Here is a 72089-nt window from a genome sequence, read left to right as displayed (position 1 = left end):
CCATCAGTTAAGATTTGCACCAGGAACAGATTTCTGACAAATGCTATTTTAGCTTGTGAGTAGGAATGATAGTTAAATACAATAAATTTCTTGATATCCTGCCGAGGTATCAACTCCGTCTGTTCCTAATCACTTTTTCCCCGAGTTAGAATTCAGTCATCTCAAAAAAGTAACTGCCTAGCATTTAATAGTTCTATTTTTTAAACATATTTTCAGTGGCAATTATCACGTCACTTATGTCAAATGTACAGACTATTTTATCAGAGACTATTTCATCTTTTGTGATTCAACGGCTGTCCAGTGCTTTTGATCTTGCCAAATCCCCCCCTCCTAATCTGTGCTAAGTAAGATTAAAGCTTGGTACTGGTCACTGTGATGTTTGTCTGCAAGTAGAGACAGTCAAGTAATAAGTAAATTCAAAAGAATAAACTCTCTCCACTCCACCTTTTCCCCGGTGAACAAAATTAGACACATAGGTTATCAAATATATTAATCCTTTTATACTGAAAGCATTATAGAATCTTCATTTGAAGTATAATGCCAATTTCATTCCAAGAACAGATAACAAATAAAATTTTGAAGTTTGCTTGTATTAAAGGAGTTTCTTTAAAAAGTACTCACTTTTAGGAACACAGAACTCTATGTAATTACTTAACAAATATCATGTAGAGCTTACTATGTGCAGGATACTCCTCTAAGTGTTTTATAAAATTTAACTTATTTAATCCTTATAATAATTTATGATTATCCCCATCTCACAAATAAAGAGACTGAGAAACAGAGATTAAAGTAACTTTCTGAGGGGCGCCTGGGTGGCGCAATCATTAAGCATCTGCCTTCGGCTCAGGGCATGATCCCAGAGTTCTGGGATCAAGCCCCACATCAGGCCTGTCCGCTAGGAGTCTGCTTCTTTCTCTCCCACTCCCCCTGCTTGTGTTCCCTCTCTCTCTGGCTGTTTCTCTCTGTCAAATAAATAAATAAAATCTTTTTAAAAAAATAAATAAATACATTTAAAAAATAAAGTAACTTTCTGAAAGTCAATTAGCCGATAAGAGGAGGAATTGGGATTCAAACTCAGGCAGTATGGCTCAAGTCTATGCTCTTAACCCTCAACAAGGTGATGTAAATATCAATTAGATAATGGGAAAATGGGAAGCATTTTGTTTCCAATTAAAACTGAAAGCATCACTTAATTTACTGAACCTGATGTCAACAGTCCTGGAGTCGTGCTTTCTGATGACTCTTTCTCAAATATCTGAGACAATATCCTGAGAAAAGGGCCCTTATTTCTTAAAAACAGTTTATAGTTTATAGTCTTTCTCCAGATCTATAATAAGTACTAGTGCAACTTTTGCTCTAAGATTGATTTTTAGAAACTGGAGAGTAATGGAAGATGGTTTTGCAGAAAGAGGAAACGCAGGAGTTGTTCTTACTGTTTATCATCTTAATTCATGTGGCTGTAATAAGAAAAAAACAAGAGACTGCAACATGAATTGAAACAGCTCCGTACAGCACACAAACCAAACCCTTAATTCCACAATGCTGGAACTCTGCAGTATTTCAGCATGCTGAGCTTTAATTTTTCTTTTGTAAAATATGGTTACAATACCTGCCTCATGGTGTTACAGCACCGGCTAAATGAAATAATTTAAAGTGCTTAGCAAAGTTTCTGGCACTAATAGCCCTCCACAGATACTCACTTTCCTCTCATTGTAGAAATTAAGGTTTTCTAGTTTATAAACACTGAGGGAGAGTTATTAAGCCTTTAAAGATGTGGTTGAAGAAAACAGTCATTCAATCATTTAATAAGTATTTAACAAACACCTACTATGTTCCAGGCACTATTATTATTTCAAACATAATAGGCTAGGATTTCGGAGGGCTAAAGTCTGTGTTTTGACACGCTTCTAATTTCATTAGAAACAAATATGTAAGTGGATGTTTCCACCATCTCTGAATGGCTATTTCTTTGAAAGAACCTACTATTTTCTTGGACAAGAACAGAGTATTCTGTGATTACTTTGGTGATCCCTCGACTTTAGAGGAAAATGACTTCTGAATAGACACACAGCTGAAAAGAGGCAAAACATTTTTTCTTAAATAGCAACTACAAAACATTCAGAAATAATGGGCCAATCAGGACTCAACACCATTCAGTTTCTGGTCACTCTAGGTATGGTCTCCCTAAAGATCAGCATCAATGAGAGCCAAGCCCCTCTAGAATGCACGAGGTCTAACTCAATCATTGGTGTTAAAGAAGTGCCTTTCAGGTTGGGTCTGTTTTGCTAAAAACTTAATATTTATCTTCCTTTTTAAAATGATCCAGGTTTGTTATGTGAGTTTCTAATACAATCATTAATGAACATTCAGCTCCATGAAGAAGAGTAAAGCGAATGACCTCAGACTTGAGAGCTGTTTTTCCTAGCTCTCAGATTTGCCCCTCAGGTAGGAAACAGCTGCTGCCTGCATTAACTACCTCTGTGGGACAGAGACACACTTTGATTCTTCTCAAGCTGTGAATTCTTTAGTTCACAGCTACAGTGTCCGTTCACACAGCCTTACTCTATTAAACAGCTCAGCCCTTGTCTTCACTGACTTTCCACTTCCCTCTTATTTCTAACAGTGTAGGTCAAGAGATATGGCCCCCTTGGTGGATTCCCAGCCACTGTTCACGTCGTCACTCAAGTAGTTTATTGGGCACCTAAGTATGTGCTGAGTACTGTGAGAACGCGGTAACAACAGTGCCACAAATAAAAGGCCATGTTTTATATATACATAAAACAATTCCAATAACAATGCAAGAGGGTACATAATTAAGGACCATTGCACACCTGTATTGCCTCGTTCATGATTCTACTCTGGCCCCTCCAAAGTCCCACTCACTCAAAGAGCACTCCCCAGTGACACACCCACATCTCTATTCCTCATTATATCATCAATAATAGTCCCTCTGCTCAGGGAGATGCTGCCTTTGCAACACTTTATATTCTATCCAAATTCCTTTAATAATATAATCTCTTTCAGAGTTGCCCCAGGGTTTCCAATGTCTTCTTCTGAACTCCAAGATGAACCCCTAGAATTTATTCCTGCTGCTAAATCTGTCAGTATTTCCACAGGTTCCTTGGAGGGTTATACTTTGGTTGTACAATCTCACTTAGGATAAGAAGAAAAACAGAAAAACACCACACACACACACACACACACACTTTGATTATCTGTTCAATGCAGAGAACATAAAAATATCCCCAAATCTAACATTTTAGAGCCAAGATGGGTCACAAGAAACTGTCTAGAATAATCTTTTAAGAAAGTTATTAGCCCTATTTTACAGAAGAGATTCTGGGGCTCAACAAGAATGGGGTTTGTCCTGGTTTATAGAGCTCTAGGACATTTATAAGTAAATATACTTATTTTTTTTATTTGCACTATGAACATACGTAATACTCTGGAGAATTTTTTACTCTTTATACTTATCATAAACTTATAAAAGTTAAAGGCATAATTTTTGTCAGCGTACTTTTCCTTTACATTTCATAACTATTTCCCTGCTGTTTATTTCCAAACATGGAACTACTGGTTCCTCTCATCACTTCTGAAATCAAATAAATTCAATGCAGCCAATATTTAATGCATAATTATGGTAAGCTCTAGAAAATGCTCATTCTGTAGATTTTAAATCCCTATGTCGAAAACATTCTGGCAAATAAAAGAGTTGACAAGGGGTGACTGTGTGGCTCAGTCAGTTAAGCATCTCTTGATTTCAGCTCAGGTCATGATCTCAGGATGTGGGATTGAGCCCTGCCTTGGGCTCTATGCTCAGTGGGCAGTCTGTTTGCGATTCTCTCCCTCTCTCTCACCCTCTGCCCTTCCCCCTTGCTGACGCACACACAGGATCTTTCTCTCTATCCCTCTCTCTCTCTGTCTCTCTGCCTCAAATAAATAAATGCAATCTTTTAAAAAAGGAGAGATGACAATATGTAAGTGAATATGAAGATGCAAATAGCTGTTCTGAGTGATGCAGGGCATGTCTCTACTTACCATCTGGTCTGAGATACTATGGTGATTAATGCATTAAGAATGCTTTTGAAGATTCCACTATATGTAGGAATTACCAAAAAAATATAAACAGAAATGGCCCCAATCCCTCTCATCGCTACCCTCTGGAAACTTACATTCCAATTATGTAAACAAGATCAAATTACTTTAAACATCAGCGAACAGTAACGGACCGCATATAATGAAATAGTACATTGACAGCCACAGACTTTCAACGTTACATAAATACAGAGAGAACGAAATGAGTAAGCTCTGGAGCTTCTGCGAAGGCTTCAGGAAATGAAGGAAACTTGATTTTAACACCGGTATGGATACAATGAGGATAGAACAAGGGAGAGTAACACACAAGAAAAATTACATGGTTGAAATCAGCAAGCTTGGAAGGCTACATTTCTGTGAATAGTGCCATTTGGAGAGGTTACTTTTCCATGAACAGCTCCTGGATCCAACTATGTTTCAAACCCTAGAACTTTCCTTTAGAGTGAAATAATTGCTTCAGTCATTTACTTTTCCTGATAGGTCATAACGGGAGTATCTACAGAGCTCTCCATGGACTCAAAATCTAATTAGGATGAGAATCTTTGAAAAAAGAAAACAGAGAGGGGGAACACTAGAATGGGACATCAACCATAAGACTCCATAGGCTTTAAAGATTTTTTAAAATGTTTTTTTTAGGGCACTGAAATTGTTCTATATGATACTGTAACGGTGGCTACATGTCATTACACATGTAACATTATACATGATACATTATACATATAACATTCTATGGATACATATCCATAGAATGTACAACTCAAATAGTGAACCCTAATGTAAACTATAGATCTTTGTTAACAATATTGTGGCAATATGAGCTCACCACTTGTAACAAATGTTCCACATAATGCAAGATGTTAACAGGGCGTACTGTGTGTGTGGACGGGTGAGGGGGTATATAAGCACTCTCCGTACTTTCCATTCAGTTTTTCTCTAAATTTAAAACTGCTCTAAAAAAAAAGTCTATTAATAAATTCTTTTAAGTTTCCACCATCAATACTCACTAATCAAAATTTTGGACTCTTTCCAACTTCATTTCTATGTCTGAAAATGTAGAAGTCCCCTAGCTACTTTGAATCTTTAACAGAGTAGTCCTGACAGCCAACAGGAGTCCTTACAAAGAGTTTACACTAAAATGTCTATCCGTGAGTACACACTGCTTCTATTCAAGAGTTAAATAAATGGCCCAACTTTGCTAACTTACCAGTAAGTGATACTATGAATGGGGCAGTGGGCTCATAAATGTTATCAATATGTATAACCTAGCTGGAGCTCTCCTATCCAACAATATATAGATATCTGTTCTCTGCTCTTAAAATGAAATGCTCATTTTATTTTTCTTTTTTTTAGTAAAAATTGTTTATTATGTTATGTTAGTCACCATACAGTACATCCCAAGTTTTTGATGTAAAGTGCCATGATTCATTACTTGTGTATAACACCCAGTGCACCATGCAATACGTGCCCTCCTTAATACCCATCACCAGCCTATCTTAATCCTCTACCCCTCTCCCCTCTAAAGCCTTCAGTTTGTTTCCCAGAGTCCATAGTCTCTCGTGGTTCATTCCCCCTTTTTTTTACTCCCCCTTCCTTCTTCCCTTTCTTCTCCTAACGATCCTCCTACTTCTTATGTTCCATAAATGAGTGAAACCATATGATAATTGTCTTTCTCTGCTTGACTTATTTCACTTAGCATTATCTCCTCCAGTCCTGTCCATGTTGCTACAAATGTTGTGAAATGGTTCTTTTTGATGACTAATATTCCGTTGTATATATGGACCACATCTTCTTTATCCAGTCATCTGTTGAAGGGCATCTTGGCTCCTTCCACAATTTGGCTATTGTGGACAATGCTGCTATGAACATTGGGGTGCATATGGCCCTTCTCTTCACTATGTCTGTATCTTTGGCGCAAATACGCAATAGTGCAATTGCTGGATCATAGAGTAGCTCAATTTTTAACTTTTTAAGGGACCTCCACACTGTTTTCCAAAGTGGCTATACCAACTTGCATTAAGATCAGGAACACGACAAGGATGCCCACTCTCGCCATTATTATTCAACATAGTACTAGAAGTCCTTGCGACAGCAATCAGACAACAAAAAGGGATAAAAGGTATTCAAATCGGCAAAGAAGAAGTCAAACTGTCTCTCTTCGCAGATGACATGATACTCTATATGGAAAACCCAAAAGACTCCACCCCCAAACTACTAGAAGTTATAGAGCAAGTCAGTAATGTGGCAGGATACAAAATCAGTGCTCAGAAATCAGCTGCATTTCTACACACGAACAATGAGACTGAAGAAAAAGAAATTAGGGAATCCATTTCATTTACAATAGCACCAAAAATCATACGTTATCTTGGAATTAACTTAACCAGAGACATATATATTCTATATTCTAGAAACTACAAATCACTCTTGAAAGATATTGAAGAAGACACAAAAAGATGGAAAAATATTCCATGCTCATGGATCGGAAGAATAAACATAGTTAAAATGTTTATGCTACCCAGAGCAATCTACACTTTCAATGCCATCCCGATCAAAATACCAATGACATTTTCAAAGAACTGGAACAAACAGCCCTTAAATTTGTGTGGAACCAGAAAAGGCCCCAAATCGCCAAGGAATTGCTGAAAAGGAAAAACAAAGCTGGGGGCATCACATTGCCGGATTTCAAGCTATACTACAAAGCTGTGATCACAAAGACAGCATGGTACTGGCACAAAAACAGACACATAGACCAATGGAACAGAATAGAGAACCCAGAAATGGACCCTCAGCTCTCTGGGCAACTAATCTTTGACAAAGCAGGAAAAAACCCTCCAGTGGAAAAAAAAAAACAGTCTCTTCAATAAATGGTGCTGGGAAAATTGGACAGCTACATGCAAAAGAATGAAACTTGACCACTCTCTCACACCATACACAAAGATAAACTCCAAATGGATGAAAGACCTCGATGTGAGACAGGAATTCACCAAAATCATGGAGGAGAATATAGGCTGCAACCTCTCTGACATCAGCCACAGCAACTTTTTTCATGACACATCTCCAAAGGCAAGAGAAACAAAAGCAAAAATGAACTTGTGGGACTTCATCAAGATCAAAAGCTTCTGCACAGCCAAGGAAACCTACAAAAAAATTAAGAGGCAGCCCACGGAATGGGAGAAGATATCTGCAAATGACACCACAGATAAAAGATTAGTATCCAAGATCCACAAAGAACTTCTCAAACTCAATACACGGGAAACAATAATCAAATCAAAAAATGGGCAGAAGATATGAACAGACACTTTTCCAATAAAGACATACAAACGGCTAACAGACACATGAAAAAATGTTCAAAATCATTAGCCATCAGGGAAATTCAAATCAAAACCACATTGAGATACCACCTTACACCAGTTAGAATGGCAAAAATTGACAAGGCAGGAAACAACAAATGTTGGAGAGGATGTGGAGAAAGGGGATCCCTCTTACATTTTATTTTTCTGTATTATAAAAGTAATTCATATTCATGGTAGAAAATTTGGAAAATAAAGAAGAGCTTCTGTTTAATTGTCCATTATTCCTTGTTTTGATAGTTTTCCTTCTAGATTTTCCTCCTATGTATTTTAATACACTAATATTTTTAATATTTTAATATATTTGTTGTGATGCTTTTTTAATTATAAATATATTTGTGATGATTTTAATATATAAGTTGTGATGATTTTTTTAATTATAATAATCTAAATAAACTGCCTAAAACTCCATTTTTCTTGATCTTGTCTTCAGTGTCCCTGACACTGCCTCCAAGTTTCACTTATGAGTAAAATAGTACAAGGCAAATCATAGGATATACTATAAGCTTTTTGTAAATATGACAGCTTCCAAGAACAGCTAAAGCCAACTTTTCAGCAATATACAAACTCTGTAGCTGAACCCACACCTAATATTATAAGGAACTGGCTTCTTGTATCATCTAGGAAATATTGTTTTATGACTAGAACACTTCTATCTTTAGTATATAAAGGCAGTGTGGACCAGGACACAAATTTGGAACATGTCACTTCATTATTAGTTATTATATCTTAAACCTCTAGCAAAGTATATACCAAGCATATAAAATATGATACAGTGAACAAGTTTTTGAATGAACCAGTGGTATCACGTTGCAGAAACTGAAATGAAAATGCAGCTAGATCACCATGGGCCACCAGAACGACTCCTGCAAAACTGCCTACACTAAAGGCCACAGGTGGGAACCCAGCTGGGAACAAGAATTCTCCCCTAGCCAGACCAGTTTTCACTATGGTGAAGGCCTAAAAAGTAAAACTCATTAAAGTACAATGAAACAAAAGAATCCAATAACCAAAAATGTTAAACAATGTACAAAGCCATGGGAGACCAAAAAATGGGTAGATTAGATTACGTCCACACGGCCAAAATATTTTCCTCCCAATCGCCTCTGTCTGCAGGACATTCCCCCAGAAAGCTACTGTTTAAGAAAATGAAGGAAAATGTCCTTTCCCCAAAGAGTCTCTGGGGAAAGGGATGAATGGAATCAGACTTTGTCTTTCTCTCTAAAGAGGCGGCAAGATGACTCTGAAGTATGGCGTGGTGTGAGCTCAGGAAAGCAAGGAAGAAGTACAGAAGGACCTGATTCTAGCTGTACCTCTCATGTGACCACAGGAAAGTGATTTTTTTTAAACTCTTTGAGCCACCATTTCTTTACTTTTAAAGTTTGTTTCATGCCCCACTTTTCTCCACTGCTCTCTTGACTGCCTTCACCGTTCTTCTAGCAACAGTGAGCAACTTCTAGTTCTCAGATAGCAGCGTGCTCAGCTTTGGTTTTGCCATCTATGATCTCCATTGCCAGAAATGTTCTCCGTACCCTTCCAGGTCCTCCTCACCCACTTAGCTAACATCTACTCAAGGTTCGGGTCTCAAATTAGACATGGCTGCTTCCAGGAAGACAACCCGATGCCCTGATGTTGGCCGATGTGCTCCTCCTCTGTATCCCTCCCACAGTATTCCCTGTACTAAAACCCCATCTCATCCTCACCAAAAACCCCTGTGAAGTTGGCAAGGATTAAGCGCTCAAAAAGACACCTGTAGAAGAAAGAAAAAGAAAGGGAAGGGAAACCAAGGCAAAGGAATGTTGCACTTTTTTCCTCACAAGGTTGTTATAAACACCAAATGAGACAATGTTTATGAAAGCACTATAAAAACTTTGTGTATCAGGATATTAAATGAGACTTTTCCTGTCCTCTAGGAATTTGGAAATTTATACTGAGGCTCTAAGCTGAAGACAATGGATGACCTAACTAAACCCCGAATCATTCATTCAAATACGTAACCATACCTGTATCTATATCTACTCTCTTCTGTGAAGCACTGTTCAACACTCCAAATATATAAGTGAACAAAACAAAGACCATGGTCCTTGCAGAGCATCCATTCATAAGACAAATAATAAAAATAAACATGATAAAGAAAAAAATTACATAATACATTAAATAGGATAAGAGCAGTAGGGAAAAATAAAAGAAAATGACAGCAGCATCAAGACTAGCAAGAGTACCATGGGTCTGTGAGTTGGTAATTTTATTTACTTTTTTTTTTAAGATTTTATTTATTTGAGAGCGAGAGCAGGAATGAGCAGGGAGGAGGGAGAGAGACTCTGAAGCAGACTCCGCCCTGAGTGTACTGCCCTACACAGGGCTCAACCCCACCACTGCGAGATCATGACCTGAGCCAAAACCAAGAGTCTGCCACTTAACCAACTAAGCCACCCAGGTGCTCCTACAGGTTTGTAATTTTAAAGGGGTGATCAGGGCAGTCCTCACGGGGAAGATGAAAAAGCAGAAAAAGATAAAAAATTTGTCTCTTTGAGAAAAATCCTGAAGAGGAAGAGGGTTAGCCACTTGGCCAACTGGGAGGGAGATCATCCCCAGCAGAGAAGATAGCCAGGACAAAAGTCCTATGGAGGCTACCTGCCTGTCATGATTGAGGAACAGCAAGGAGGCTGGATCAGGGACTTGAGGAGTAGAAAGAGATGAAGTCAACAGGGCAAGGAAAGGGGAGGCCAACTGGCACCCCTAAACCCTGTGCTGTTGAAGGGTCATAATGCTTTGCAAGCCGTTATAAGAATTTTGTCTTTACTGTGAAATAGAGCTACTGAAGGGTTTAGAGCAGAGAAGCATCATTATCTGACTTATATTTTTAAAGGGCCACTCTGACTACTGTACTGAAAATAAACCCTACAAGGACAAGGGTGGATGTAGACAACCAGAGAAGGCCACTGCAGTAATTCAGGTAAAAGATGGTGGTGCCTGGGACCAAAGTGACGTCAGCAGAGGTGGTAAGAAAGATTGTATTCTAAATATATTTGGTGGTTGAAGCTCATTCTAATTCCTAATCTAGTCAGTCTTTAATGCTGCTAAAAGTGAAAGACCTGAAACATCTTGAAAGGACCCTGCCCAAGATGGTACACTGCAGAGGTATATAGCTGGAGGGCAAGATCAGTCTTAAAAGGGTGCCTACAGAGTAACCTTGCAGGGGACTCCAGTGGTCCCACAGGCCCCCCCATATGAGAACGACTGCATTAAACACTTGAAGCGCCAGAGGGTACTCAGCAGCCAAGAGAATCTGTAAACACACAAGTGAATTTGCCCGTTTCCTGGCATCTTTCTCTCTGCAGAAGTCAGAAGCAGCTTAATGAGAAGGGGCAGAGAAATGGGTAAGTAAGGTGGAGGAACAGTGGAAAAAAACTCAATTTCTGATCCATAGACATGGATTAGCACTGAACTGGGAGGCAGGGAAAGTTTCCATTGGATGAGAGACTGATGTTTTGGACTGGACTACATTTTTCAATATCTGAAATGTTTTAATATATGTGAATAACTGGCAAGGAATGGGATCTACTGGAGACACAGACAAGGTGTGTAAAGAAGGGAGATTTATCAAAGCATGTTTGAAGACAATGGTGGAAGGGGGAAGAAACATTTTCTATTCTTACCCCTACCAATTAAACCTGGTTTACCAAACTAGTTCCTTATAGACATATATATTCAGACCAATAACAACTAATGCATACTATATAATACTATGTGCCTGGTCCTTTTTGAAGCACTTTTATGTACTTTTTTTTTTCCTATCAGGTTAGTACTACTCTTATTCCTAGTTTACAAATGAGAAAATTGAGGAAGGAGAAATTAAGTAATTTACCCAAGGTCACAGAGCTAGTAAGTCACATTCTCTAAGTAAATACCTCTAGATGATGCCTGTCTTAATCAGCTGAGGCTACAGTAATAAAATAAATTACATAGGTTCTGAGACTAATTTCAGTGGCAGAAGGGGAGTTCCACACCAAGAAGCAATTCAACGAACAGGGTGTCCAAGAACTCAACTCAATTCTACTTAGTTCTGACAGTATCTACCCAGAGATAGTGTCCAATTCCACAGGTTATAGGCTCAGTCCTATAAGACTGCTCTCCCAAACCCCCACTTCAGACACGAGTCATAAGCCCAAGTTGTTACCTGTGCTTCTGCCCAAACGTCTACAGAAAGGAGGTTCCCAAAGTCTCCTCCTCATGTTCAATTAATTGGCTAGAGCAGCTCAAAGAACTCAGAGAAATATTTTACTTACTAGATGACGATTTTATTATAAAAAGATATAACTCAGGAACAGCCAGATGGAAATGCTGCATAAGGCAAGGACCAGGGAAAGGGTGCCTGCCCTCTCCAGGCACACCACTTTCCCCACATCTTCACATGTTCACCAGCCTGGAAGTTTTCCAAACCCAGTCCTTTGGGATTTACATGGAGGCTTCATTACGTAGGCCTGATTTTTTTTTTAATATTTTTTTATTATATTATGTTAGTCACCATACAATACATCCCCTCATTGGCCACTGTCAATTGATCCAACCTCCAGCCCCTCCCTGAAGGTCAAGGGTAGGACTGAAAAATTCCAACCTTCTAATCACCAGGTTGGTTCCCTTGGCAACCAGGCCCCATCCTTAGGTTACCAAAGGGCCTTCCAAAAGTCACCTCATTATCATAACAAAAGACACATTTATTGCTCTTATCACAGGAAATTCCAAGGGTTTTGAGAGCTGTGAACCAGGAAATGTGGACAAAGACTATATAATATATATATATATATATATATATATATATATATACACACACACACATATATATGAGAAATATATATCTGGTCATCTGAATGTCTGGATACATATTTCTTATAAGTTACAATATTGCAACCATAAACAGGGTGGCTTATTAACAATGGAAGTTTATTTCTCACAGCTCTGGAGGCGGGGAAGTCGAAGATCAAGGCACTGGCAAATTCAGTGTCTGGTGAGAACTGGATTCCTGGTTCATAAACGGCTGTTTTCTAGCTGTAACCTCACAAGGAGAAAGGGACAAGGGAGTTCTCTGGAGTCTCTTTTATAAGAGCACTAAGTCCACTCATGAATGTTTCACCCTCATGCCCCAAACACCCCCCAAAGGCTCCAATTCCAAATACCATCACACTGGGGATTAGGTTTCAAACATTTGAATTTTGAGGGTGGTACAAATTTCTATTCCATAGCAATGCCCCAGTACCTTTTGTTTGGTTCAAATGGCATTTTTTTATGTTTCTTTTAATGTGAATGACTTTAAACTGGGTACAGTTCTTCAGGTCAGTCCCACCACTCCTTACATTTCTGCCCACTTCATCAATTTACATCACACACCAACCTCATAGAGACATTTGAGTTCACAACTTCTGCCCATCGGCCTAATCTCATTCCAGTTCCTTACTGTTGCCCTTTACCCATCTGCCTATAATTATCCTTTTTTTTTTTTTTAAGATTTTATTTATTTGAGAGAGCCAGAAAGAGAGTACAAGCCAGGGAGAGGCAGAGGGAGAGGGAGAAGCAGACTCCCCGCTGAGCAGGGAGCCCTGGGGGCTCAATCCCAGGACCCTGGGATCATGACCTGAGTAGAAGGCAGACGCTAAACTGACTGAGCCACCAGGCGCCCCTATACTTATCCTTCTTAATGTGAAGCATTCTTCATAGTCTCTTTTCCAGATCGACTAAAATACTCAAATCGAGCTCAAGACCTAGCTTGAAGCATTCCCAGATTAATTTCAGGAAACAATAAACTTTCAAATCCTCTGAATTCCAACAGCACTGGCTAGTTGTGAACTATCCTCTTGGCCAGTTGCCTCATTAATGCATAACTTATCTACCCTGCCATCAAAGTCTAAAAGTAAGGTGACTGGGTTTTTTTGATGTGTCAACTTTATTAGGCTACAGTTTCCCCCCCCCCCCTTATTCAAAGGCTAATCTATGAGCTGCTGTAAAGGGATTCTGCAGATGAATTTGGAGTCCCTAATCACCTGAATTTAAGTAAAGGAAGGTTTCCTGAATAACTGAGATGAGCCAGAGTTAAATCAGCTGGGAGGCCTTAAAAGAGGAACTAAAGATTCAGAGAAAGATTGAGAGAGATTCTCCCGGAGGACAACCACTTTGGCCTGTGCCCACGAAAGGGAGTTCTATCCTGCCTTCCTGACTGCCTGCCCTATAGATTTTGAACTTGCTAAAGCCAGCCCTCACAATTATGTCAGCCAATTCTCTGTTTACACACATACATACTTACGAGCATCCTACTGATTCTACTTCTCTGGTTGAACCTGACCAATTCACACAGTAAGTAGAAAGAACCATCTCTTCTTTCTGAAACTAGATCATGTACAACATACACACACATACATATAAACTCACATTTGGGTGCCTAGTTAATACCAATGAATAAGAGATTAAAATTGTCACAAAGTATTATTTGCAAAGAAAAATATGCAGGGTTAAGAAAAAAAATATGCAGGATAAGCGGGATAAACAAACGCTGAATAATAGAAAAAAATTATAAAAGGAAGCCAGTATAAGTCATGAACCTTGTGGAAAGAAAAAATTATTTGAAATGAAGTCACTAAATTTTGAATGTAGACTGACAGTGATAACAGTGCAAAATAAAATGAGAAAAATACTTCTGAAACAATGGCAGGACAAGTAAATAGTGAATTATATGTGCATCCACATATATATCTGAACGGAGTCCAAATAACTAAAATGCTACAAAACATGTATTTTATCTGTCTAGCTTCCCAATTTTTTAGCTCACTCTTCCAAGCTGTCATAGTGATAGCAGTAATTGATGTTTACCATTTTAATATTAAAGTTTTCTCACTAATGGTATTAGATATAAATGACTTTGATTTGTGATTTTTCCCCCAACACTGTGCTTTTAGAATGCATGACATGATTATGTATGAAATGGGAATTGAAAATTCCCTTAATATCCATGAGCATGTATTTATGCAGTCTTTAAAATTTAGAATTATGTAGGTTGCCTAAGCACTAGATTCAAACATTCAAATATAAACGATTACATATATATGGTAATCATCCTATATGAAAGAATTGCAAGGAGCAGGGAAGGACACAGTTGAGTACAGAAGTTCAAGGTTATAACTCTCTGGACATTCCATTATCTACAGAGCATGCACATTTTTAAAAATATTCTAAAGCTTCTGGTTAGCTATGCAATGACTCAGAATTGGCACACAACTTCACTAAAACCAGAGGATATGCTTTTGGTTTGAAAATTGGTTTCTTGTGTCAGTTAAAATTCAGAAACACATTTGCTACTCCATGCCAACCTCCTTCTACCCCCACACACACACTATTATGTAAAATTATTTTAATCAAATGAAACTGTGGATCAAGTTTAACTTTTCACCAAATTATAAATCCTGAATACAAGATGTTATAGAATGGAAATATTCATATTCCACCAGGGAAAGTGGAAGAAGCAGTTTTCTTTATTATATTATTTTACAAGAGAGGAAGAACTCCAGCCCCCAAAACATTAAATTTAGTTCAAATTCAATTTAGCAAACATACATGAAGTGCCTACTACTTAGCAGGTGCTGAGTTGACGAATGTCAATAAAACACAGTTATTGCCCTCAAGAACGATCACTATGTAATGGAAACAACAACTATGATACAATGTGGTAAGTACAGTAATAGAGTTCTATACAGAACATTATAGGACCAGGAAAGAGGGTTTCGTAAGCTTCTGGAAAGGACAGGAGTATCTGGGGTCATTTCCTAAAATGGTTATTCCTGAGCTGAGTCGCTTGCTTTCTTTCTTTTTTTTTTTTTTTTTTTTTAGATTTATTTATTAGAGAGAGAGAGGAGGGACAGAGAGGAGAGAGAATCCCAAGCAAACTCCCCACTGAGCAGAGCCCAATGCAGGGCTTGGTTCCAGGACTCTGAGATCATGACCTGAGCCAAAATCAAGATCCAGACACTAGCCCAACTGTGCCACCCAGGAACCCCCTGAGCTGAGTCTCAAAGGATGAGCAGAAGACAACCAACCAAGGAGGAGGGAGGAGAGCCTTACAAAGGGGGCCTTGTGAATAGGGGAAAAGCAGAGCCAGCATGCTGTGTTTAGGCTACTATAGGTAACTCAGGGTTGCTGTAGAGTAAGGAGACAAGGGCGAGGAAGAGTGGCACCAATACACTGATTTAAGTCCATACCAAATTATATGTATGATGGATAACAAAGCCTTTCTTGATAGGATAGATGAACTTGGCATCTCTGAGTGTGGAGATGGAGAAAACCAGTACCCAAAAAGAAGCTAAAGACATTAAGGACAAACATTGCTCCTTTGTAATTTTGGTTAGGCGGGTCCTAAATAGTTGTAGAGACAGATAAACAACTTCCCCACTAACATCAAAAAATACCATCCGCTGATGATTACGCTTGCCTACAACATAAACAACGAAGCCACAAATGCATTCAGGCAAGCTCAAAAATATCAGCAACGATATGATTAATCAAAATATTATTTTGCCGACTGTATTCATTCTCATTACCAAAAAGCACAAGGTGTGTAATATCTCATATACTCTTAAATTACTAAAGTGACACATATATCCCTAAACATTAGATTCCCTAGTTGTTTTCAAAAGTAAACAAACAAACAAAAACAATGACAATGTGCATAACACGTAACACTTTCTTTCAAGAGACCTTCACTGTTAAATCTGATGTCTACCAGTCTGGGAATTACCAGTGGCAGGAAAATCCATTTCTTATCATCTTAAATTCTGGTAACAGTCTAACGATGGATAGAACTGAAGAGACAGTGATATGACAATCTTTACAAAAAGTTCCACTGGAAATCAAACCTATGTCTGATAACTAAGAACGTGTGATAATTTTGCTTTCACCTACCTTCTTTTTCTTCCAGAGTGGTGGTTCTGAATAGGCACGAGATTATCACGAGGCAAATATGCAAATTAGGCAAGCATTATAGCCTGGTAGTTAAGTAGAAGGCCTTGGGAATTACACAGACCTGGATTAAAATCTATCTTTTGGGGGCGCCTGGGTGGCACAGCGGTTAAGCGTCTGCCTTGGCTCAGGGTGTGATCCCAGGGTCCTGGGATCGAGCCCCACATCGGGCTCCTCCGCTATGAGCCTGCTTCTTCCTCTCCCACTCCCCCTGCTTGTGTTCCCTCTCTCGCTGGCTGTCTCTATCTCTGTCAAATAAATAAATAAAATCTTTTTTTTTAAAAATCTATCTTTTGCCATTTACCTAGCCCTGTGATCTAAGGAGATGTACTTAACTTCCCTAAGCCTAGGGGATGATGAAACAGACACATTTCACACATTTCAGAAGCCCCTCAAAAGTCCTGGCAAAATCAAGCCCCAGTCCCCCACCCCCATCCCCCGTGTGACCAAACAATATTGCATCTTACTGCATCTTTGAACTGGCTCTCCCGTTCCCTGTATCCCGTTCCCCTCTCCTGAATTCCAGCTCCCTGAGATGAAAACCTCAAACGACCTCCATCCAAACTTTGTCACAGGCTCCTCTCTCAGGGGAACCCAGCAAAGACAGTGCCCTAAAGAAGCTGAAGCCTGTGGACCCTAACTACAGAGTGAAGTAAAAAGTTTGCGGTTTCTTACCAAAGCAGACAGGTCCCCGAAGAAACAAGGTCCTCTTCAACAGGCTGGAAAGGAAAGAGCACTTCTGGATTTGATACTTTTTCTACGTTCTGGGACATTTTGTGTCCTCCCAATGTGTCCCGGGTGGCCAGCAGCATGTGCTCAGTCCCCTTCCGCGCGAGCTCCTGTCCCGGGTGCCCCAGAAGCACGTAACCACGCTGACGCATGCGCACGCCTGGAGGGACAAGGCGATAGACGCTCCACCCCATCTCAGGACCCACGCAGTCTGGAGCCGGAGGATGCGCGCTTCTCTTTTCTCTCGATTTTGCATGCTTGTGATCGATTCTGTAACGCACCTCCTAATTGGCCTTCCCTATTTCGTGGTTTTGCATCACCCATTCCCTCAGCTCCTTTCTCTTGGGTTCGCTTCCCAAGATAGATGACCCATACCAAGCCCTTTTCTCAGCCCCTTTAAGGGGTATCTAGGCTAAGAAAACGCCGGTCAGTACATTAGACTACAGCAAACACACCCTGGGAGAGAAGATTGTGGCCTCGGACTGTCCAGAGGGTTAGCCTGTTAGGCAACCAGATGGTGATCAAAAATGGCCAGACCCATCAAGGGTCACTATTATTTCAAAATATATAGTAAAATGGTACACATAGCAAAAATCACACTTAACATTTCAAGCACAACATTGGTGCTATACTCAAACAGTTTCGTTTTATAATCGAGTTACATAAGCCAGACTTATACTGAAGGCCTCCAGCAATCTGTGGACCAAAGTGAAAATTCTCATCGTAAGTGGCATTATTTTGGATGACCCCCAGCCTCAGTGAGACGTCATCCTTCCCATCTATCCCTACCCAGACACCCGTGTTTAAATGGAGTAAACAAGATACATAACTACAAAAAAATTGATACCAATATGATTCTATAGATTTTATAGTTCTCGTACAGTTATAATTAATACCAAAATTATATAAAAGACTAATAAAATCTTTAACCAAATGTATTAGACAGCAAAGCGAAATAGTAATGTTGAAGTTTAAGAACAGAAAAAGTACAAAAAAGGATGTGGTTTAGCAGGTAGTGGGTTCTATGTTACCTCTGAACCAAAGCCCCTTGGAAAAAGTAGTCCATGTTTATTTATAAGCCATAACCAACAGGAGTTGAATTAGTTTGCACTCCTCAGGACAGAGATCTGTGGTCCTTTGGGAGAAAACTAGAAGGGGCAGGTGCTGATAAGAAACAAAAAGCCGGGAGCATTTGGGGGGTGCAGTCAGTTAAGCAACAAACTCTTGGTTTCAGCTCAGGTTGTGATCTCACGGTGGTGTGGGACCCGGCATTGGGCTCCCGGCTCAGCGCGGAGTCTGCTTAAGATTCTCTTTCCCTCTCCCTCTGACCCTCCCACTCCTACTCTCTTTCTCAAATAAATAAATAAATAAATCTTAAAAAAAAAAAAAAAAAACGGTGGAAGATGTGAGTTCTGTCCGCCCAAGATGGAAATGCCACAATTTCAAGCCCAATACAGCTACACTGCTAATGCACTACTTGATTCAGCCATTGCTGAATGATGTAACTCCTAGAACACATCTCCTTTAATGTGAGTGCAGCTTTTATTGGAAGGCATTGAGGTAGGGGGGACTTGCTAAACTAATATTGATTTGAATTATGTAATTTGCCACGCATTGTGCTAAGTGGCAGATATTCCCTAATCACCCAACCGTTCAGAATATTGCTATAAATATTATAAACCCATTTTGCAGATGAGAAAGCTGAAGCTTAGGTCGTAAGCAACTTTCACCAAGACCAAACAATGAGTTACAGGTAGAGCCAGGCAGGCCTGTCTAAATCCAGAGTTACTGTTCTTTTCCACTAGTCAAGGCTGCTCATCTTTCTTTTTGTTTGCATCAAGGCAAAATTATTGCCAAACTTCTCAAATGCATCACAATTTTCATCCATGATGAAGTAAAGTGTTTTCTCTACAAGAATGCCAGAAGTGTTGTATGTAGCACCTAACTAAGCTAGCTAAGTAACAAGAACAATTTTATGTTCCAGTATTGGCACCTACATTTAGAATTACAGCTGTGCTTCTGAATTGAATTGAATTACATAGAAATTGACTGGAATAGGCCTGACTTGCTAATTTTTGAATATAAAAAATTTGGAATTAAAGAATTAAACTTTTAATTTTATAAATTAAAGAAATTCTTTGAAGAGGAAATAAGAGGCAGGGCTGATATGTTTTCTTGAAAAAAAGAAAAAGCAAACACAGAAAGAAAGTCACCATTTCCAGACAGAGACCAAGCAGGGAATTAAATTTAAGCTCAAGGTCTTCAGTGATTCTTTCTAACTATAAGACCACTCTCCAGAGAATAATCTGGAGGGCTCTCCACTCCGAGCAAATCTCTTCGGAGACAGCTCTGCATCTTTCTGCTTAGCTTCTTCCCTTTCTAAAAATGTCTCAGCTTGTCTTTGAAATATTTGTGACATTAAAATGCAATTCTGTCTTTCCTCTTTCCTTTTCTCTGAACAGTAGTCCATAATTACTCCCTCTACCACCACCCAGAAAACCCTAGAATGTCTGCATGTATAATGTATCATGCATGTGCCCAACAGAATATGTTTTTTCTGTGTAGAGAAAGCCTTGAAAATCTGACAAAGTCTTCAAGTTTCTGTAACAGAATTTTAAGCACAGAATCTTTTTTTCTGCATTTAATATTGACCCCAGGCATCTTCTGTGGCTTTAAAGTCTACAAAATTATTATTCAATTTACATTCTTAGGGTTACATGAGTGCCAGTTCCTCTCAGGCATTGTGCTTGGCTTGTCCTGGGATACTTGAGTTGCCTTAACCCCATTTCTCTTGCAAACTTAGTCAAGACATATAAAGTTCAAGATTTTTATTGGCCTCTTGGAAGTTATGTTTCACAGGGTACCTCATCCCTGCTCTGGAGTTCTAGGGTTACATAGTCACCCGCATCATTGACAGAAGCAACTTAGCTTAGGATGTTATGCCACTTGGGAAAACTCCAGATAGAGGAGAATTTATCACAATAATAATATAGTATGAAGTTATTTGCAAAGAAATATATTACCAGATAAATACCCAGCATGGATAGCAGGGTGGATTAGTCCTGCATCCCATTTAAAGAAAGAAAACTACTTTGTAATAGGAAAATTATTTTTATATCTCTGATCTCACCTGCTGCATTTCCCTTCCATTCTGCTGATAATTTCATACACTTTTATGAAGAGCAATTCCAGACTCCATTATTGTTCCAAGCTCTGACATTCTCATAGAAAATGAAAAACTGCCGTAACCTTCCCTCCTGCTCATAAAGTCTTAGAAAAGGTGGATCAGACCACAGAATCTTCTGACTTAGGGTAAATTTTTTATTCTTTTACATAAATCCCCCAGGCAGGAATAAGGAAGAAGTATTTCAAACCCAATTCCAAATATTTCCCTTGGAATTGCTCCCTGAGAAGAATGGAGCAGCTGCCAATTAGCATATCTGTAGATCTCCTGAACGAACTCAGTAATATTTTCATTAATAAGTTGACTGAACAGTGCCCCAGCTGTCACCTGGGTACATACCCCAACAGGAGAATAAAAATAAATAAATAAATAAAAAGGGAAAGAAGGCCAAATGATTATTATTTCTTAAAATGCCTTTGTAAGGCATGGAGTCACAGAGCTAAAAGGGCCTGTAAAATCCAGTTGGTCTACCTTCGCTCTCTCCTCTTACAGGTGAAGGAACTAAGGCCCAAGGAGGTTAGGAGAGGTGTACGAGGTCCTGTGTGACATCGTGACAGAGCCCGCACTAGTGCTCAAGTATCTTGACCACTGATCTAGGTTTCTTCTCACACCGATAAAAGTAATCTCTAATATGCTATTCCATTATTTTCATGGTTTATAGATTTGACGTAGTGAGTTGTTTTTTCTCAAGAGCTTAGTTATGCCTGTTGATCACATATCATTGTTCTTTCAGATAGCCACTGAAACAACGGTAACGTCACTAAAATAGAAATGCCGTTGTCCCATTTCCTTTCTTTTTTTTTTTTTCTTCATTTTTATCTAAAATGTGTTTATTGGGATGGTTTCCCACTCATCTTGATACGGGGGGCTTTTAGTGCTGCTTCTGTGTGAAGGAGCGTCCTTCTCGAAGCCTCGCTTTTCCTTCTTTCCTTCTGTAGGCTGGCAGCTGATGGTCAAGCAGCCACCACACAAAACTGCTAATGGGCCTGGCTCCTGACAGTGGTGGTTTTATAGGCTTGTGGGCGTTTCACATCCACCAAGTAGAAATTGGTGTACTGTACTAGGTACTTCTTCTTGTGTTTCCTCTTCTGTTCTGGAGTGAGGGGGGGAGGGGAGATCCGCTGTGAGAAGGATGTTCTCTTGGGGAGGTCATCACTGCCAGAAAGAGAGGGGTCCCATTTTCTTGATGAGGAAATGCTGACATCACAATCATAAGGCTTAGTCTGTACTCTCTCCCAAATTTGCCCACTAAGGAAATGAAATGACATATTGGACCATAATAGCAATAGTTTTCATTGCTTCGTGTTGCTCTCTGATTATCTCATGGAAGCAGCATGTTTCTTCTTTTATCATGTTTTCATTTTTGTGCGTTATCCTTGACCTGTAACAGGCATTCTTTTCCTATTAGAATAAATTGAATTCTTATACAAGACTTCCTTGCTGAGCAACAAAAATAAAGACTCCTATTCAAGAATGTTCAAAAGTCTTTTGAATGTATGAACATCAGAATAGATAGGAAGGGGCAGACACAGTGCCATGAAAGTCTTCAGGGTCGCCATGACAGTTCAGCAGCTTCTCCATCAAGCCTCACAGCAGCCCAATTTGGAGAGCCCATTTCAGATGAACCAGGGGAAAAATAAAACGAAGATGGCTAAATGAAAGAAAAACTAATTGAGACAAGTCATACTGTTTTACACTACCATTGAAAGCCTTTGCAAGGAAAAGGAAAGGGCTGGCAGCCAAATTAATGTATGATGCACCCCAACCTAAGTCAAAAATAACCTTTTACCCCCAGATATGTTCCATACCCAGAGTTGCCCAGGGCACATTGAGTGGCCATTGCTCCCTACCTCCAGAGAGCCTGTGACAAGAGGGAGAAGCCAACCAACCACGGTACTCTCCTGACTCTGTCAAGTACCATCAAAAATAGTACCAGCTTTAAATACCGGTATTCCTGGAACATCTGAAACTCAGGTTGGGATCAAAATAGGCCACTACCAGAGGTGGCTCAGTTGGTGGAGCATGCAACTCTTGATCTCAGGGGTTTGAGTTCAAGCCCCATGTTGGGTGTGGAAATTACTTAAAAATAAAATCTTATTTAAAAAAACTTAAATGAATCAATCAATCAATCAATTTGCTCATACTAGAAGGAAACATCAATTTGGTCTCCAGGTTTAAAAGTAAAGGGGGTGGGGCACCTGGGCATCTCAGTTGGTTGAGTGTCCAACTCTTGGTTTCAGTGCAGTAGTGGTCTTGGGTGGGGGGTCATGAGGCTCTGCACTTAGCGTGGAGTCTGCTAGAGATTCTTTCCCCTTCTTTCTCCTTCTGCTCCTCCCCCCTGCCCACCCCACTTATGTGGGCTCTTTCTCTCTCTCTAAAATAAATGAATAAATAAAATCTTTTTTTAAAAAACAGAGGGGGTTATGTCAGGGAGTGTCTTAGCTCAGCCTGCTATAACAAAAATAGCTTGGACTGTGTGGCTTATAAACAGAAAATCGCTTCTCGAAGTCCTAAAGCCTGGAAGTCCAAGATCATGATGCCAGCAAGGGTCAGGTTCTGGTGAGACTCTTCCAGGATACGGACTGCTGACCTCTCCTTCTATCCTCACACGGCCAAGAGCAGAAAGGGGAAGCAATGACTCTTATAAGGGCGCTAAACTCCCTGTTCATAAGGGCTTCACCCTTGTGACCTCCTTGAATCCCAATTATTTCCCAAACGCTCCACCTCCTGATAATATCACATAGAGAGGGGGGTAGGGTTTCAACATATGAATTTGGGGGGAGTGTTCACTCAATTATGCCTATGTAATATGAAGATTAAAGTACTTCAAATGGACTTAACCTTCTTAGTCATAGTCACTTGAGTTCTTTGGGCAAAAGGGAAACCTCAGGAAATAAATTATTACTCTTTGGGAAGAAAATATACTATTTAGTATTTCTTTGGATTTCACTGTCTCATTCCATGCTGTTTACTTTAGTTTTATAACATGGCCAGACACATCCTTATTAGCCACTTCAATCTTATGAGACTTCAGACATTGCCCATCATCTGCTCCAATTGGAAATGCTCGTACTTGTACTTGTCAATGTAGACAGAACTCTGCCAATAAAAGCTTTTCCCTCTCCTTTATTTAATGCATTTGCACCTCTAGGATAGAAACTCTAAAGTATTCTATGAATACCATAGAAAAATAATAAAATTAAAATATGATATGGCTAATATCATATTATCAAAACCTAGAAAAAGGAAATACGTTGTACCAAATTTCAACCATTTTACCATGATCTGTATTTAAATTTTTAAAAAATGATATCTGTGAATTCTAGTAGTTTCCAAATTACCCTTTGATGACAGACTTCAGAGACTGAATCAATTGGATTTTAGTAGCAGTAGGGAGTGGGATGCTGTGTTAATAGGAACAGTAAAGTGGTCCCTTCCTTTAACAACATCCTCTCCTTTTAACTTCGTGCCAAATAAACACAACTCCTGGAACGAAGATTTAATAGGAAAAAAAGGGAAAATTTCCCAACAAATAATAACAGCAGCACTTAAAGCACACGAGGAATTAAGGTACATCTCTGCCACCAGATTAGTAATGAATAAATAGGGCCCACTAACTTTTACTGTGCTTGCAGTAAAACAGACCACACAGGACTTCTCTTGTGGAATCTGAAAGAAGTGCTTTAAAATCCTTACATGGCTTTGGCACCTGTAATGACTTAGGATGTTCAGGGATGTCTAAAGGAAAAGGAACTCAGCATTTTCTTATACATATGTTAAAAATAATTTCTTGACTGTTAGCTACTGTGACCCAGAGGACAGCTTCAGGCCCAAACACCAGGGGTATTATTCTCTACTCACTTATTATCCACATTAGCTTTTTTTTAATGTGACTCATCAATTACCCCTATATAAATTCATCCTCCAGCCCTGATGATTGATATAAGTGTTCCCCATCCATGATAACATAATTTACAGTACTAACTTCCCTTCATCTACAATTCTGCATAGGTTTTTTTTTGACTCGTACAAAGATCCCACATCACTTTAATTTTTCATATTGAATTCATTTCAAGAGCTGCACCCCGGGATCCCCTCACATGACATCTCATTTTCAGGACAATCTGTAAACACTATGGCAATCTGTAAGCCAACCTGATAGGAGGTTATGTTTGTAGAGACCCCAAGGAACTGCCAGTGCTGAAGGGAGAATCTTAGCATGTTACTGCCCCCACATTTGTGACAGCTCCTGCTAACGGCTGTGTTCTGAGGGATGCTGGGGTAGAGCTGACTCAGATTCAGTGGAAATCACTCTTGGGTAGAGGCTTGGATAGCTGTACAACCTTTAATTCTCCAGGAACAAGGCAGGGATCAGGATGGTTATACAGAAGCAGAAACACCCCACTTTCCCCTCCCCCACCCCCAAAACCCCACTAGCATTGTACTGTACTGTATCCTGTGCTATGATGGAAATCTGACAGTAGAGAATTTACTGTGACAGACCCACAGATTCTGTGCATGGGCCACTTTTTTCCCCCTATAGTTCCACTCAAAACCTGCTAGTTTTAAAAACAGCCATGTCTTTATAGATTGTAATCTGGACCTAGGACCTATGTCACGGGAAACCCCACTGAAATCACTGGGAAGCATGTATATATGACATATTTAAGTGGCCATGAAACAGTTAAACAGCAAAAGCCTGTCAAGGCAGCCAGTGAACAGCTTTTAACCAAAGGCTGCTGATGTCATGGGGGGGTCGTTGATAGAAAAACACAGGAAGCAACTATAAAGTAAATGACTTCTGAGTGGTGGGGGAGACAATTTTTTAACTAGTGCTCAGCCTGAAGTTTGTTCTATTTCTCACCCCTAAAAGCCAATAGAATCTTCAAAACCTCTGCATCACTACTACAAAGGAAAGATATTTTTATCTAGGCAGCTATGGAAGCACTCTACAATTAGCGAACGGGAAGCTAATCACATTTCCAGCATTAACATGAATCCATATAGTAAAAGATAGGAAGTAAATAGCTACAGCCATGAACATCAGTACATAAGGAGTTTGCACTTCAAATACTAAAACAAATACTAATACAACACTTTGTCGTGGCAGATTGAGAGACTAAGAATTCACAATGCATATATCAGCCCTGACACAGGTAGATTGTTTCTGTATTGGTCACTGTAAAATGGAATGCATCAACATGGGGCATGCATGGATCAATGGGACGCCCGGGGATCAACACACACACACACACACACACACACACACACACACATGGCTGGACCTGACCCAGGGCAGAGATGCTTTCCTAGCTCTGTCTGCTGCTTCTCATGGATTTGGTGACAATAAACCAAGAGATAACATAAAACTACAGTATCATTATTTCCAATTATAATAGGGTTTGTTTCATCTATAGCTGGGCTTACATTCATGATTTAGTAAGCACATCTAATTCATTCTATTATGAGCACTTAATTGTCCTTAATTATTGTAATCTTTACAAAAACTCTTTATAAATACTTTAAATAACTCCGTTTGATCATTTTTAAAGAGCGGAAACTCTACTAAAATGTCCCAAATTAGGTTTTCAATCAAGACCTTTATATCCAGGTAAGCATGTTAAACAAAACGATGTCTGTTCTAGGTCTAGCCCTGTGTGACTATATCTTATTTTATACCTTTATATGGAGGACATACTATTATTTAACATATTACAAATGGATAAGCTATGTTGTCTGACCAACCGGAACCTTCAAAATTGACTGTTTGAACTTAAAGAAATATGACATTATCTAAGCCTGTTGCTCTTACTCACCAATGAGAGCTGCTAAGTTACCAGTTGTAGAAACAGGGCCCAAATGCATAATTCAATTTCCTCTCCAACAGAAGGAAATCTTCTCTGAAAAGAAAATGCTTTCTCTACTTTTTAAAAACTTTTTATGTAGAAATATTATCAAACTTATACAAGTATTACAAAAATAGAACAAAGAACTTCTGTATTCACCTAGATTCAGTTTTATCACATTTGTTACCTTTCTACCTCCCTCCTTCTCTTTCTCTCCTGAACTATTTGACAAGGAGTTGCACATACCACACCCCTGTATCACAGTACAATTACAAAATCACAAAACTTAACATTGATGCAATACTATTTTCTAACATGGTAATCATATTTAAATTTCATCAATTTCCTCAATAAATCCTTGTAGCAAATTTTTCTTTGACCCAGGTCCTAATATGGGATCATAATTTGCATTTGGTTGCATGTCTCTTTAGTCTTCTCCAATCTGAAAGAGTTCTTCATCTTTCATGACACTGATACTTTTGAAGAGCACATACCACTTGTTATGTATATGGCCCCTACATGTGGATTTATAGGATGTGTCCTTGTGATCAAATTCAGATTATGCCCTTTCTTTATGCAAGAAGTCAAAGTGCATACTGACAACATAAGTGACATTTTCTTCTCAGTGTATCACATCAGGAGGCACACAGCACTGGTTAAGATGGTGCTACCCAAGTTTCTCCAATAATATGTTAAGAGTGTCCTCTGACTTTCTCCATTCATTTTCAGTTCAATAACAACTCCATCCCATTCTCCAAGGTGCGAAGAACACATTATTAAAAATATTTCTCCTATATCCAAACAGTAAATAAGTTGAAATCATCCTTTATGCTTTGATTAAAAATCATTCACGCTCACCAAGGAATTGTTGAAAAGGAAAAGCAAAGCTGGGGGCATCATGTTGCAGGATTTCAAGCTATACTACAAAGCTGTGATCACCAAGACAGCATGGTACTGGCACAAAAACAGACACATAGACCAATGCAACAGAATAGAGAACCCAGAAATGGACCCTCGGCTCTTTGGGTAACTAATCTTTAACAAAGCAGGAAAAAACATCCAATGGAAAAAAGACAGTCTCTTCAATAAATGGTGCTGGGGAAATTGGACAGCTATATGCAAAAGAATGAAACTTGACCACTCTCTCACACCATACACAAAGATAAACTCCAAATGGATGGAAGACCTCAATGTGAGACAGGAATCCACCAAAATCATGAAGGAGAACATACGCTGCAACCACTTTGCTATCGGCCACAGCAACTTTTTTCATGACACATCTCCAAAGGCAAGAGAAACAAAAGGAAAAATGAACTTGTGGGACTTCATCAAGATCAAAAGCTTCTGCACAGCCAAGGAAACCGTCAAAAAAACTAAGAGGCAGCCCACGGAATGGGAGAAGATATCTGCAAATGACACTACATATAAGACTAGTATCCAAGATCTACAAAGAACTTCTCAAACTCAATACACGGGAAACAAATAATCAAATCAACAAATGGGCAGAAGATATGAACAGACATTTTTCCAATGAAGACACACAAATGGCTAACACACACATGAAAAAATGTTTAAAATCATTAGCCATCAGGGAAATTCAAATCAAAACCACATTGAGATACCACCTTATGCCAGTTAGAATGGCAAAAATTGACAAGGCAGGAAACAACAAATGTTGGAGAGGATGTGGAGAAAGGGGATCCCTCTTACACTGTTGGTGGGAATGCAAGTTGGTATAGCCACTTTGGAAAACAGTGTGGAGGTCCCTTAAAAAGTTAAAAATTGAGGTACCCTATGATCCAGCCATTGCACTACTGGGTATTTACCCCAAAGATACAGACGTAGTGAAGAGAAGGGCCATATGCACCCCAATGTTCATAGCAGCATTGTCCACAATAGCTAAATCGTGGAAGGAGCCAAGATGCCTTTCAACAGATGACTGGATTAAGAAGATGTGGTCCATATATACAATGGAATATTACTCAGCCATCAGAAAGAACAATTTCACAACATTTGCAGCAACATGGATGGGACTGGAGGAGATTATGCTAAGTGAAATAAGTCAAGCAGAGAAAGATAATTATCATATGGTTTCACTCATTTATGGAACATAAGAAATAGGAAGATCGTTAGGAGAAGGAAGGGAAGAATGAAGGGGGGGTAAACAGAAGGGGGAATGAACCCTGAGAGACTGTGGACTCTGGGAAACAAACTGAGGGCTTCAGAGGGGAGGGGGGTGGGGGAATGGGATAGGCCGGTGATTGGTATTAAGAAGGGCACACATTGCATGGTGCACTGGGTGTTATATGCAACTAATGAATCATCGAACTTTATATCGGAAACCGGGGATGTACTGCATGGTGACTAACATAATATAATAAAAAAACATGAAAAAAAAAAACAACTAAGGATATACTGCATGGTGACTAACATAACATAATAAAAAATTATTAATAAAAAAATCATTCATGCTACGTACTGTTTTACCTGTATTTGTTTTAAAATCTTAAATTTACAATAGAGAATTGAAAAATTTTGCCTGGTGTTAAGAAAATTTCTGGCTTCAAAAAGCAAATAGAAGAGAAATTTAGGAGGAAGGAAGACTTCTCTTACCTCAGTCTTATTAAATGTCTGCCTAACTCTAATGTAAACATAATACTTTAGGGTCCTAAATATCAGGCTCTTAGTGAGAAAGAAAAATGGCATTAGTAGTCATTTCATTTCCTCATTCCTTAATTCAGTTTTTATTTTTTCTTTATGTCTATCTTACTTTCCTTTCTATCCCTGTATTTCCATCATTCCTTCCTTCCTTGGATAATCATTCAAACTATTGTCTTTCTGTGCTCCAAACTCCTGATGGTTAGATGCCAGAAAGCAGAGATATTTCTCAAAAATCAGTGCCCTCTCTTTCTCCTCCACTTCTACCCTTGACCTGACATACAACCTTAGGAACTAGATAGTTGGATGGACACACACACACACGTCATCTAACTCATTATTTCACTATTCACCTAAATTTTTATACTCAAATTGATAAATGTGTATTTTCTGTTCCAATTTAGAAGATTCTAACATAGCAGGGTGTCCGTTGCCAGCTGGAAGACTTCCAGAGAATCAGCTGAGAATCTCTTCATTCCTTGTTACTGGGCAAGCCTATTAACTTTCCAACCTCCCTTTATTTGACCAACCCTACAAGGTCCAGAGAACTCTGGAATATTTGGGAGAGATCGAATGAAACAGAATATGTGAAGGCGCACTATAAAATATTATAAAACTAAACAACCATAAACTATTGTTTTCATGATCCTTTTCAACAAAAGATTTTTCTTTGAGCTTGCTTAAAGCCCTGATTTAATATCCATGCTTATGCACTGGTTCTGAGGTATTAATTAAAAGGAAAAACGTGTCTCAATTGGAATGATAAAATTTCAAGATACAACAAGGACACTGAATTTGCTCTATGTATATCCCGGGAGCCCTACAACTGAAAATGAGGATTTGGTTAGCTCAGTGATTCTATTTAAAGGAGGAGAAGAGAAAGAAGGAAATGGAGAAGAACAATTTATATATCTGTATCTGTTTATCTATCTTCATTTATATCCATACCTATATCTAACTCTCTCTCTCTCTCTCTCTCTATATATATATATATATACACACACACATATATACACATATATACATATACACACATACACACACACATATGTATATGTATATAGTGGGGGAGGAAGGGAAAGAAAGGGAGAGAGAGAGCATCTTGTTTACTAAATCTCTCTCAAAGAAGAAAGAGGAGGAGGAGAGGGGAAAAAGAGGAGAAAGAGAAAGTATAAGACCTATAAGACTATCCCTCTGTCATACAGTTCTGACTAAAAACTCTGAGGACTTCTCATACAATGGACTCAACTCTACCACTACTTCAATAGTATACATGATGACCCAGTGTCTTTTGATGAATGTGAAGCATTAAGTTGATTGTTTTTCTTCCCTAAAGAAAGAGCCAAATGCATTGCCTGGGCTTTGCTTTCCTTAATGCCACTATTGTGCAGGGATTCGCTCAGCAAGCTAGGGGAATAGCATGTGGATATTGAATACAAAGAGGCAGCCGGTTCCAAATGCAGCCTCTAAAAGAGGAGGCTGTCCCCGTACCCTGCGTGGGATAGAATGAAACTGTGTTTTGTCCAAAATTAAAAAGCCTGACCTGCGGGTCCTTCGAGGAGAAAAAGATTTCCTACGAAGGTGACATCTGGATTCTCTCTCTGCTTCTGCTACCGCTGCTGTTTTTACCACCATTTTCTATATTCCCATTTTTTCACTGCAACTGTCAAATTTGAAGTTTGAAAATATTTTATCCAGCCCTCTTGTACGAAATACTTTGGATGAGGGAGAAGCTTATGATTTCCCAAGCAGATATATTTTAAAAGGGCTAAAAGGCCCCACTATTTCTTCCAGAAATTTTAATAAGCATATAGAAGTAGCCAGCTGGCTAATCCTGGGAATATCCCTCCTCCCTGTTCATTTTATAGAAAGATCCTGTGGTCAGGAAATATAAAGCTTTCAACACGTTGACCACAGCTAGGATTATAGCCTCATCTGGTAGAGCGTTTTCCCACTGTCTTTTTCTGGGTGTTGGCAATCTCCCGCCACCCTCTCACGGGTGTCCAAGTCACCTTCACCTTTCACTCACCGGGGAGAACTTCAAGACTGACTGCACTAATGAGGTACTCTGGAATTGAGACATTACATGGAAATCCATCAGTGTGATTAAACTTAGCATGCACACTGTGTGTGCTTGGTACTTTCAAAGAGCCTGGCTATTAAATGGCTTCATATTTTTATACCTTTTGGCACCCTCATAAAAGGACTTAAGGAAACAGAATTTTTCCTCCACTGCTACAGATGGACTAAGGCAAATCTATACGAAGAAGCTATAAAATAATTTGAAACCTCTCAGGTTCATTGACAAATCAAGTCATTAGCTCTACAGAATATTTTTAAATGTATAAAAACATATATTAATAAGGTTACATGTGTAGGTAAAGGCAGACATGTGGTGGGAAACCTATTACATTGCAAATAAAGTAAAACCTCATTAATTCAGAGTCACTTAAATCAGAATTTCTGCCCTAACAAAGGTCTGGCTGAGAGAAGTTTGCCTTTACCATATCAATGGAGAAAAGACTTGCTGAACAAATTGCTAGTGTAAATAAAGATTATAGGGAGAGTATATAAACTGTTTAAGAGAATACACTGTTTTCAGTATCCTCCAGCACTTGGGGAGCACCCATTTACATACAAATAATTGAGAGTATAATTACAAGGCAATTTTATGTATTAATCAAAGTTAGGACTCTAAGGACTTCTAAAAGGAAGATTTAATTATTGCAGGTCCACTTCTTCTATATACTCAAAAGAGGTAATACTGCATCCTTTTAAAATATTCTATGGTTCAAACTTCTCACAAATGTACGCACATCTTTGTCCAGTTGATGTAAATTAGTAAACTATTAAAATATATATCATGCCATTATACATTCATATGCTAGTTTTATTGTTTTTGCATTTTAAGTACTATAAGAAAGTCTGTGTGCATTTCTGTGGTATGTATGGATATAGGCTTGCATTAAGTATGGCAGTATGGAATGACAGAAAGATCTTCAAACTTATGTGCTCTGCCACTTTCCTGCAAGGTGAGCTTGAAATTCTCAACCTGAGCTTAGGTTTCCTACCTGTAAAACCAAGAGAGGGGCTTTAGTACTGATCTTACATCTCGAACTTGTTGCAAGGATCCAATTAAATGTTGTTACTTAAATTAATGAAAATATTTCATAAAGTGAAATGCAAATATAGTTATTTTATCTACATAACGGATACTTATCTTTGATTTAGAAAGAAATGTTGATAGGCGTACCATAATAGAATATCCAGATATAAATTTCAAATTCATTATTACCTGAAAAATATACTATATGTCCTGGCTTGGGGCGAAACTATAGTAAAGGAAATTGAAGCAAACACCTACTCATTCTATTTACCACCTACAGTGCAGTATTAGGAATTGAAACCGTAGGTGTTTTAGCAATTTGTAGAAATCTTTTAGATTTTAAAAATCTGAGATTCCTTACATAAGTAAGTGAAAATCTCCCAAGTGGACAGAATTTGGGACACACAAGATGGGCGAATCCCAAGAGCAGATAAAACAGCATACCCCAACCCAGAGTCTTTGCAGCCTGGTTCATCTACTGGAACTACTGGAATGTAGCCAAGACCTAGCACAATGTCTAGCACATAGGAGGCACTCAACAATAACCTGGTGTACGACGATGTCTCTTGGCCAGCTATCAGCTAATCCTAGAGAGATTCACAAATGCAGGATCGACATACCTGTCTTCAAGGACAAAAGACTGCAGATTTTACAAGGTAAAAGACCAGATCTATCTTGTTACTGATGTATCCCCAAATCCTACAACTTAGTAACTGCGTAATGAGAATCTGTTGGATGAATTAGTAACTACTATACGCCATATTTTATGTAAGTTGATTAAGACATGGTCTTTACACCTGAAGTTTATAATATAAGGCGGCCAGAGAGAGATTTTTATAATGAGACAATGCGGTAAGTGGCATATTTTGAAGAAAGTGCTCTGGGAACATAAAGCATTGATTTGCTATCTTAGTTGTGTCCTAGAATCACCTGGGGATCTTTTGAAGCCATACCAGTGTCTCAGATCAAATACATTAGAGGATGGAGCTTGGACATTAGTATTTTTAAAAACTGTCTCTGGGTGACTTGAACGTGCAGCCAAGGTTGAGAACCATGGGGAGAGAAGTTAAAGAGTATAACAGGAGGTAAAGGAGTTAGGAAAGAAATTTTTCTCAGAGGAGGTGATATTTATACCAGGCCTGTTTGTCACTATGATCCATCAAGCCCAGAAAAATGCTAAGATTTCTTCTGCTTCCGAATTTCTAGCAGTGTCTCCTCTCCAGGGACTATGAAAACCAGGAACTCCCATACACTGCTTTTCCAGACACGGTGAAGTTCTAAATCCCAAGGACTAAAGGGGCAACAGAGGGTCTAAAAGTCCTAAATAGAATTTGCTAGAGAGTAAGACTCAATATCTCAATCTGCAACAAGGCTGAAAGAAAAGGGAGGACAGGGAACGGAACTTGAGATTCTCAAGTGGATGAATTGCCTGATGTTGCCTAACTTCTTCACTTTGGGAGTTCTTTATATGTGGTCATACTCAACGGTGTGTAGTTTTATGATTTAATGAGGGCTGGTATGATCTGAGAAGTCAAGGTATTAACTTTGTCATAAGTTTCAATGATGTTCACACTCAATGTTAACTTATACTCGCTCTTATTTAAAACTGAACAATGTCATCCACCATATTAGGAAGAAAAACAACGGAGTTCTTTATCTTATTATCCTGACCCTCCAATCCCAATTATGTTGGAGGAACAATTTTCACTCTCTTCTTACAATTAATGTCAAAATTTGCAATGCCAAAAGAACATCCATTATAAATGATCCGTTTTTCAAAATACTGTACTTCAGTCATATCGGATCAGAATATTTTTTAAGCCTCTTCTTCAAAACTGCTAAAATATATGAAGAAAAAAATCTAACAAATCTTATGTAGAATAAAAACCAAAGCCCTAAGACCTTCTATAGAGGAAAAATCACTTCGGAACTCATTGTGGAGCTACACGCATAAGGTTGGATAGGCCATTCCCTAAGCATCTGTAAAATGAAGTGTTGAGGTTGATGATGTTAGAAGAATCATTGCCATGCTAACATCCCATCCTACTTTAAATATAACATATTGACAACAGTTTCCAAAGGCATCCAAGGCAGGCAAGAAAATATCCTAAGGAAAGAAAAAGCCAAGCCTCCCTCTAGCATTTTCAACCTTTGTTTACTGATTTGAACATTAAAAAAGAAAAATCACTCAAAGTTTGACTCATCATCAACATCGTTGGACGAGTCTTTTATGTGTCACTCTAAGTATCTCAGCACCAAGGCAGTTCTACCCTGACCAGGTTATGAAGAATCTTGGAAGAATATATACATATATATATATACGTATGTATATATATATAACTTTTGATGAGTATAGGCAGCCCAAATGGACTTAACTGGTTGCAAGAAACTTTCCTACACACCTATTACTCATCTAAATGGAAGAGCTGTAGCCCCTGTGCCCTATTGCTCTGCATAAGTATGGCTGTGTGCGGATAAAGTGAAGGGGTTGCTAGGCAGTAGAAAGTAACATACAAAAGGTACAGATATCGTTATGTTTTAAGTCTCATCATGCTTATTCAAAGACTGTAAATCAATGAGTAAAAAGGATACTGAGTGGAATGACAGGACAGGAGTTCCGAAAGGCAGTCATAATCTTAAGCTCACCACCAATGGATCCAACAAGTGCATTCAACTCACTTGTACGTTTACAGACCTAGCAGAGCCTGAAAGAATTCATGACCACTACTGCCTCTGTAAACTCAAAAAAAGGTGCTTCTGAGGGAACATAAACTCCTCCCTTCATCCCTCTATATTTCATATGCCCTTCTCTCACATTAATGAGATTTTAGATATTACTTACAGGATCCCTAAAACCCTTGCTATGTGACCTTTGTGGCCAGGGGCTCAAGGACCCAAAGCTTTATCAAGGAACAAGTTGGACAGAAAAGGAATTTAACATGTGTTTGATCAACATCATGAATTAAATTATTAAACTAACCCAGGGTATGAATCATGGCAGGTCCAAAAGAGAATTAAAATCACCCAAATCTTCCCCATAGCTCGGAAGGGCCACAAAGGACCTAAGTGATTATAAGGTTAGAAATGACATTTTCAAGTTCCCATCTGGAGGCATGTTTGTTTCTTGCTGTGTAAGTTTGCTCCCGAGTTCTTCAATGGTCTGTTTTGAAAGGGTGAGACTGACTGAAACAAATGCCTCTGTCTTAAGGACTTAAAAAAAAATCACTGAAAACAATGTAGGGATATAAATGTCTGTGCCCACAGCCAAGATAAAAAATGCAAAGTCTGGGCCACCTTGCCTTTAATTTTCTAACTGCTGTTTTGTAAGGCTGTGTCATGCTTCTCAGTTCAAACACGCTTTGGCTCTTTATTATTCATGGACCTTTTTCTCAGTCAGTGGTGTTGAATAATAAAACAGCCCAGGATCAAATGGGCCAATTCTCCACGCCTGACACCAACTGCTACTGTTCGCTGGGCTCTGCCAAGCGTTGCCTCTGATAATGAGTGGGATTTGGTTAAACAGTAAATTAATGAATAATGAAATATCCAGGTTGATCAGTTAGAGAGCACGCTTGCTTTGCCCTGGGCTAAATGCTTGGGGCAGAAATTACTCTCAACCAGCACTTGCCTGGCTGCTGGTCTGGATAACTATTTTACAGCCTATTGCTTGACAGAATGCTGGGGAGGGGTGAAACCAGTGGGGGAGAGAAAAGGAAGAAGGACAGAGTTATTAACAGCAAAAAAAAAAAAAAAAAAAAAAAAGAGAGAGAGAGGAAGAATAACCTAGTTATCACCTTGTAGGTTTCTAAACTGGTGTGTAAGAACAAAGTCACAAATATGATCTGCAGAAGTCGGAGTTCCAAAATTCCCAACACGTGTTTAACATCAAGGAGAAATGGTGAATGAAAACAGTCTTCTGTGTGTGCCTATGCACATATGTGATTAAATGTAGAACAATTCAACTACAAACTCATGTTTCTGTGTGTGCATAAGAGTGATGACATGCACAGAAGCCATCCAGTGTCCAGCGGACAGGAAAACTCTATTCTCATTTTAAAGTTTCATGCTCTCGTTCTTAAACACACACCCTTCTACAAATTTTAGAACATTAAAAATGTTTCCAAATGACCTCCACTTAAAAAAGTTTCCCTGCAGAGGTGCCTGGGTGGCTCAGTCGGTTAAGCATCACCCCTCAGCTCAGCTTATGATCCCAGGGTCCTGGGATCGAGCCTGTGTCAGGCTCTTTGCTCCACTGGGAGCCTGCTTCTCCCTCTCCCACTCCCCCTGCTTGTGTTCCCTCCTTCACCGTCTCTCTGTCAAATGAATAAATGGAATTTTTTTTAAAAATTTAAAAAGTTTCACTACAACAGAGATTCCTGGAGATACATATAATATATACAATATATAATAGTCCATATATAATTTGGTCTATAATATAGTCACTTTTCAACTTTAACTTCACTGGAGAGTTTTAAATCGTTATATAGGGGGCACCTGGGTGGCTTAGTCGGCTGAGCATCTGACTCTTGGTTTCACCTCAGGTCATGATCTCATGGGTTGTGGGATCAAATCCTCGCTCAGCAGGTAGTCTGCTTGAAAGATTCTCTCCCCCTGCCCCCTTTCCCCACTCCCCCCACGACCCCACTCACACTCTCTCTCTCAAAATAAATAAATTAATCTTTAAAAAAAAGTTATATAGTTTCATGCATGGATGTATAACAGGTTTGCTCATTCATATGGGGGCGTTCATATGTCCATTACAAGAAACCACCTTTGCATCACCAAAAGCCCACAACAGAGTGCCAAGAGGACAACACATACTAAGAAAACATGTTCTTTCACCCCTGACATCTGTTTGGGAGATAAATTTCTCTAATTATCCCTAAAATATCTTATTCTTTCAGAACTTTGAACCTTTCAAATGGCCTCAAGATTGGTGGATTTCACAGTTTTACACACCAAAAGCTGAAATACTTTTCAATCAATTAACATGTCAAGTTGTTTGGTTTTGACTTGATGATAGTTGTTCTTAGGTGGAAGAGAAAGAAGAGCCTTCACAAAAGTGGTGAGAGGGAGCATGTATTCAGGAACCTAATTTAACAGTCTTCACAACTGGAAGGAAACTCAATACAAGGCTGGAGAGAGGTAGACATTATTTTCTTTTTGTGGTAGAGTTGACAAACAATAGGATTATTTTTAAAAATTTTACACAGGCTAATAAACAAAGAAGCAATATGAATTACCTATAATTTCAGTGTACGTAGTTACTATGCTCAATTCCTCAGGTCCTATTGAGCAGCAAGGCCTAGTGGCTGGTATTCCCCTAGTTTCATCCTGCAAAATAGTGTCATAGACAAAGTTTTTACCTCTCCACACTGGCAACCAAACCCCTCTCCCCAAGAAAAAATAAAATGCTCTAATTGTCTTTATTACTTTCAGACATTGGCCACCAAACACAGATGTTCACTATTGAGAATTAAAGGAAGGGTAAAAGGTCACAGGGACCCAGATCAGCTAGATCCTTCTTTGGATTATTTGGCCCCATTGTCTTGAATGGCCCTTATTTTTGAAAAAGAAAAGAATATTTAGATTGAACATAAAAGTGAATGAATCACTCAGTGGGCCCGTTTTGTTGGTAGGGCTCATGCCTGTGCCCCCTGCTTCCTAAAGCCAGCAAAAGGGAAAGTGTGTGAAACAATGCATTATAAAGAATAAAGCGTGGTTCTGCTTCAACCCTTAGAAGTTTCCTATCTTTAGGTATCTCTGGCCAAAAGAATTTGGTCTTGAAAACAAGAGCCCTAAAACCTAAGACATGAAAAAAAAAAATCTTTCCAACACATGGGACTCTCATGGCAGAGAAAATTCACACTGGTAAATGTTTCACTGTGGCTGTTTTTCGTTTAGTCCGGGTCTTGGGGACTTCCCATATTGTGAAGTGTGTGTGTGTGTGTGTGTGTGTGTGTGTGTAAATAACCCTAACTACAATAACCCCTCCCCCCAAAAAAGGTCTCTCACCTAGTTTTCTGGTAAAATCATTTATAAAGGAAAATAACATATGCACAAAATTCATCCTGGTCCTACATTAATACCTTGATCTCAAAGTTAGTGCTGGCACCTCCTTTTTCTCTTTCTCTCTCTCTCTCTCTTTTTTTTTTTTTTTTTTTTTTTTTTTTTTTTTTTTTTTTTTGTGAGGGCTGATGGAACACCGAGGTTTGGTTTGGTTTTAAATTGTTTTCCTTGTCTTGACTGTAATTTTCCCAGCTCTTTTGTACAACCCTCCCAGGCCCTTTCCAAACCTTGAACGGTCGACATTTCAACAGTAAAAACCACCGCTGTGAGGAAGTTATCTAAAGTCCTATTTCCTTAGAAACTCAGATTATGGTCGCACTCAGTTTTCCCCCTTGAACAGCCACGGGCCCTTCTGTAATCAGGTGTTCCCAAACGTCCAGCCTCTAATTGTGCATCCGGATGCCAGGTTGCAGCGGCTCAGGACCCAATGGTTCACATGGAGAGCGCTAGAACTCATTGGGTTGACTCGATCCTCCTTCACTTCAGTGTCCCTAGTACCGGTCTGACCTGGGTCAAGTTTCCACCCCAGAAAAGACTCACATGCCCAATCCTCAGTCCCAAAGAAACTCCCCTTCCCACGTCTCTATACCCCACTGTTCTTGTGCCAGCTCCTTTTCTCTAGTCATTTGATAAATGTCCCTACAGGAAGGGACATTTGACTATTATAGAGGGCGGACTCTGACCCCCCCAAAATATTCGCATATATGCCCCGCCCATGTCCCCCCTTCAGTTAAGTATGTTGGCTAATGACATTCGACAGCCACATCCTACAAACGTTGGCTAATATATCCACTAACAGGCACGTCCAGAACGTTAACTGGTGGGCGAGTTACAGATGACTGCCGGAGTTGCCCTTCTCGCGGTCTGGGCAAGTCACGCTTTGCTAAGTCCATTGGCTATTGAACTGCTTTTCAAAAATTTTAAAAAGCATTTTTATGCAGAGGCCTCTCCCGGCAGCAGGTGTGACCCCTACTTGGGTCTGGACGCCTCTCGCCTGAGTCAGTTCCAGAAGGCGGCAGACCTTCGGAGAGAAGGGAAAAGCGAAAGAAGCAGCGTGGGCAGAACCAATAAGGTTTCGAACAAGTGGGCAAAAAAAAATCACTGCCAGACTTTGCTAGCTGGTGACCTGCGTGGAACGTATTGAACTTGTGTGACAAAACTGCTCCCTCGATCTGAGCATGAACACACACACACACACAAACACACACACGGACCACACTACAACCTTCTTCGTAAACTCGGCGCCTCAGTCTCGAAGGAGCACAGCAGGCACCCTTCCCAGCGTGTGCCGCTCCCTGGGCAGTAGCGGGGGGGCTGGAGTTGTGCCCCCGGGGCGGCGCCACGGCGCCTGTGTCCGCGCGTGCGTGATTCTCGACTCCCTCCCCTGCAACCCCGAGAGCGTGCCTAGACTCGGGCAGCCGCGCGGTATGCGTGGGCTCGGCGGAGCCTGGCGCGGCGCACGCGTGCTACGTGCGTGCGCACGCAGACACCTTGCCTGGGTGTGAGTGTCACTGTTCTGGTGCCCAAGCTGAACCTTGCTGTCCGCGACTGCGTTCTGGAAACGTGCGGGAAAGGCGGTGGGAGTGTGTCAACTAGTGACCTGGGGGAGGGCAAGGAAGGGTCCAAGCAAGAAAGTGGACCTGAGGAGACGTTTGACTGACCTCATCCTAAAGAAGCGACGGGGTTATTTATGAGCCCTGATTTAAAAGTAGTGGCTGCTAGGGAAGTGAAAAAGGAGCTCACCCCAAGCTATGACAGAAGCTATAGTCTCAAGAATGCTGTTTATGACAATATAAATCAACGTGGAGCTGGTGATGGGAAATATGGAGAGCGTGAGTTTGGGATAGAAACAAGGAAACAAAGTCAAGAAGGAAAAATGAGTTTTCGCCCTCTTTTTCCACCCCACCCCCTCTCCCTCTGCCTCCTCGCATCTCCTTTCTTCCCCAGGAGTTTAGGATTCCAACCAGGAAGCTAGGGAGGGGTGAGCACACCCCATCCCGGGTCGAGTCTGTCCGAATCTTCCCCAAGTTTAAAGGAGGCTCGTTAGAGGACGAGGAAATACATGTAAATAAACAACTTGGAAGATTTATGGGAAGGAGTTCAATTTTATAGGACTGTATTTATAGAGCCAGCGCTGGCTCACTTATAAATAGATTAATGGGAAGCTAAAATTAATGGACTTGTGAGCTGCGCGTTTAATTTCTGAGGCTTCTACATGACAGACAACCGCTCTGGAAGTCCAAGCATGCGTCCGGGAGTCCTGATCGCCCTCAGGAAGGGACACATCCCTTCGGGCCAGCATCTCTCTAGGGGCTCTAAGCTCTGTCTGCCCTGGGGTCTTAGGGGAGGGACCCCACGGGGCTGTTATTTGCAAACGGAGGAAAAGAATGTGGCCTCATAAAAAAATAATCGAGTCTTCCTCCAGGCATTATTTTTAATCAGGGCCCTTAAGCCGCTAATACCGCGGGCAGGCGGACTTAAGGGGGCACTGTAAACCGCTCAACCGGCTGGCTGCCTCCTGGCAGGCAGAGGAAGCAGCGACACTTCCTCCAAGGTTACCTAGGGTCCCTACGCAGGACTCTGGTCAGGATCGTCAGCCTAGCTGGTCTAGCTGTGGCTTTCCTTACTCCCTCCGCAGCCTGGTAAAACAGTAACAAAGGAATTGGGGAGCTATGACAAGGCCATTTTGTTAGGCAAGGCTGCCTCAGGCTTCCTACACCTTTCCTTCTCTTTCCAGTTCTTCTTTGCATGTCTTCCCCTAGTTCTTTTCTTACATTTGGGCCCCTCAGGATCCTGGGTTTTACCTAGTAAAGATGATTGTCTCAGATACTTGCCTTGTCAAATGGTGGTGGGAAGGGGGTGGTCTGGAATTTACCTATGGGGTAATAGGTGACAGGTCTGTTTCTCCAGAGTTGGAGCTGACACTTATGTAGGAGAATTTGCCCTAAGAGATGGAAATTACTCACCGCCTCTTTTGTATGATCCTAGTGGTAACCAAGCCCTCACTCTCCAAAGAGCAAATGAAAAGGAAACTCAGTGTAATACAGTTGAGCCAGAGACAAATACATATACCTATTTTCATTATAGATAAATGGATTGCATGCCCTCTTAATCACATTTCCCTTGCAATTCTTTCCTTCCTTCTACTTCCCTTTTTTGGGGAGGGGCAGGGGAGTTCTATGATTTAGTCACTTATAGTTCTAACCATGATACCCTCCCCCCCTTTCTTTAGTTAATAAGGGAGCCAACAAGTGGAAAATCTCACATAAAGCAGATTCCATTGTCCCTTCTGTCTTTCCCTATAGGGAAGTCCGAGTGGGAATGATTCACCTGAAAAACAGAAAATTGATATGGGAGGCATATTATTAATTAACTGAGCACCAACTACATGCTACGTACTCTCATAATCTGGAGTTATCAAGATTCAACTTTGTTGATTATCCTTAAATGTACATACATGTTACTTTTTCTGCTTTTTATAATTAAACCAGGCAATATTTGGATGTTGGAAAGAACCCTAAGAGGCCCACATTTTACAGATAAAGGCCTTGAGGTCCAGAGAGAAACAGTGACTTGTCCCAACTGTGTAACATCTTGGATGACTTTACTTTCCTTGCCTCAGGGAAGACGCCCAAGCCTTGGGATGAAATACAGATTGAGAAGATGTTTGATCGCTGTAGCCCATTAGGACTGGGCTGCAGCCCATTAACCCAAATGAGAAAAGCTCTGGCTTCTCTAGGCAGCCTCTCAGCCTAAGGTAAGAACCAACCTCCTAAGACAACTATGTCTTTTTCCTCCTCTAGGTCAAAGGAGCTGTTCCTCATTTGTTTATGGAGGGCCTTGCACAGCTGGTGAGGTCAGGGTTGGGTTCAATCCTGAAATAAGCCAGTTAACTCCTCCAGATCCCCAGGTGTGGGGTGCAGGAGCCCATACCTGGCCCTGTGAGCATCTCCTGCACCATTTCCTCCAAGGAACACCATGCCAGAATGCTATCCCATTAGCAGTGGGAGGGGAGCATCGTCTTTGACTTGGACTCAGAGCCCATTAGTTACTGGGACACAGAGTCTTTTAGTTACCTGGGAAGTAAATTTGACGCCTCATTTTGTTAAAGGGCAAAAATAAACCAAGAGATGCAGTTAACATGAGCTTTTATTGCAAATCTAGTTAGAAATAGGAGAGAAGAGTGTCAACTTGGAATTAAGAAAATAAAAAACACCTCCTAGTGAAAACAAAAGTGTCTGTTTTTCTAAGAAGCAAAATTTATTGTATTTATGCTGTAACAAAACATTGCCTGTGTTTTGGTGAGAGGAGGCAAAAAGGAAAAAATTCTTCTTTATACTTTTTTCTGTCTGTAGAATTAAACAATGTCCATATTCAAGAAACTGAAGATGAAAACACAACAAAAACACAACAGTCTTTTTATTTGTGTAAATTAGATCAACACTGGACAATAAACCAATTTCTACCCATTACCATAACAGCTTGTCTATAAAGAACGGAAAAATTCAGATAGGATTCTACCTAGGGTCAAGCGTTTTTTTTTTTTTTCTTGGTTTTTTTTTTTAACCACCCATTCACAGAGGTATAGATTCACAGATAAATAATCCCAAACTACTTGCCATATTTACACATTCCCATTAAATTAAGCATAAATAAATATATACAAACTTAACATGGATACCCTCCAGAACTCTTCTTCTGAAGAGTCAATAGTGATATTTCTCGATTGTGTGGCAAAAACAATGTTAGTGAATTAGAGACCAACTCAACAGTGGAGTCAATTTTGGCATTTAAAGAATAGTGTTCATTCCACTTTTTGAAAGAAAACAAAAATGAATTTTGATATTTTGATATTTCTTCTTACTCTTCTTTCTTGCTTTCTTGCTTTCTTTTCTTTTTTTCTTTCTTTCTCTTTTTAACCCCGATAATTTAACATATATTGGCACAGGAGGGGAAACACTGTTTGGGCTCTTGAGGCAACATCAGATGGTTTAAGGTTATTATTTCCTTTCCACATAATGTATTACGCATACAGGATATCAGATGTGATGACAAATTCTCTATAAACACTCTAAGTAGGAAGGAGTTGCCCTTTTAAGTAAGGCTTTGTACCAGAGGAACAGTGTGTAGATAAGTCCTGGGCTTCAGGTTTTCCATTCAACCAAAGTTTTCATAGGATATGAAATAATTGCTTGAGAGAAAGTGGTTTCCTTGGCCAAAGAAAATAAAACAGCCAGGTCTTTGAAAGCCTCTTCGGTTCTTTATGTGGGGGTGGAGAGAGCTAAGGATGTGAGCCAGAGAGAAGGAAAGAAAATGCAAGATAATTTTGGGGGTGGGGGTGGTGAGAGAAAGTGACTTTCCTAATTTGAGGGAGAAATTAAAGATCATTTTGATGGTGGAAGCCTCTCCCAGAGAGCTTCCCCGCCTTTTTTTCCCCCTCCCCCTGAGACCCATAATACCTGTAGGAGGAGGCAGGGTTGGACAGAGAATGGTCAGGAGACCTTTGGAACCTCCAAAAGGAACTTGCAAAGTGGAAAGTGTGAAGGCAGCGCTGCCACATCCTGACTCCTTTTTTCTATCTTTAGCTATTTTGGTTTGGGACTGAGCATTCGGGAGGGGGCACGCGGCATGGATAAAATGTCTAAAGAGTGCAGCGTGGAGGAAGAGCTGCAACTCACCTGTTTGGTTTGAAAACAAAGCTCAAAGGGGCTTGTTTTAAACGTTTCCCTTGACTTAAAAGGCAAACTCTTGCGTTAATCCTACTGTTTATTGATTTATGGGCCCAAGGAAACCAAATCTTTTAATAACTCAATTATCAGATAAACGTAGCGGGCCTGGCTAACGAAAGCAAAGGGGGTGGGGGTCGTACATAAAAGGAGAAGTGAGGGAGAGGGGGGAGGCAGTGGGCTCTCTCCACGCGGGGGGTGGGGCGGAGGAGGTGCGCAAGGAGCTCTACTTAGCGGGGGCGCGGGAGGAACACTCGAATGAAGGCGAAGGGCGATAAAGAGAGCCTGCATAGCCAAATAGGACAATTCGCATCCCATCATCCGCCTTTAGGAGCGTAAGGAGGGAGAGTTTTCGTCCTGCCAAAGCCCGGGGAAGCTTCCGATTCCCCGGACATTTCTAGGCCACTTGCCTCCGGGAGCTGGCGCCCGGAGCTGTAGCTCTTAGCAAAGGGCATAGGCAGCGCTGAGACCCCTCCCCGCCTGCAGCCCGCGTGGCGCCGCCCCATTACCTACTGGAGAATGGGGCTTTCTCGGTCGCCTTAGCCCTTAGGGTGAGACCGAGAGCGAAAAGGGCCCGCGCGGCCCGAGGCCCCTCCAGCGGCTGATTCTATGTCCTCAACACGACTGGGCGCGAGTGGCCCACACGCTCTCAGGACCTGCACAGTAAGAGCAAGGCGCGTCCATCGCGTCTCTCGCACGTCACACGCGTGGGGCGCGTTGCCCTGCAAGGAAAGGAGACGATGGTTTTCAGTGTGGTTTCTCCTGGCCTTTTCCAATCAGAACACATATAATGCAAGCGGCCAGGCCCTCCGACAAAGGCGCAGGCTTCTGAGCTGGGGAGAGATGGACTGTCTACACTCTCCATAAGGTTTAGTTCCCAGCCTTTGTATTTCACCTCGTCTAGGGCTGAACCTAGCACACCCAGAAGTCCTCAAAGGAGCTAGCAGTAGATGGGTTGGGGTGTGACATAACCGTTGCTTGGACCTTCCTGGTGACCTGAAACTGGCTCCCTAACTCCCTCCCATATAAAAGTGTCAACGCAAAGCTCTCAGCAGGTGCCTAAACCCCAATCCTCCAACCTCCCCCCAAAGCCAAAGCCCACGGGGGGGGGGGGGCAGAACTGAGAGTCTCAGTGGATCTTAGGTGTAAATCCAGCAGAACAGACATCTGGATCTTTATCTTTCAGGGATGTTGCAAAGATCCTAAGGTCTAGTCTGTACAAAAAGGTGCATGTATCAACACTAAGTTTAGAGACCACTGGGGGTGGATTTCCCCACTGCTTTGGGGAGGCTGGGGACAGTGGATTCCAGATCTTATTTCATGATAATGCTCAGATGAAGCCCAAGAAAGGAGCAGGGCTGCCAGAATGAGAGACATTAAATGCAGGAAACTTTATCCACTGGGAATAGTCCCAGTGTATACAGACGGTAAAATTCAAAGCTGAAATACATCTCCTTTCACTTTGCATTCATTATTTTGCCATTATATGCCAAAACAAGTGCATGTCTGGGAGGGGGGAGTGTCTCATTCATAAAGCATCTTGTAAGAAAGCAATTGTTGCTGAAACACGGGAGCTTGCACCACCCTCCTCCCCACGACCACTCGAAAAGCTGCTTCTTTACAGGTTAGAACAGCAATCACCAAAGAGCCCAAGGAAATGGAATCTATTTCAAAGGCAGGGCAATATTACTAAAATATTGGGCTCCAAGAACCCTTATTCTTCCCCCCCTAAAATTCATTTCTCAGCTCCCCCTCCCCTGAAATTCCGTGTTGAGGTATCTGTTAGCAACTAGACTCAAAGCTGCTTCAATCTCTTATTGGCCACCTTCTAAATTATTCCCTTTGAGCTTCTTTAAAGAAGTGCACCTGCAGAATTCTGACACACAGGCTTTGATTAAAAAGGGATCGGATTTTTTTTCTCTGTACCTTATAGATTGTGTAGGAAGCCCAAGTCCTCTTTGAAGAAGCTCATAAACCATGCGGGCAAAGCTTTGGAAAACAGAAGAGAATGAAATGGTACATACCCCTCCGAAGGAATTACATACTAATCAACGTATTCATATTGTGCTTTTGTTTTTACTATTGTTCTTAAAATTGGTAGATGACACAAATATAACAAATGCAAGATTCTCTGTATGCAGATGCTGGCAAGGCTGAGACTTAGTAACATTTCTGAAAGGAACTGATGATGAGTCTGAATCAACTTATTGATCCGGATTTTCCTCAGCCGCAGGAGCCTCTGCTCCACCTGCTGGCACGAGCGGCAGCCCCCGCCGGCACCACCACGGGCTTCCCTCCCCGCCCGCCCACCCACGCCCTCCCAAGGGTGCCAAGGGCCCAGGAGCTGGGCTCTGGTGAGTTAAGAACGCAGGGCAGGGCAGGAGTGAGGGTACTGAGGGGACTGAAACACAACGCAAAGGGGCTAACCACACTCATTTTCATCCCAGAAAATTCCCGTGACAGCTTGAGGGAGGGAGAGCAACGTAGAAAAGGGTGGCTGGGAGAGGGGTGAGGTGAGGTGGAAGGGTGAGAACTGGAAGGGAGTTTTCTAAAAAAATATTAAAAATTAAAAAGTTCGTGCGTCTCAGTCAACCAACTCTCAAAGCACTGACACCAACAATGTTTCTCCGATTTTCTTCCAATAAGTTAGCGTTTTCTCATGTTTAGTCTTATGTTTATTTTCCAAAGGGGGAAAATCATGGTTTTCTTTTATTATCAGTATTACTAAGCTCGAAAGAACCGAAGTGGAAAATCCGGACGTTTGTCTCCAAGTGTATCTTGAAATAGACACTGAGAACCGATACTGTTGCTCCGTTGTATGCCTCAGGTTTTTTTTAAAGTTATTTAGCTCTTTTTTTAAAATTTGATTGTATGTGTATTCTACCTAATATAATTCTTCCAAAGCCAATCCAACATTTTAAAGCTAAAATTAAATTTTTTTTCTGTTTTCCTTTTGTATTTAAAACATTTTCTTTTTTTTTTTTTTTTAATTTTTCATTTCCTGTGTTTCTCCTCCTTGTCGCCAGTTTTACTACCTGGGCCTTCCCCAGACGTGTGCCTGTTAGTGGTGGTGTTGTTCAAGAACATCTTGTCCATGCCTTTGAGCGCCTCGGTGAGATAGTTCTGCAGTGCCGTGAGTGCGGCGCAAATGGCTGGGGCGCCGAAGCCGTGCGTGATGAGGCTGAAGTGCGTGAGGCAGCTCTGGATCCCCGGCTCCAGGATGGGGCTAGGCCTGCTGTTCCCGATTGGCGTCCGGTCCTGCGCCAGCAGATCCGTAAATTCTTTACAGAGTTGCCTGCAAAGAGGTGGGAGAGGCATAAAAAAATCACTCTCAGCGTCGTTGTCATTGGCATTAGAAAGGAGACGCTCGCACAAGCCCAGAGGCACCCGGTCACCATAGAGCCGGAGAGCGAGGCTAATGTGGACGATTCCGCTCTGTTTCCCTTCCCGGCGCTCTCCCTTCTGGAGCAGCTGGGACTAGAAGGAAAGCGGGGGTGGGGAAGTTATGCACCCCTTCTATCCCAACGCCTTGCCTTTTTTCTCAAATCCAGTCTTTCCCCCTTATTCCAGGGCCGCTTAGACTCTGCTTGGGAAATCCGCTAGGCTTTAGCGTTTCGTTTTGAATATTCAGTAATTTTTGGCTTCTACCTGGCAGTTTTTGTAAAAACCCTTTCCCCCTTCTCTCCTCTGCCTTTCTAACCTCTTGGTGATCAGGCTCAAAAAGCCCTGAAAGATTTAGGCCCTTGAGCCACAAGCCTGTCCCTGACACAGAAGCAGATTGCCGGAGACTTGCATGGCCCAGGGCAAGCAACTGTTTATTCCAGGAGAGAATGCTGATTCCATTCAAAGCAAAAATCTGTTTACCTGCAGTATTTAGGAAGGAAGGTGTATTTTCCCCCCTTTTCCCTTTCTTTTAAGCAGAGGCTACTGAAAATCTTTGTACAACAGGACTGTTGTCAATATAAAAGGATTCCTACATTGTTTAAATAAAACCTACAGGTAGATGGTTAAGACACTGGGGAGCGTAGATTTTTATTTGTTGAAGGTTTTTATTTCCTCAAGGCAACTACAATTTAGAGAAATCTCTCAGCCTTAGAAATCCTGTGTGCCTAACTATGAATTGAGCTTATTTGAGAAATTTTTAATATAGGAGGTGGACAAGAGGGTTAATATAGGAGGGTTTTAGCCCGGAAGGTCCAATGGCTTGGCTCCGCTACCAGTCAGAGGAATGGCATCCCAAAGGCCATAGCCTTTCACAGACTGGCAGACTTCTGTCAGTCTGCTTCCACTGGTGGAGGGAGGGGTGATGGTAAGAAAGAAAAACTACAGAATTCCAGTCCCAGCCTGCCCCCACCCCTCCCCATGGCCTGACACTTGGGGACATGTGGGGCCTGGACACTAGGTAAACAAGGCAGGTACCTAGAGGTCATATGAGTGACGCTGGGGCATCCTTTGCCAGGGGTATTACTCCCAGGGGTATTACTCCCAGGAAGAGTAATGGCTGAGCAAGACAAAGAATACCTCCCCCACCCCCACCTGCCGCAGGTGAAAGGGTTTTGGTTTTAATGTCGGTGGGTAGAGAATCCTAACAGGCATCCTCTCTCTACCCTCCGTTCTACTGGTTTCTCCATTCGAAATGCACACGTACATCCTTAGAACCAGGAAGAGATAGGTAACCGTTCTATCTAAACAGGGCAGTTCTTAGGCCAGGGGTACCTTGGAATCACCTGCAGGGCTCAAAAGCACACATCCATGCCTCTGCCCCCACGATTCCAATTCAGGGAGCTTGGGGCTAGACCCACAAATAAAAATCTTGGAAAAGCTCCACAGATGATTCTGATACCCCAGGTTAAGAAGTGGTGACCTAAGTGAAGTCACAGGGTTTCAAGAGGTGATGGGGTGGGGGGAAATTACAAGCATTCCTTAGGGAAATGACAGCGCTTGTGGAATCCTATTACCTAATTTATACAATTTAGTTTTATTTTTTTCCCCAAAGTACATTTACTCTTTTATAAAGCACCAACACGTCCCCCACCACCAGACATCGAGGCAAGGGGCAAAGGGCAACAGATTTATTACATTGCTAGCTGGTGTATCAGAAGGAAACCTTCCAAAAAGAGGACGGGTGCCAGGTTTTGATCGTTGGAAGAGATGGTTAAAGTCTTTCCTTAAGTTTGTACTCATTACCAAAGTGCCAAAAAGGAAATTCTGAACTGGGGAGAACAAATGCTTAGAGTCAAACATTCTAAATCTTCAAAGCCCAAAGCAGGGTCTGTAAGCAATTAAAGTTCTGGGACATTAATATTTTTTGACCCTGCGGAAAGGGGCAATCAAATTCCAATCACGTCTCAAAAACATCTGGACAAATTTGAGCAAATGATTTTTCAGCCTTCCATATATTTCTTTAAATTACGCTGTCAACGGAACAAACCGCGTCCTCCAGCACTAAATAAATGAGCGCCGCTGTTTGGGCCGAGCCTGCGAGAGAAACGTGCGGGTGCACGCAGCGCCGCCCACTGCAGGCCTGAGCCGGCCATAAAACACCAACAATATGACACTGAAGCCAAAGACAGGAGTAAATCAAATAAATAGAAAACCCACTGTAAAAGTTCAAATGAGCTCTAGACCTAAATTTAGCCAGAGATTTACTATTTTCCCCTCTGGAGTTGTAGTAAATTTTACGTCTGTGGAAGATGCCAAACAGCAACATTGGAAAGAGAATAATTAGAGCTGCGGGTAGAGATGGGTACACGTGGGTGACATATAGACACCCCGAGCGTGCATATGACAGGGAGATGTGAAATCAGGCAGAAATGTGCACCTAGGGATCCAGAGAAGAACTGGAACAAGGACCAACCCAGAAAAAGTCTGCCTGGTGTCCCCAGGGTTGGGGATAAGAACTGTAAAAAAGCCTGGATTCATATTAATAAAGCCACTCTCCCCCAGAAACTTGTTAATACAGGAGACCGAGAGAAACCCAAAGCCCATAATCAACTTGGGTGGGGAGGAGGGGAGGAGAGAGAGAAGGGCAGCAGGGTGGAGCTGGGAGGGCTCCTAGCCATTAATCCACATGCTGCAAAAGCTACTTCTACCACTGAGCTGCTTCCCTGCTCCACAAATGAGGTCTGCATTGCCGTTGCCCAACACTTCCTCCCCAAGCGGGGTAATGTGGTGACTCAGAAGGGTAGGAGTCAGGGAGGAGGGCTGAGGGTCTGGGACACTCACTTGGTAGCCAGCAGCATATTCTTTCGGGAGTGCAGGTCACTGGGGTCGGTGTGCTGCCGGTTCAAATACTCAGAAACAGCTTTAGCAGGAAACTCCGTTTCACAGATATACCCAAAATCTCGAGCTAAGTGAACAGCTTCCCCTGAAAAGACAGCAGCAGAGGTAATCATCAGCACCTAGTCTCTAATCATCCCAGGACAAGAGATCCTTCCTGGTCAACTGTTGTTATTTACAGAAGAGGCCAGCTGTTGGGGGCAAAAGCAAAGGTAGGACTGATGCCCAAATAAAAATGATTCTCAGGCCAAAAAGTTGATGGAAGAAACTTTGCTCCTGCTGCTCTTTCCAGCCTCTCCCTGATGATCCTTTTAACCAAGTCCTAACTAGACATCCCCTGAATAGCTTTGGGCCTCCTACATTCCATGCTTTCTCTTAAAGGAAACAGGCAGATATGTTCAGGAGCCACCTTATAATTGCACCTAGACAGGTGGCTGGATATTCGAGCCAGATTTCCCGCCCCCTTTTAAAAGCACCTGTTATACCTGCTTTAAAAATAATTTAAAAGTATTCCTATCTTTTGTATTATCTTTTGTATCTTCCTATAACTGCACTAGGAAGAACACCTCTTATTAATAACTAATATATACAAACATAATTCCACGTGTGTACATGTCCACATATATTAAAGAACATATGTAAAACTTATATGGAATGAGTGTTTCTGTCCAGCAATGAAATATTTATTCTTTGTCAATTCCCTGATAGGTTCAGGTTTCTCCTAGAGGTTCCTGTCATCATCTTCCTACTTAAGGACTTTCTACTGCACAAGATGACACAGCAGCTATAGAAAGCCTGGACATCTGAGAGATTCCTCAGCTTATGCGGAAGCCCCTTTCAAACAAAGCATTATTACCCTTTAATGCACAGCCTTAGGTGTTCAAGGGAAGATACCAAACATGAAAAAGAGATATGTTGAATTATCCCATTGCTACGTTATTTTTAAGGAGCATGACTTACTTTTAATCATCATTATTATAGTAACAACAAAAGACTTCAGGCATGATGTTTGCAATGATCCAGACCCATAAGACTGAAAACTGTCAAACGAATACTGGAATTTCAGTAGTTTTCCTGTTTTGTCCCTTCTCCACCCAAATTCATGTCTTGGATAGAGATTACCTTGACTGCTTTTACAAAATAAGGACAGTGATATTAGCAATTCCCTGAAGGGCAAAAAGTAACACCCCCCCAACCCCCCCACCGCTGGGGCTGAGAGTCAACTGCTAATAAGTATGATCAGGAAATTTGGTGACTGCTGCCCCTGGAGGGTAAGTTTGGGCCAGGCAACTTTGCCTTAAAGATGGCAAAGTGCAATGACTATAAATATGATGACTTTATGGTTGCTGCTTGCATATTCTAAGATTTCTTCCAAAAACCAATTCCCCACAGGAGTGTCATAATATCACTTCCATAAAAATAGAAGAAAAAACCAAGACCAACATGTTAGACTCTAGAGAAAATTCTACAACTTCCTTCATTAGGACCATCTGGCTGTATTTCCTATCCCTTCCCCATCCCACAAATTAACTGCAGATCCTCTCGTTCTCAACTGTGTAGAAGATCCTGTTTATTACATACCATAAATATCATCCCCAACTCCAAAATGATGAGCAAATTAGAATGTGCTTGTTATAATTATGGGCCTTTAATTCACAATTGATGAATCTACAGTGAAGATCATATGTGACTCCCCTCCTTGTTTGCTCACCACCATCCTCGACCCCATTTTCTCCTAGGCCTCACTGGCTTCACTAAGCCATATTTCATTAATAATAAGTCCCAGGTAATCAGCAGGAGATAGGGCCCTGGGAGTGGCATGAGTTTTAAAATAACCATAGGGGTCATAATGAAATACTAGTTTCATAAACTGACAATGTACTTTCTACTGCCTACGATTCAGAGGTAGAACCTGGGAAGGAGAGAGGTATGGAATGTATTGCTGCTTCCAGAATTATTTTTGCGAGAGTTCATACAGAGGGTGTTTCACACACTGTGTACTGCACCTGGTGGCAGAAGTGACCCCTGCACTGCCTTAGAGTCTGGACCTGAGAACTCTTCAGAGCTTAGGGACCCTCGCACATGTCCCTTGGCCTCTCTACAATTGCCAACTCCCTCTAAGTAAAAGGACCTTTGAACTTCTCTCAGGCAGCCGCTTGACATCCAACTCATAAGGGCACAACAATCGCAGTGATTTCCAGTTAATCATGAAACGTGTAAAATGTCAGCCTTCAGCCAACGGTTAAACTCAGCCACTTCGTGAAATGGCCACACGTCTTGCTTACCTTCCACCAGGGAGGTGAGTAACGTGACATTTGCTGCTTTGCGCCTGCCCGCGGGTAAATTCAAACCGATTTTTTCTAGCCTTTCTCGCAAAGATCTCCCCCCATTTTTCGATTTGGCTCTGAAATTGCAAGAATTAACATTCTGATTAACCTCAGAGTGTTCCTGAAACAAAGTTTAGACTTAGCAATCTAAAGCCCAGTGGAGCTTGAAGAGGTTTTAACTTGAGGTTAGCACATTTTCCCCCTTTCCTTTTGGTTATTTGCTGATAGTTTGCTGAGGTTTGCTTAATTTCTGCATTACAGAGCATAAAAAAATTGAGTCATTTTCTTTTTTTTTTTTTAATCTCGTGAGAAAAAAATGATACCAGATGGGAATAATTAGGGTGTAGGTTATGGGTCCAGAAAAGGTAGAAGTTGCACATGCAACACACAAGCTCTTTCCTTGTAATGGAGCCAGTTAGGTGAACAGAAACTGGGCAAGCACAACCTTGCTGAAAAGAGAGAGAGAACTGGGTGGCTCAGAAAGAAGGCACTAACTAGCTGAAACAGGTGGGGTTTTCGAGGAAGGAAGGGGTCAAGAGTTGCTATAAAATGGAGTTGGGTTAAAAGGGGAAGGAAGACTGAAACATGAAACCAACATGATGATGGTAATCGCAATAGCAGTTAAACTAACACTTTAGGGAGTTTAGTTATGCGATAAGCACTGTATATTGATTATCTCACTTAATCTCACAGCAAGTTTTATACACACACGCTCAATGCCCAGGGGTGATTGAAAGAAACTTTCACACTCCAGGGCTCAAAAGACTCACTTCAGGAGAGCAGAGCAAGAGGATTCAAAGTGAGAAAAATCCATGAGCCACACCCTTACTTCCTCCCAAACTCTCCCTGTATGTGCCAAATTGTGGGCAAAAATACAAGAAAAAATCCAGTTACTCTGTCCTCTCTTGTGGTACTGTTCACACAGCCACTTTTAGGAAAGAAAGGGACTTTCAACTCCCCAAAGAGGCTAACTTGAGAAGTTCATCTCCTACAGTGTCACCTTCATATCAGAGACACTACCAAAGTGTCCTCCGTCCAGGCATTGGCAGAGATTCTGGGGGAAGGCTTTAAATCTGAAGATAAAAGCTATCTCTTCCTCATTTTCCACAAGGAGTCTATGGAATGTTTTCTTCCCATATTAGGGAGCACTTGAATGCCCCCAAGAAATAACTATTACTATTTCATTGTTATTATTGGTGGTGTTCTTGCTGAAGACAGGAGGTCGCAAGTCTAGCACGGAATTTTTCAAACTGTAGGGAACAACGCTTTGGTGGGTAGTCGCCAATTTCGTCGGCTGCCAACCATATTTTAAACCAAAACAGAAATATTACAGTACATTACTGGTACAAAGTTGGTTACTCCCGGAAACGTCTGTTTTAGTTTCACTCAGGCTAGAGAATGCCCTCGAAGTGTCCCCAGGATAGGAAGGAGCCAGGCACCAAGCACAGGACAGGGAAAAGGGAGGTTCCCAGGGCCGACAACAGCGGGAGAGCGAGGCGGCGCGTGCTTGCGGCGCGTGGGTCCCCGGGCGGCGGCGTCTGCGCGCGCGTCCCCCAGCACGTGGCGGCCGTGGCTCCCCGCACGCGCAGCGCAGGGGCCGCGCTCTGGACGCCCGGTTGCTAGGCAACTGCGTCCGGCTATCTGTTGGTTTCCGGGAGAGCCCTCTTCCTTCACCCCGTAATAACTGGTTTGGGGGTTTTACCTTCTGAGGACGCCGCCGAGGAGAGACGCATTGAGGCATTCGGGGGGCGAAAGCCGTCTCTGAACTTCCCCCACAGTTACTTTGTACTTTGAAGTGGAACTGAGCAGAGACAAACGGCCCGGGACCGAGCAAAATACCTCGCCGGTGTTGACGGACATGCCTCCCAGGAAGCCATCTTTATTCATCATCAGAGAAGTCACAGATTTGGGAGGAACCGGAACTAGAGAGAAAAAAAATATGCCATAAAGGTGACCGGGTTTCGATCCTGGTGACCGGCTGATAGAATGTGTCGGTGCGTGCGCAGGGGCGAGGCCACAGGACAGGCGCCAAGTGGAAAGCTGGAGGAGGAAGTGTTTGTTCCAGTGGGGCTGCGGTGCGTTCAGAGCACTGTGTACAAACAAACGGAAAAGGCATCACTCCTCTGGAAACTTACTCCATGTGTGTAGACCTATGAGTGTCGCTTGCCACAGTCCCGCTCACTATACAAATCAAGAAAACACGCAGCCTAGGGTTTGGATTGCACTGTGAAACCCAGCAAATCCTGTTCCATCATGTGCTCGCTTGTGTCCTGAGACATCTCAGCGAGCCTCTCTGAATCTTAGTTTCCTCATCTGTCTCCTGAAGATAATAATCCCATTTGGTGCTGAAGCCTGAAAGTGATTATACAATCGATATAAAATGGTAATGCCGGTGTCCTTTGTGGGAACCCCTCTCCCCTTTCCTATTGGACCCAAATCTGTGGTCATCGCTGGAGAGCACCGGAGAGTGGATCCTATCAGAGACACTGTGCTCAAGAACAGCCAAGTAATACCATTAAGCTTGGGTTCAAAGAAGCTGCTCATTTCTCTAAAGTGGATCTCATTCTTTCCTACATCATAACGATACATTCATTTAAAAATGAACCCAAATGCTCCTCTCCAGTGAAAGCAATTCCACAGTGACATGAATTTTGTTTACAAATTAACTAAAGCACCGGCTGGCGATTGTTTGGAGCAGTTATGATTTACAACAGGTGCCCTGATCAATCAACCAATCACTCTAATTCATGTGAGCGGAGGTCTTGCCTTGCCCCAGTTGTTTCATTTCGGCAAGTAATTGATAACAAACCGCACTCAAGGTATGTTTTATGCAGAAGTTAATAAGAGCTGACAGCTGGTTGCCACTGCTACCCAGGCGCATTCAGTCTCTCCAGCCTGTATTTCTGTTTAATTGTGTTTCAGTGTCATCTGCACCTCAGGAAGAGGCGGGGCTCAGTAGAACCAGAAGGCTGGGAATGAGGAACAATGACTGGTCAACCTCCCAATTCGCTGGCAGTCTTACTCCCTGGGAGTTCTATACTGCTGAAGCCCATTTTCTTTCTGCAGGCTCTAGAAGCCACAGGGCAAGTGACTTTTCCTGACTTGCCTTACACCTTAGCTTCTTCCAGTGGGATATGAAGCCCCCAAATCTTCAAACAGCATTTGTTGATCACCAGTCCGGGGGATTTATTGAATCATGCATCTGGCATGAAAAAGGAGGTTTCAGTTTCTCCTCTTTAATAAATACAATGTATCATCCTATAATCTTGATAGGGGAGAGATATGCTCATTTTCCACCATCTAGAGCCTAGAGCACTATCAAACAAGTTGCATAACCTCTCTTGTATAGAACAGACTAACCAACACTGAGTATTTTTGTTATAGCTTATTCTCTCTGCTTCAGATTCTGGCATTCAGACCTCCATGATTGTTTAGAGGCTGATGAAAGTCAGGTAGGTCCCAAATTTCTTATTAATTAGGGATTGCATTTGGCCCTTTACAAACACCTTCTGTAAAAGGATTTTCCTAGGAGAATGGATGGGGGTCCTCGAGCATTCCCTTTTGCTACTCCTTAGTAGACATTTTAGTATTTCTGGATCTGTCTACAGAGTCCAAAACTTTGTCTCAGGGCAGGTGAATGATGTTAGGTAACAGAGTGGATCTTCTGCACTGCTGTAGTGGTGGTGGGAGCTACAGAGGGTGCTTTCTTCTTTCTGATTCCCCTCATCATATTCTTATCAGGGAAGATGCTTCCCATTTGAGAGTGAACCAATGAAAAGTCAAAGTGTGAGTATTAATTAAATTTGAATAAAATATGGAGTTAAAGTTATTTAAAAGACAGTGATTTGGGTGGGAACACCCTGTCATTTAATTCCCTTACACAACATCCACATCTATTTTGATATGTCTTATTCATAATACTCTCAATTTTTGTATTTCAGATTCATATTCAGAAGTCTAAGCAAGAAATTAATGATCATGGGAATTAGCATCAGATAACCTTGGAGAAACTTTTCCCCAAAATATAGATAATGGCTTTTTGTAATTTTAACATGGTGAGAACTATAGAAATTAATTGCACAAAAATCTCATCTTCGACACTCAGCAATGTTTTTATATTTAATATTTAAATTTTATATTTAATACTATTAAATATTCTTTAGAAAGAATATTTAAACAAAAACCCCACTAAGCTGAAAATAGTAAATTCAGTTCCTATTTCCCATATCGGACAACCAAATATCTCTTTAGGATTATAATTTATCTGCTTCTCAGAGTCCTAGTTGCCAAATCTCTCGAAAAGCCAGGCCTTTAGACACACTTTATAACCTGCCCTCTAATTTCACTATTGTTAATTGCCTGATTTACCTGACAAGAGCCATTTCCTATGGGGAATGTATATTGTTCCCTCCCCTGGGCTGTACCTTTCCACAAATGCATTATCACCTAAACATCACCAGTCCAGTTAGCTTCTGTCAGCACACTGCTGTCTTCTTTTGTTGTTGTTGTTTCCCCCCCAAAGATGCAAACTATTTGAACAGACACGCTTCAGGTTATATTACCATTTTCTTAATTTAAGTATAAATCGTTCTCCTACCCTCTACTCTCCCATCGTCAGGTTCTAACCCTCTCCTACTCTGGCCTTAAACCTGGTATCTTAGACTAGACCCTACCTATTTCTTGTCCTAACTTTCCTTAAAATCCCTAGCACTGTTATCTACCTTCCCCTCCACTCTCACACCTGCTTAGCTCAGCTGATTAACCCCATATTTTATTCTCTTTGTCTTTTCCCTTCTGCTTTCCTCCAGCTTATCAATAAACCCAGAGAGCAACAGGGCCCGGTTGATTTGTTAGTAATTATAAGCACACTGTTCCTGCTCATGGAACCCAGAGATGACTAAGATAGGTTTAAAGCGACAGCAGGAAATGGTAAGGAAATGGAGCATAGCAAAACTCAGCGTGAAGCTTTCAGTTCTTTACATGTTTACAATTTTCTGTGCATACATTAAAACCTTTTTTTTTTTTTCCTATTCAGTTCTCAGTTGCTTATCATGACCAACTTCTGGATGTAACATTCACAAAACTTGCTCCCCTCTTTTTTTTCTTGCATTATTTTGAGGAGAAGAAAAAAGGTTTAAACCCGATCAATATTTCATTACAGTGACTGGAGTTTTATTTAAGAGAGAGGAAGGAAGACTGATTAAAGAAAATATTATTCATTAGTGGACTACAGAGAGCCAACGTGTTAATAAAGTAGCTCTTAATCTGTATTCTTTAAACTTAAGTATAAAATCGGAGCCTTGAGATCTTTGTGTTTGACTGCAAACAGACTCTCTGTGGCTCTGATCTGCTGGTGAGCAAGAAGGGAAGAAATGAACCCATTTAATAGATTCAAGGGTAAGTCCCTCTGAAAGATACTCGGACTTAAATATGTAAGCTACGCCAGGAAGCCACCAAGAGGTTGAACAGTGCTTGAAATAACTACTTCTCACCAGCAGAACACCCCCTTCCTTTATACTTGCATTGTTTCTCATCTATCTGAGGGCTAAATATTATTTCACATGGATATACAGCACATCTATAAATGTGAGCACCAAAACCCTGGAAAGAAAAATAAAAGGATTCACACACACACACACGCACACGCACACGCACACACACGCAAAGCTGGAATATAAAGAACTACAAACATCCAGGGTTAGCATCCTTTAGGGGCAACATCTAAGAGTCTGGAAACTGAATTGGGTCCCATCACTTACTCTGTGTGTGGGACCTTGAGAAAGTCATTTATCTTCTCTCTGTCTCAGTTTTCTCACTGGGAGTGGGGGTGGGAGCTGGAGAAGAGTGTCTAACCTTTCCAACTTCGAAATTCTGTGAACTCTGATTACTCCCTGGGTGGCTGGAATGTATCTCAGAGTCTCGAGTTGAATAAATACCTATTGGGATTCAAGTCAGCCCTGGAAATGTGAACCTCTTCCTTTGTGGGGAAATTCATACCCTTTCAGAGGCTATGACATACTCTTGGTGCTTTTTACCTTCTAGGTCAGCAGGAAGAATCCCAACATTGTAATTGAAATTGGCTATTTCTTCATAGCCCCCCCCCCAAAGAAAATCCACACTAATCAGTGTTTATATGGGGAAGGGGCCAGAACTAACGGGAAAAAAAGTAGGAGAGAACTAAGGTTGAACTGAAACTAACCAAACAGGATATCCCTAAGACCAATGAAAATGCCCCACAGTCACATTTGAACCTTGGACTCCAGCCACGCTAGCCTTTCCAAGAAATCCCAGCATATTTTCTGCTCTCTAAGGTGTCAAACCGATTGCATATTAGCCTCTGATTGCACCAAAAACTTTTTCTTAAAGCCTAGGTGAGCCCCTTTTTTAGTTAGGCTATAGGATGGTGGCAGTGATCATTTATATTAGTTGGGCACCAACCCACCCCCTCCCCAGCTCAGATTCCTAATCTTAATGGAACTGAGAGTTAAGAATGATTTTTTAATGTCTCGTTGGATTTTTAGACTGTTAATGTACCGAATCCTTCTCATTATTACTTTATTGATTGCTCATTGACCAGCCCCCTTCAAATCGTATTAACCACCCTCTGCCGGTTTAGATTAGGAGAGTTTAAAAAGCACCTTTCATTACTCCCTCCACTCCTGCCTTGGAGTTGAGACTCCGCATCTTAATGGGAGCTCTAATGGGGCAGCTAAGAGGAGAGGGGCCACGGTCCCTGCCGATTGCATTAATAGCTCAAAGGGGGCCAATACAGAAAATTAGCCGTAAACGAGCTCTGGAGATCTTCAAATGAAAGAGCCATTTATCACGCTGGCTACCTTCACTCCACTCGTTTGCTCTCTCTACTGGGAACAACTCATTTCCTCTTAACTAAATTACTTCAGAAATGTCAGCTAAGCCCGGATAGCAAACATAACAAGAGAGCTAGCCTATAATCTATGGGGTGATATCAACACGGGTGAAAAATTGGACTGGTTAAATTTTAGGAGGGAGTCCTTCCATAATTAGAGAGAGAGGCATAGAGACATATATCCTTTATGCCCAAGTCTTCTGGCTTCAGTATACGTAATGGCAGAGACATCCGAACCTAGATCAGTGGCTGCACTTTTATTAATGAGGTAGACACTTTAAAATCTCTCTACAAAAAATAAAAATTTAAAAAATCTCTCTAAAAGCCCATTAGAAAATAAATTAAACAACCAAGTCCCTTGCCAGTTGTTGAAATTTAGAAAATTTAGTTCAGAAACTTTCTCACCTCCTTTTTTATGAAATTAATCTCTGGGAGATATCCCTTATAAGGGGAGGGGTGGGGACAAAGATGAGAGACCAGAGGGTCAGGAAGGAGCAAGTGAATCCATACCTTCATTTTAAGTGGTTCATAATTATCTAGAACAGTAAATCAACCACTTATTCCTATTTTGCCCATGACTCTCTAAAGATAAACATATATTAGGATCTTTTCTTCATGTAATAAAGCAAATCCCTGAAACATTAAATAATGGCGTTAACCTAACACTTCGTATTCATACTTTACCCCCAAATCAATAAAGTGACTGGGGTGCCACTTAGTTGTTTAAAGCTGCACAATTTTAAAAAAGGCTTTCAGAGCCAGAAAAAGTACTCTGTGTTTTCAAAACAGAACCAGCAACTTTAGTCAATATTCTCCTTTTCTTATTACTGGAGATACCCTTCTACATAGATAATCACATTTTGCTGACAAACATATACAAGCCCTGAAACCAAAGCATCCCACATCTAAGAATATTTTGAGCTCCGTTTTGTTAGGCAAGCTAAATTCCAAATATTTTTATTGGCCTGTCTATTAATAACATTTCTGATTGGTCATCTGTTGGGCATGCCCCATTGACAGCCCAAATGTTGTTTCTAGGATACAGAGCCCTGAGATAAGGGGTTCTAGCCTTCCGTGAAAAGGGAGGAGGACTGAAACAAAAAAGCCAATGGAGAAGTGCCTCCCCACCCTCCTCTAGTCACCCCCATCAACCAGCAATTAACCAAAAGAGAAGACCCCAGAGGAAAAGGTGAAAGTGAGCTGTCAGCACAGTTGCAAATCAAAGCACCAAGCCTGGGTGTCTGAGCGAAACCAAAAGCTGGCATTAAAAACTGAAATGATACTATCTAAAGAAGAGAGGGAAAGATGTTTGGAGCAACACTTAAATAGTTTTGCCCCAAATCTTACTATTCTTTTTCAGGATATTACATTCCAAAGCCAGATGGCATTATTCCAAGTACAGCTCCCCCCTCCCACCCTTCAACTCTCAAAGCCACTTTTTCTGTCTCTGTAAAAGAAGATAATTTAGCATACCTCACCCTATTTGGAATTCTGACTTCACGACCCTTCTACTGTAACGGCTTGACTTTGGGTTACTTTCCAAAGCACTTTTTCTTTAATTGTTTTTGTGAGTGTCATGTGGCTCAAATTAATCATAAATGACTGAAGCTAGGGATTGTTGACACCAAATATAAGGACAGGCCTTTTCCAGAATCGATAAGAAAGGGTTACAGTAGTTAAAACTGTATTTCCAAATACCAGTTCTTTCGATAATTAAAGATTGCACTGTTTACACATTCAGGCTCCTAAATTGGTGGCATGTGAGTGACATTCGGGCCTTTCGACAGCCACACTAATCGCCAGGCATTCTCTCAGTGACTGTCAGAAGAGAGGGGGAAAAATTAAGCAGCTGCAATACGCCCGAAATGAGTTATTGTAATTACATTTAATTAGTTTAATTAGTTAATTATTTTGCTTACAGCTGTACAAGAGACTGCAAACATTTGTTAATATCACATGCCCTTTAACAGTATGGGGTGATTCCACAGTCACACTAAATCATGAATGCATATGTAGAAAGATTTAGAAATGTGCATAGGCTGTCTCAACTTCTTAGGATGTGCATATTTAGCAACACATTTGACACAATTTTTAAAAAAATAATAAGAAACAACTCATAAAACACAGAGAACTAGAAACAGAATTACCACACACACACACACACACACACACACACACAAATCAAATACAAAAACAAGAAGAGGAACTATCTCAACAACTTAGGGTTTAGCTCAGCAAACTCCAGTTATCCATGAAATAATTATAGCACATTTTTGAAAGCAGTGTTTCCTAGTCAGTTTCATACATGATGGTAGTTCAATTATTTAAGATGTATCTAGAATTGCTACTAAAAGTACCATGAGAAAAATGTCAACAGTCTCTGTCCCTTTGTCTCTTATCTGGGTTTCTGCCTTTGGTTGCCCCCACCCCCAAATTTCCTTCTTCCCGACATGCCTTTTTCATCTAGAGAGCCCCTATCCTATGACTGTGAACAAACATTTCTGTCTTATAAAATAACCAATTCCCCCAAAGTGAAAACTCATAAAGACATTACTGCACAGGAAAACTTTGCTTACTTTTGGGAGGAATAATCCATACCTTTTTTTATGACAGACTGGTCCAATAGATTCATGCCGCTGTTATTGGCATCTTCAACTGACTGTGAATATAAAAACATCACTATTCAAATTGACTGGATATTAAAGAATTGCACACATAAATCATGTCACTCCAAACTGGAGTTTCTGTTATTTCCATTTATATTAATTCACAAAGGGAGGTTTTATTATTATCATTATTACCTCCAAATCAACATAGAAATGAAATTCGCCCAAATTATAAATTCTTCCAATGGAAGCAGAGGAAAAAGGAAACTGTGAGAGACATCTGGGATGCAGTATTGGTTTAGTTATTATATTAAACATAGATGTTACACAGACGTATAAAGTTTTATATTATTTGCTCTTATGAATTGTGAAAATTTGGCAATAGCTGAAAGATTTTCACCAATATTAGTAAGAATAATTTCTGTTTTCAATTCTATCCCAGCGCATCTTAACCCTAGAGTCATTTTACAAATACATAATAGTTTACATTATGGGATTTTAATTAAAGTCTGAGCAATTTGGAATGGAATGCAAACAGCAACACATAGGAACACGTTTGCAAGCTGGCAGGACTGCACACCCGTGCAGTCCATACACGTCCTTGTGTGCTCTGAATTTCTCGCTGCATGATAATCCCTGAGAGGAACCTGCACAATTTGCTCCCTCTCCCTATCCTGCTGCTGCTACTTCCCAGCAAAGAAGCACACCTGTTAGGATGGCAGTAACTACAGACACACAGATACAGAGACTCAGATCCTCCCAGTCAGCAAACAGGTAATGGCAAAGAGCATTCAGCTTCTGTGCCACAGTCTTATCCTAAAGAAGGAAAGTTTCAACCCTGAGTGTTGGCAGCACTTCTGAGGGGAAATGGCTGTTGGAATGAGTTTCTTACTGTCAGGATGTACAGAACAGAGTTCTGGTTGTGCATCCCAGAGCATCCAAAAACACTGTATTCCCTCCCCACCCCCCAATGAAAAATAAATGCTAGGTCTTTCTGAAATGTACTGCTGCTTTCCCTGATTCTTAGAAACCCAAATTTGGACCAATTTGTCACCCACTCTACAGAGAAGTAAAAAGCAAAGGGCTTGAGAGTGAGGTGGTGTTTTCACAGCACCTTCCACCCACTCACACTGCATCCCCAGACAGGGCGTGTGTTCATCACAAGGAAGAGACTGTCTACCCCAAACAAGCAGCACATTAGAAATGAGATGATCTAATCACGAAGGGAGCATGTTAATTTGTTTCTTTTCGTTTTTAATAGTCACTCTTCGGTTGTCGGAAAGGTGAGGAAAATTGTTATTCTCCGTAAGAACCGTTTTCCATGTTGCAATATGCCATGTACACATTAAGAAATAGTAAATGCTTCTTTGAAAAATACTTCATACAACTTGCTCAAAACTCCTCAGGAGACCCCACCACGCACGCACACGCGCGCGCGCACGCACAGACACACACGAGATTCCCTTCTTGCTGTGCTCACGTGTCTACAATGCGAGGTGTCCACTCAAGACGAAAATAATCGCCTGCGTCTGTGGGCGGGCAGGCCAGGGATCTCAGGGGCCAGGACCCGGGCGCCCCCATACCTCACCCTCACGTCGATACGTAAATATGTATATACGCCTCATCAGCGACGTGGGGTAGTTGTGGTAGTTAATGAGAAGGCTCTTGTCTGATTTTCTATCTAATTACGGCCGCCTGCTGGGTTTTTGTACAGGATATTCACGCAGCATGCTGGCGCTTAATCGTCACAGGGAGGATCGTAAAGATTTAATTAGGACTGCATGCGGAAGCGCAGAAAAACAACTCAGACTCGTAATTACTAGACTTCTTTAGTTAAAAGTGATACCAGGGGTTGCTTTAAGACACTAGGGTGTGTTTGAGTGTGTGTGTGTGTGTGCGCGTGTGTGTGGTGGATTTGACAACATCCTTCTATGTTTATACTCAGGGGTAGTAGAGGTGAGAGAGACTAGAGAGCAAAGATTGGAAGAAGAGGTGTTCACGACAACTAACTCCAAACTAGGTGTCATCTCACTCCATCTTTCTTTCTGATGCTGCTTTTCTGAGTTTTTAACACTGCATCCCCCCCAACACACATACACACAATGGGTGAAATGTAGCACGCCCAGAACCCAAACAGCGATTTGCTGGTTTAATAGCCCCTGTGAGTAAATTGAAATAGAAATTGACAGGGTTTTATAGTTTCATTTAAAAAATATTAGAAGCATTTGGTTAATTAGCTCCCCTCCTTCTCTTCTCTCACGGTCGGGGCGGTGGCCCTCCCGCGTGTGTGTCTGGGTCACCCCACATACCCCCATACCAACCCTCGGCCAGGTGAGTACCCCTCGCTATAAGGCCCACCGGCCCAGCAGCGCCCTGGGGATCTGTCTGGTCCGCGGCTGGGGGGGAGAGGGGGGTAAGGATCCGGAACACAAAATAGGTTCTTGAGATCGAACAAGTGACTGAGGTCCAGGCCGAGGCACTCTCTGGTCCCTTTTTAAAGACTGGTCGGGCGTAGCCAACCCAATCCGTAGCTGCAGGAAACGGTCAGATCCCGACAGGCTGGTGTAACTTCAGCTTCCCCCACCTCGCCCCCGTGTGCTCCAGATCCCTAACTCGGAAGTGGATCTGCCGGGATGGGGCAGATGAGGGACAGACTCTGCACTGAGGCTCTGGTCCTAAGTACATCTCCCCTGTCTTTCTTTGTCACCTGCCCGGTGTCGCGCCAAGCACACCCAGGCCTCCGGGAAGTCGGTCATCTCCGCGGAAGCAGAGATCGTCCCCGCTCCCTGGGATGGGCGTGGGGTGTCTCCCCCCAACCCCCTGCACTGAGGGTCGTCCAGACGAAGTCCCGCGAGGCACCCCACCTCGCCAGAGGAGCGGCTGCGAAGCTTCTGGGGGAGGAACAGGGCGGAGGTGTGTGGGCGGGGAGCATGCGTGGGCCGGGGCCTGCACTTTCCTCTGGGCTCTTTGCACCTCGCGGTCCGTGTTCCGACGCAACAACTCAGCCTGCCGCGCGACGCTTTGACGAGGCTGTTCTCCCCAGTACACACTGAACAGGTCCTGTTCTCTCGCGTCCTTTGCATGTGGCCAAACACTCAAAACCGCTCCCAATTATATCTTTAAAAACTAAACTAAACCTAAACTAAACTGAAACCAAAGAAATCTATTCTCTCTTTTGAGAGAATTCCTGGGTTCAGTTGACTGAGTCACTCTCCGCCTGCAGAGTGGTGGTGACGCGGCCAGTGTGTTGGCATTGCCAACAGCAGTGGTGATGAGTTGATCCACTTTCATTATCTAGCACTTTGAGCATACTCAGAAAGGTTAATTTAAGAACTTACACCCCCCCAACACACACATTACCCCAATACATTTTTTAAAAAGCTATTAAATATTTCCTTCTTGTATCGTATTCCGAAAGGAGCAATCCCTCCAGACAGGGATAATCAAGCTTGATTAAACCAACAAAACTATCATTCTTATTACTACGGGTAAAGCCAGCCACAAATCAGGTGATTCCAGCATTTTTGGAAATAATAAATGACTGAATTTCCTCTAAAACAATAAACCATCATAGACTACACACAGCATTTTATGCTGTCACCACATTTTAACTGTTCAAAATACATTTTTTTTCCAAGTAAGGTAAAAGAGAAGGACTCAAGTACTCTTTTTTCTTCCCCATTTCATTTTTCTTTGCTTTAGAGGTATGTCTAAAATGATGCATTATATATACAACTATGCCAATGAGACTGAAGTGTCAAATACCTTTCAACCATATTTATCTTTTCTGCAGACTATTTAAATTAGGGAGCAAAAGGAGACCTGCTCAGAATCACCCAGACAGTTTTTAGAAATCATTTCTTTGATGTTTTCTTTGTTTAGTTTAACCAAGTATTCTCAACCAAATCAGGCTCTATTGTGTAGGTTGCAGATGGGTTAGGGAGTGGGTGGGGGAAGTGTTTTGAGCCTTTTGTTTTAAGAAACAAACACGTGATGCCTCTTTAACTGGGATAGTGGCTTTGGGGAGAGGAGAGTATTAACGGAGGGGGAGGACTGAGGAGGGATGTGGAGAATATTGCTCCACAGTCATTTAATGGATCAAAAGGTGAAAACAATCTCTAAAATGGTATGTGTCCTCTTGGACTCCCAAGCAGAATTATGGCTTTCTGGGTCTCTCCCCACAATTATTCCATTTCTCAGGAGATGACTCTGGAACTCACTTATCTTGAAAAAGGGCTCAGCAGCTTATGAGACATTCAGAGTAGGACCTGGTTTGGACAATCATAGCACATGTTTTTCTTCCCATGTGCATTGTCACGCTTAACATCCAGCAGGGACCTCTGGAGTCCAAAAGGACCCTGCGCCTTACTGCTTAAGCTCCAGGCTCTAGGCAGCCCAGTCTTTCACCTGCCTTGTCAGGAGGCTAGGCCCACTATGGGACATGCATGGGGAATGGGTTGGGAAGGGTACCCTTGCCTGCTAGCACAAAGTACAAGAGAACAGGAAGTAGCTAAGGCAAGACCAAAATAAATAAATAAATAAATAAATAAATAAATAAATAAATAAATAAATAAATAAATCTAGTCTTAATTCTGATGATACTAAACTACCAACACACACACACACACACACACACACACACACACACATTTTTCTCCTTCATGATTTCATTTCTAGTAGTTCCAGCTTTCGTAATTGGACCTCCAGAAATCGCCACTACACAGCCATACATGTATGACACAGAAACAGTTACATATGTGGTGTCCAGCTATTCCTGTTCTAAAGATGGAAACTACCTCCCCCAAAGGATACGGAGCTGCCCCTCCCCCACCCCTCCCATCTCCCGGGGCATTCACTATTTATTTATTTATTGTCCTTTTCATTTGTTTGTTTGTGGTTACCTGGACGTCTTCCATTCCGGGATGGCCGAGGCCGTGCAGCGAGAGGCTGTCACCCATGCCCGCGTCCAGGCCGTGGTGCGCCGAATGCAGCAGCACGTCTGGCCGGCGGACCGAGTGGTAGTCCCTCCGGGGGTCGAGGCCCGAGAGCTGGGGCAAGGCTGCTCGAGGCTGGGGCAGGAGAGAGCCGGCTTCCGAACCCACTTCTTGCCGCTGCCGTTGCCCCCAGGGATGCTGCTGGGGCTGGTGCAGTGGGTTCAGGGAGTAGGGGTCGTTGACGTGGGAGTAGGGATCCTGGCTCTGATGGTAGGGGAGCGGCTGGTAGGGAGGCGGGAAGTAGGGCGGCTGGAAGTCTGACGACGGGGTGTGGGACAGCGGCGGGGCGCTGGAGTAAGGTCCTTGGGATACCGAGCCCAGCTGGGAGAGCCTGGAGCTGTGGCTCGGGACGCCATCGTGCCGGTCCTGGGAGCGGAGAGAAGGAGAGAGAGAGAGAAACAGAGTGACAGAGAGAGACAGAGAGAGAGAGCAAGAGAGAAAGGGAGAGAGAAAGAAAGAAAGAAAAAAAAAATACAAGCGACTAATGGAGAAGCCCGGCTTCCGTATATTCTTCCCAGGACATGAGAAGCAAGAGTCTGAAACTTATACTCCCAAGTTGACTCAGAGGGCACATGATTTCAGCAATTCCAAACGCCAGGCTTTGGGGGGAAAATGGGAGAATCACCACCCACTTAACCAACATTGAGCCTTGTGTTGGGAGTGCATATCGGGCAAAAGGGGTGAGGGTAAAGTAACTATATATGGGGAGAGATTCTAAATTCCCTAGTTAAAAATATAGGAGGCTTACACAGAGTAGTTCCTCTTCTGGGTGTTTTAAACTATTTTTGCTAACTCTTTCAGAGGTCCAAAGCATGACAAATATAACTTCATACTTTTCGGGTGCCTCTCCTCCTTTTCAAAACCAACTTCTGCCTCCACTGGCAGTGCAGCCAGCTGACCAGGAGCTCCCCACACAAACCCGATAATTCCAGGAGCTCTGAGGAATCTGCTTGATCTGAGTTCCCAGTCACCCCTCCCTCCCCAAGAGGAATTAAATCGTTTAAATAGTGTTTGATTGAAATGAATCTCATTTGAAATCACATCCTGAACCCACGTTAAATTAAGTTGAATTGTGGTTCCAAGGAGTTATTTCTAAGGTTGCTTTTCTGTATCTAATGCTATTATACTCCAGGTGTGAAAATGAAGGACCTGGGGTTGGGAGGGAAGAGCAAGAAAAAGCCCAGACAACTTACTGTTGGTTCTATCTGGAGTGGCAAACTAAGTAGATGGAGAAGGGGGAGGTGTGTGTGAGGAGTGTTTAAGTTTCTCCCTCTCCTCTGTGGAAATGCCTTAGTAAAGTCCCTATGGTTCTTTTTGGAGAAAATAGTCACCTAAATTTCCAAACTGCAATGGCAAATAAAAAGTTTTTCTCTGCGGCCTCCCCCCTCCCCAGCTGACTCATGGAGCTCAGACGGAGAACACACAATGCAGAGAGAAGCAGCTGCAGCCTCGTCCAATTATGGTGCTAAATTACCAAGCCAAAGGCGCTCAAAGGAAGACAGAGACAGAGAGAGTGAGACATACTCAACAGAGACGGCGAGACAGAGAGACAGTGAGAGGAGGGAGCATGCAATTCTGGTACAACGTGAATCCAAACTCACCATGGATGAATAGGTGTGGACTAACATCTGGAAAAAAAAGCCTGGTTACTGCTCAAAATCAAACAATGATTAAAAAAAAAAAATCAAGGAGTCCAGCAGAGAAACGAGCTGGACACAGGAGCCGAGCTTGAGGGGTTTCCAGGACAAGCCATCAAAAAAAAAAAAAAAAAAAATCCACCCCCCACCCCCAAACAAGATTGGCGATGCCTGTCACACACAGACAGAGCTGTTCATCGGTCTCTTGCTGTCTTTTTGGCCTCTTTTCTTCTGCCGCTCTTCGGGGCTCCAGATGCAGTCCTCTTCCACCCGAAGCTGGGCTCAGACTGCTCGGGCGCCCCTTCCTCCCTCCGCTTGCCTACACCGCCTCATAATAATTGATATTCATGACTATTAATATTACACGAGTACTTTAAAGGGAGAATGGAGGACAAATGGAGCGTGAAGCAGCAGCGAGCGCAGAGCTCCCCTACTATTGTAAATGACGTTCATTCAGTGGAGAATTACTAGATGTAATCAGACGAGGGGGCTGGCAAAGGCAGACTGGGGAAAAAGTTTAGCAGGAAAGAGGCAGAACTTCAATTAACTGAGCCGGGGACACGCGTAAAGCAGCCCCTGCTCCTTTGGACAAGGCAGTGAAGGAGAGCATCGCTGGGGGCTTGTACAGAAAGTAGGTGTCCTTGTTCCTGGAGAGGGACTTTCCTAATGGGAAGAACTGATCGCCTTAGGTGCTTTGTGTGCAGATTAAAAAACAAAATAAAAAGGCCTTGCCTCATCATTTGGAAAGGAGAGAAAAGTAAACCGGTGGGCCTGGTTGTTTACAGGGACGTTTAGAGACTTGCATTGAATATTGGAGATTATGCTTACTTATTAAAGGACAGAGGCGAGATGGGGGCTTTTCATTCCTTGTGTAGCCTTTCCCTCCTTATACTGCTCATACAATCTGTGATTTTTACCTCAATTTAAAATATATGCAATCAATCTTCAAGTACACTAAACTTATCCTTTCCAGGCAAAGCCAGGGGCAACAGAAAACCTTTTTGGATGTTTCAGGAACCCGTTCTACTGGCCTGACTGCCATTTCTGTTAAAGTTCAACCTTCCTCCCGACTTAAAAAGGTTCCTTCCACAGGGCTGCGGGTTCTCCTATATTTTTGAGCAGAAATTTAGGCAAATAGGGATACCTGCAATATTCTCTCTCCTCTCCCTCCCTCTCTCTCTCTCTCTCTCACCCCTCTCCCCTGTCTTCCTCTCTTCCCCCCTCCCTCCCATTTTATTCTCCTCTCTCTACCCCTCTTCCACTCCACCCCTCCCTCTTCCTCTCTCCCTCCGTCCTTTCTGCTCTCCCTCCCTCCTTTCCCTTTTAGCCAGTTTACTTTTCATAAGCAAAGAACAAGTTTTATCCTGCTTACTTTTGGGAACCCACTGAAATCCCTCTATGTATATTCCGAGCAATTTACACACCGTGCCCCCGTCTCCGCCCGTGTCATGCCCACTTCGGGCGCTCACATTCTTTAGGATAGTTCTAGAGACTTCGACTTTACCATTATCCTGCCTGTTAAAGAAAGAAAAGGAGGCCGAACCGAAACAAACCCCACTAGGCGGAGGCACGGCTCTTCGTTACAGTCCATACACAGCCACAAAGAGGAGAGGAAAACCCTACTAATCATTCCGCAGAAAGACGACTGTCGATCTCTTTCTCTCTCTGTCTCGGTGTCTCTGTCTCTCTCTGACACACACACACACACACACACACACACACACCCCAAAATTAGGATTCCGGGCTGGCCGGAGCTGGGGGCACTGGGCTGCTTGCGGGACGCGGCGGCGGAGCCTCGGAGCCCCGGTCCGCCCGCTAAGACTGGGCCGGCGGCGTCAGTCGGAGCTTACCGGCCGCTTCTGTGCGCGGCCCATTATCCGCAAGGCGGCTCCCTGCCGGGCTTTCCGGAGTCATCCCGGAGCGGAGGGGTCGCATTTTCTCCCCCACTGGTTTGGGGGAGCCTCTGTGCGTCCCACCGCGACCGTTTGGTACGACCGATCGAGCGCTCTTGGCGCTCCTCGCCCAGCACTTTGCTTCCCGTCCTCCCTCCTCTCGCCAACTTTGCCGCTTTACAGTCTCCGTCGCCCGGCTCGCTGGCTTCGACCTTCCCCCTGCCTTAACTGTGCGGCGCCTTTCCTCGAAGCTTTTCTCTCTGTCCTCCCTCCCTCGACGTCTCCTGCAGCCTTCGCTTCCCTCTTTCCCTGGCACCTAAGTCCGGGTCTGCGAGGCCATTCCGCTCCGAGCGAAGTTCCGTGGGCCTCCGCCGCCGTCCCCTCCCCGTCCCGCCGCGTGCCCCGCCCGGAAGCCCGCCTCGCCCGCGAGCCCCCGGAGCCGCCCCGCCGCCGCAGCAGTCGGCGCCCCAGACCGAGAAGGGCGGCGGCGAGCGCGGCCACGGCCCCGGCGAGCGGCAGGCAACTTCTCCAGCCCGAGGAAGAGTTGCGCTAACCCCAGCGTTGGAGAGCAGTGCGCACAGAACACGGGCAGAGCATTGAGTTAAAAATGCCTAAACATGGGGGTGGTTGGACGCACTGACCCTCGAAAAAGCAAAACACAAGAAAAAAGAGGAAAAAAATAAAAGATCTGTTAGGGCTTCTTGGCTTGTTCTCTATCTACACCCATCTAGCCGTCTATCTACCTCCCTCCTTCTAATTTTCCGTCCTCTACTTGGATCCGCTTGTTATTGATTGCAGAAATATTATTGAAAATAAAAATTAAAAGCCCGAGTCTCTTACGAATGAGGCTTGAAAATCTAATTCTCTTCCATACTTAGAACGAGGAGAGCCTCTGCCTTTATCAGTCTCTATTTTCTCTGCCCACATTCAGTAGCCTCACATTCCCCATCAGAACCTTAAGGGGGGGGGCAAGGAAGAGAGAAAGAAAAATAAAAGAAAGAGAGAGAGAGAGAGAGAGAGAAATCTCCTAACTTAAAGTAGCCAGATTTCAACCTTAAAGTTCTTTTTCCGAACAGCGAAGTCTCCCCCCAGCCAGCTTTTCTAAAAGTTAGAGAAAGCTGAGAAAACCGGCCGGAAATCTACGACTAAATAGCTGAAAAATATCTATCAGTTGGGGTGTCAAGAAGCTCAAATTCTCTATCTGCGAAGCTCTAAGATGCATCTGGGGGTGTCGGCTCACCTCATAGATATCTTCGTACTTGACATTCTCCACGAGCTTCCAGAGCATGATGGCAGCCTGGTCTCTAGGAGGTGAGTGCATTCATGTGAGGAGCAGATGTCTGGCTTCTCAGGACTCCGCTGTCTGTAATGATCCATCTATAATTGGAAATGGGGGATACACACCAAATCCGACGCTCCTCTCCCATCGCAACTTATATCTGTTGTCTCAAACAATAGGCTGGAGAAGTAAGCCTCAGCAGAGAGAAAAACATTATTACACACACAGGAGTTAGATGCAACCCACAGACATATATATTATAAAAATCATAAACACGGATTTACACCCAGACACCCACATTGAGTTATATAAGCACCCCGTGGGTCACGCAGAGTCTACAGGCTCTAAACATGCATTTAAAGGAGAGATAGTCGTTCAGTGTGATTAATATAAATATACACATTTAAAAGCCTCTATATGGAAAATGATGAATCATTGTAGCCACTG

At 42.0% G+C, this 72089-nt stretch overlaps 1 protein-coding gene across 4 annotated transcripts; it reads right to left on the bottom strand.

The window, feature by feature from the left end:
* Positions 1 to 45459: 45459 nt before the first annotated feature.
* Positions 45460 to 71772, bottom strand: TFAP2B (transcription factor AP-2 beta). 4 transcript variants are annotated; one of them, XM_057303992.1, is made up of 8 exons: positions 71604 to 71772; positions 66742 to 67200; positions 61833 to 61893; positions 54069 to 54288; positions 52325 to 52443; positions 49986 to 50127; positions 46796 to 47055; positions 45460 to 45749 (listed from the first exon to the last, which is right to left on the bottom strand). In XM_057303992.1, exons 1-8 carry the CDS (start codon positions 71682 to 71684, stop codon positions 45688 to 45690), a joined length of 1404 nt encoding a protein of 467 aa, XP_057159975.1. In that variant the 5' UTR covers positions 71685 to 71772; the 3' UTR covers positions 45460 to 45687. The 4 variants fall into 4 exon arrangements, with proteins under 4 accessions (XP_057159975.1, XP_057159976.1, XP_026363054.1 ...); XM_057303993.1 differs by lacking the exon at positions 71604 to 71772 and adding an exon at positions 68436 to 68468; XM_026507269.3 differs by lacking the exon at positions 45460 to 45749 and having other exon boundaries at positions 46115 to 47055.
* Between the last annotated feature and the right edge of the window lie 317 nt (positions 71773 to 72089).

Source organism: Ursus arctos, unplaced genomic scaffold, assembly GCF_023065955.2.
Source record: "Ursus arctos isolate Adak ecotype North America unplaced genomic scaffold, UrsArc2.0 scaffold_29, whole genome shotgun sequence".
Lineage (NCBI taxonomy): Eukaryota > Metazoa > Chordata > Mammalia > Carnivora > Ursidae > Ursus > Ursus arctos.
Note: the sequence above shows the minus strand (reverse complement) of the source record. Positions and strands in the feature narration are given on the sequence as shown.

What these genes read in the sequence shown, in the direction of transcription:
- TFAP2B (XM_057303992.1), bottom strand. Translation starts at nt 71,684, where the DNA reads ATGCACTCACCTCCTAGAGACCAGGCTGCCATCATGCTCTGGAAGCTC. An exon ending in AATATGCTGCTGGCTACCAA is followed by an intron (nt 47,056 to 49,985) that starts GTGAGTGTCCCA and finishes ACCTCTTTGCAG; the next exon opens with GCAACTCTGTAAAGAATTTA. An exon ending in CACGTCTGGGGAAGGCCCAG is followed by an intron (nt 45,750 to 46,795) that starts GTAGTAAAACTG and finishes TGTTTTCCAAAG; the next exon opens with CTTTGCCCGCATGGTTTATG.